Source organism: Anas acuta, chromosome 6 (assembly GCF_963932015.1).
Source record: "Anas acuta chromosome 6, bAnaAcu1.1, whole genome shotgun sequence".
Taxonomy (NCBI): Eukaryota; Metazoa; Chordata; class Aves; order Anseriformes; family Anatidae; genus Anas; species Anas acuta.
The window spans coordinates 8,093,486-8,163,430 of record NC_088984.1 but is presented as its reverse complement, the minus strand read 5'-3'; the positions used below and the strand labels follow the sequence as shown (position 1 = coordinate 8,163,430).

Below are 69,945 nucleotides of genomic sequence, written 5' to 3'. Positions count from 1 at the left end.
CTCCCTACCCAAACTGTGAGTCTGGGGAAAACTCACTGAATGAATCTCTTCACTTGTTTCCATGCAGACCTTGAGGAACAAGCAACAACCCTGGGGCCAACCACAAAGTCTTCCCTCAAGGCTTTATTTTGGCCGGGGATGAACAAAACCAAAGCAGTGAGGTCAGATGGTGCCCACGGGCAGGTGTTTGCCTGGAGAAGCTGGAGGTGCCAAGACAGGGTCTCCTGGGTGCAGGCTCCTACCAGTCCCCCACCATCAATCTTAGAGCAGCATGCCGTCATGGACACACAGCAGCTGTCGCAGTAAGCTCATCGGGTAACACACACATATATTAAAGTACCTTTAGCACACTTACTAAAACATATATTTAGCTAGGGAAAATAATCTTGCCCTGCCTATAAAAGTCAAAGTTTGCCTTTATAAATAACTCCAGGAACCCTGCACGCATCGGCGGAAATGGCGACGGTGTGCATGCTCAGTCTCCTTCCCTGAAAAGCTCTCTGAATAAAATATAAACACGCTGGAATATAAAGAACAGTTTGGTGAAGATAATGAAATCTAGTGAAGCCAGTAATTTACCCTGTAAATCATATAGCTACTTCTTCCTTACAGTTGCCTGCCCTGATTTACGCCATGAACCTTATTTCCGAGCTTCTCCCCGCTTTATTGCAAGCGTGGGAGCACAGACTACAGGCTTCTGCGTGTCTCTGTGGCTGGCAAAGCCATTCATTTTTACCTTGAAATGTCCCACTCTAGCTATGCCCCGTTAGCTTGACACACTTGTTCTTTTTTCCAGAGTCTTCTCTCGGGTCTTTCTGAGAAAGGAGGGAAAGGCGGGCACCTAAAAATGACCACTTTGCACCCATTCTTGATGCAGTTGCTGGGAACAGGAGCAGTCACAGGGCTGTGTCGATGCTGGCCAGGGGGAGATGCAGAAGGGAGCCCCTGAGCTGCCTGGGCACCCCATGGCACCCCACAGCACCCCACAGCACCCCCAGTCTTCCCATGCACTCCCCAGCCTCACGCAGCCACCTCGGGGAGCTCTTTCCCTTTTCATCACTGGCACCAGAGGTCTTCCCATCAGCACGTAAAATTTTCCAACTCAGGCTCTCACATATTGCATGGAATATCTTCGGAAGGGGCTGGAAATAATTGGGTGATATTGCCTCAATAACGCCTCTGCCTATGCTGGGGCGCACGGAGACGCAAAGTCTCACCGAGCCTCCAGGGCCAGCGGCGAGCCCTGCACGGCGCTGAGCTGCTGCACGGGGCTCAGCCCCATCCTCATTGCTTATTCACGCCTCTCCTTTAAATCTAACCTCACCAGGGTGAGGATATATCTGTGAATTCAAGTGGATTTGCCTGGCAGGGTGTGCGCGTACATTAGGCAGGCATAAGGATGTGTGCACAGCGCTCTGCCCATGCCCACGCAGGGTAGGGACTGCAGGGGAAAAATTGGATCTCAAGGAGCCTTTCTGATGTATGCTCCTTCAGTATTAAGATTTCTTCAGGCTTTGTATGCCTGGTAATATTGCTCTCATTTTGAATTTTCCTAATAATTTTAAGAGAAAATTTTTTGTGACAACTGCTGTTGATTTAAAGCTAATGTTTAGCCAGTAATGGGTAATTGTATTAGACTAAAAAAAGCTGCTGTAAAGTCGACCCCGGTCTGATTTTTAATTTACTGCATCATCAGCTACTTTTATGATACTATTTAATCTGCTGAAATAAAACTATTGCTCTATGAATACCTCTAACATTCAAGAAAGATTGTTTTTAGCCTTTCTGTTCTTGGGGCTGGGGAGTTGTTAATTAGCATATGAATTATTCCTGCAAATACATTTATTTATATTTGCTTTAATTGTCACAATACTCAAATAAGTCATGTGTTATAGTTCACTACGGACTCACTTTTAACCCTGCAAGGGGGCAAGGGGACAATGCCCATCACTGCTTTGCACCGGCAGCAAATTCTTAAAATGCATTCTGTGTTTCCATGGAAAAACAACACCAAACAACACCGAAACAATGCCAAACAATGCTAAATCACCTTCCCTCTATTTTTTCCCGTGAGGACCCACATCTTGCTCAGCCAGGATGGCCACATTCACTGCTACGTGCTGTAAAACTCCTGCAAGGCTGCCACAGTCAGCGGGGCTGCCCCAGCGAGCAGCCTGCTGTGCAACCCGGCAGCACGGGGGCCTGATCCTGCTCACCCTCCCAGAGCTATGGTCCTGAAGCTATGTGGTTGGGGCACAGCCGTGGGTTTTGCCTCCTCCAGGATGAAGAATTCAGACTCCAAGAGCCAGTACCAAACCCAGCAGTGCCGACAGAAAGGCTCTCACTGAGCACAGGGGGCACCCACAGCGCCTACCCGGGGGTGATCCCACACAGACAGGAGGCCTGAAAGCTACTTTCATATAACTCGGAACAAGCAATGTTGTTACAAATGGGCTTTTTCTTGCTTATTAACTTCCTCCAGAAACAGCAGGAATGGAGGTCAAGCAAAGCAGCTCTCTGCCTCTGCTTAGAGCCAGCTCCACAGACCTCCCTGCGATAGCACAGCACCAGGGGAGAGCAGCATCCGAAATGGTGTGCCTCTCGTTTCAGCTGAAAAAAGGAACTTTGTCAGAAAAAAAAAAAAAAAATCTATCACAACATATAACCTGCCAAAATATACCTACTTAAAAAAAAAAAAAAAAAAAAAAAAAAAAAAAGGAATTGTTTATTCACTACTCCTTTTAATGAACAGCCAACTCTAGTAAAGATTACCTGTGGGATAAATGGATGTGGCGGGAGGAAAGAAAGGCTCAGGGTGTGACCAAAAATGTATATCTGTGGCAAGTGAGTTGCTGGTTTTTCACATTCCCAATACAATTCTCTTGCAGCTTTAGGTTTATTTATCCTGGTAAGTACTTGATTACCTGCCTGTGCCAAAGGTGGAAGAAGGCTGATGTTAAATCCACTATAAGACGATCAGGTAATGGTTACAAGGCATAGTAAGGTAAAACAAATAATTCTTAATGCTGTGCAACCACCTATTATTTTATCCAAACAATGTCTGGTTTTGTTATCTCCTTATGGTCGAATGCCTATTCCCTGGAAAGAGAGCAGAAGTCTCTTTTTACCTCGGTAATTAGCTTGTTCGAATGCTCCCACAAATTCTTCCTATCATAAATTTTGCATTGCTCTATGCACAATAATGCACATAAAATTAAATAAACAATTTAATTAATTTAATTAAAATTAAATATTAAACATATTGTGTATAAGAAGCCCGTGTCTTTGATTTAATTGGGCAGGAGTACCCAAAGCAGTTTGGGTAACAGTGAAAAATAATTAAAAACAACAAGTACGGTAGCCTCTGGGTACGAAGAGTAGTTGGGAGCTTTCTCCTGAGAAAGGTTTATTTAATTAAAACTAAACTAATCTTTGGAAAACACTTGATAAGCATTTCATAATACAAATCATAATCCAAAAATGAAGCTTATACTTCGTCTACATGATACAGGAAAATAATATTAAATAATTCAATTCTGCCATGAGCCACTTTCCGAGCACGCACGGAATAATTCAACAGACAGCATGTTCACCACCTTCACATTTTCTGTAACATTTAGTTCATCTAGATACATATTAGTAAATTATATCAAGGCATAATGGATCCATAAGTGATAAGGCTGGGAATTAACGCTTTCTTTAGAGTGGTTAATGCTTCTTGGAGATGCAGCACAGACAAGGGAAGCAGAGGTAACTTATCTGCCAGGCAAGCTGTGCCTGTGCTGGCAGGTGAGCTGTCTGGCTGTGCGTGTGCTTCAGCATCGGGACCGCGCTGAATTTCCAACCTATTCTTCAACACCTTTCATTCAGAGTAGAGAATATTATTTCCAGCATCTCCTAGCACTGGAGGTGGAATAGATTATTTATAGGGTGGTGTCTCTATCAATACTTCATGCTGCCGAACGCTTGTATTTCTGATACCATACAGAGATTGTTCCAGCTCCCTGAAAAGCTTGGACCCCTCCCAAGGTGGCAAGCCATCCGCCTGGACATCAGACAGCCTGCCCTGCACAACCGCCCGCAAGCTGACAGGCTTTATAGGTCATTTCAAAAACAAATGCTTCGTTTTAACACCTCGACTGCAGCAGCCTCTCCAACATGCTGATGATGCCAACCGGCTTTTTGAGAAATGAATGGATGCAAAGAGAGCCTAATTGGCACTTTCAGACAAGAACTGAATATCACTCAGGTCTCTGCAGAGCGGCTTTGAAGTGACCAGACAATTTAAGTGACCTCTGGATGTAACTTCAAAAGCTGCAGCAGAGCCTGGTTCCTCTCCCACTGAAGGGGCTCCAGCATTGGCAAGCTCCCATGGATGGCAGCAAGAGCGGGGATGGACCCTTCCAAAACCAGCTCCAGTGAAAGATCCAGGTTTCTTTTATGTGGGAGTGTTTTTTGACACTTTCCTGGGAAGATCCTGTTAGCTGACTTGTTGTTACTTTGGTTCATCTCCTGCCCACAGCCTTTTAGTAGAGGGCCGGGTGGTTCAGCAGAGATTTGTGTCTAGCAGAGGTACAAAGGGGCCCTTTACAGGGTGTGGGAATTTCCCGCATGTTGATTAACCTCGTACTGTAAAAGACTGTAGGCCAAATCCTTCAGTCCTCACGCAGACAAAAGTCCACATTGACTTACCCCAAATCTCCCTGCAAACGCTCATTAAAGTCAATGGCATTTTGCCTCGATGAGGGATGGGGATTTGGCCCCGTGGTTGTCGGTGCGATTGGGCAGCGCCAGGAGAAGAGGATTACCGTGACACTGAGCCCACGGCGGGGTCTGCCACTAGCTTCCCTCCAGCCCCAAAACCCTACAGTAGGACCGTGCCGTGACAGCCAGCCCTGTGCTCCTGTGCAGCATCACCCCATGGGTGCCCACCCTTGTCCCCATGCACAGCCACGCGGGTGCCACCCAGAGGTGGAGCAGCAAGCAGGCAGAGCAGCATCCACCAGGCTCCCATTCCCCCATGGAAAACAGCCCGGACGATGGCCCCTCCAGGAGGAGAAACCCCTAATTCATAGCCACCTTATAGGAGGGATGGCCATCCAGAAAATAATAGAAATATAACAACAATAACACCAACAACAACAAAAAAGTGGGCTGGTTTTTATTTGTTTGTTTTAGCTGTATCATAGCTCAGACCTTCCTTGCCATTGTGGTTCAATATTTACTGATCGAAAATATAGACTAGCTGCGAGCCACGGCGTTTGCCAGAAAGAGCGATTATCATCAGAAAGAAATGGGCATTAAAAGAATAGCTCTTCCATTTCCAGAATATAAAACAGACATTCAGAAGAACAAACAGAGCAGAGAAGAAATGATGGTCATTTGCAAGTAAAATACCACTAAACAATATAGCATTGGATTAACTGTTTCATGTATTTATTGTGAACGAATATATAGAACTTTACATGAGAAACTATCGGTACAAGCAAGAAACAATGCAGCCTTTTAAACAGCTGGCTTTTAACTTTAATGCTTCTGCACATACAGTACAAGCCCTTGCTCCCACTGAAGCCTATGCCACATCTCATATTGAGTTCAGTGCGGTCAGGATCAGGCACCAAGTTTTAAAACTTTTATTCCTCAATGTCCCTTTCGATAACATTGCCAACCCCCAGGCTTAACAACCTCAATGTGCTTCGGACATGGTTATGGGCAAGAACGTGCAATATGGCAAAGAGGCACCAAAAGGTGCAGTCCAGGGGCCGATCCTGAAAACTGTTGAGGGACTTCTCCTCCTACAGACGTTTTAAAAGAAAAGGAGGGGAAGGGTAAAGAAAAAGCAGGCACATATTGAGTCCAGTCCTGCATTCGTGTGAAGCAAACCATTGAGCAGCACAGCGGCAAGGGCTGACTGGACCGGACAAAACCTGACTCAATTTATTGTCTTTTGTTGTGGTGTGCCAGGAATGCAGGAGCTCCAGTTATTCTGAATTTGGGCTGACTCTGCCGATGGCTTTGTACTCCAAGGACCTGTGGATTTCTGAAAATTGGTGCAGCTCTGATCTCTGGCTTTACAGATTTTCTCCCTTCTAGGGCTGTCCGAAACGTTCACATAATAATTTTGGTTACTCTGTGGCAAATAATAAATTTTGTGAATTTGTGATTAGTTTGCTACTTTTGTGTAGGCTCAAATTGGATGAGTCTGATATTCCCCCTCCCAAAATAAAGCTCCAGAGAGGGATTTGTAACAAATTTGATATGCAGGTCTGTTCTAGTACTTGTCTTGGTTTACCCAGAAATCAATCTAAAACGTTTGCCATTCATTGCGAGCTTTAACACTGACACCAATTAGTACAAAGTTAACTCTGTTATTTAACTGCATATTAAACAGGTACTGGGTCAAATGGTTACTGAGGTTCATACACTATTTACTTATTTATTTATTTGACCAGAAATTTAACACACAAGCATTTTCCTGGATCTTATTTTAAATGACAGAGTCTTTGCAGAAACAGGAATATAAAAAGAACAACAGTAGGGTTGGTCACTGCTTTCCCGGCAAACACAGTAGCTGCTCATTGAGATAATTAAAGCACCAGCATTAGAGATGCATAAGATAAGGACAGAGAAGCGTAGGGCTGGATTCATGCAACCTTTATGCTGCTTGATGCGCAGGGTTGGGCCAGATGACTCAAGGAGTTGCCTGCAAGTCCATCTTCTGTGATTCTGTGCACAGGGAATAGCCGTATTTATTTTTAGTTCTTGAACTCTCCTTCCAAGATCACTCTGTCCAAATTAAATGAATGCCTAAGCAACTTTTGAAACAGTTGGTAGCAGATTCTAAAGCCCTGATTTACTTTCAGATTCGCACGGGCAAAATCCCTACAAAATTCAAGAACAGTTTTGCCAGACACTCAAAGATGTTAAGTTTGATTCTCAGAAATCCTAATGGTGTAAGAGTGGCTTTGCTGAAGCAGGAAGAACCTAATAAGGAGTCCTTAAAAAAAAAAAAAAAAAGGTTTTAATAATAATAATTAAAAAAAAAAAAAGGATTTGTCCCTTAATATGTAGCAACAACACTAATGATGTCGTTCATGTTCAGTCTCATACATGTTTTCATAAATCATTTTTAATAATTTATTAAATATAATGAGGAGCTTGAAGTGTGGCAAGCTTCTGCAATTTTAAATAAAGCTTTCAAGTAACTTTTCAAGCTCATGGAAGTGAAACCCAATAGCAAGTAACACACATCTGAACACACAAATCCACAGCAGAGCTATAACCTCCTTACAGGACAGGAGCGTGAGACGGGTGCTGCGCTCCCGCTTCACTCAGAGCCATCACCATGGGGGCTCCTCTGGGGCCGGCACAGCCCAGGAGAGCCCAGCAGTGCCAAATCACTTTAAACCAGCTCTCTATTTAGGACACCGACCCTGAAACCAATTCAGTGCGGGATATGGGGGGCAGTGGGCAGAGTTAGTGGGTTAAAGGGGTCCTGCAGGAGCCTGAATCTTTCCACAGCACTCTGGGATTTACTTTTTGGGGGAAAAATAAAAAATAAAAATTGTATCTGTGCTGCTCAAGTCCCTGGAAAGTTCGAGCTGCCCCTCAGTGACTGCCCTGCACCTCTCATGACACACAGGGCTCAGGGCTCCGAAATGGCCTCCGTTGCAGTGACAAGAGCCAGTGCCCCCACCTGTACGGGCAGAAAGGCACAATGTACAGGACACAGAGAAAGGTGTGAGGCACCAGTGCCTTGCTATCTGCTGGCACTGCTACGTGCCTTTATTTTTTTTTTGCTAAGAGGCTCTTTTATCCCAGCTACGGCATTATTGAGTCCACTAAACCATTGCTGCGACTCCGGTGGTGCTGATACCCATTTTTAAGTTAAAGCTCAGGTGAAAGCTGGCAAATCTGCATGCACGTGAGTTTTGTCTCTGCCTACAACCGTGCGTGCTTGCATCTCAGCCCAGCGCAACTCCCCTGACCTCGGGGCTGGGGGGTTTTGTTCCTGACAGGCTAGATGTGAATAAAATCATATGGTGCTGTGTTTTCACAGCTCAGCCTTCTGAGTCCCATCCCTCTGCCACTGAAATCAATGGCAAAACTCCCAACTTCTCTAGTTGTATCAGATGAGCTTTGTTCCATGGGCTGAAACGATCTAATAGATACCAGGTGTCCTTGATAGAGCCTGTGTGGTCTACAAGTAAGTGGAACATATTTTAAAAAGTCAAATATGAAACAGCTACATCACAGAACCTGTAATAACCCCAAACTGATATTATTATCTCTGGATGACATGATCAGGATCTGAAATGTGACTCAGTATGTAGTTATATGATGCATCCCATAACAGACATGTTCTGGGGGAAACTCAGCCGCATGTTACGCTGCTACAGAAACAGATCCACATTTATGCTCATTTCCACAAGAAAGCACGGCCCTCGTGTGTTTTCACTTAAGGCGAAGAACCCCAAACAACCTTAAGTTAATCCAGAAATCCACTTTAAGTATACGTCTCTGCGTGTAAAAAGACCTACAGAAGTAAAAGGCTGCACGTGAAACCTCCAGGCTGCTGTGCTGACATCCAGCTCCCCTCTTGCTCCAAGCTCTGACCCTGCCCTGTGAGATTCCCTGCCTGCTTGGCCCCAGCCAGGGAGCCTCAGCAACTCCCCCAGTAGCACGGATGAGAGGGAAATGATGTGGCCCTATAAATACCCACACCTGGGCCATGCCAGCCATGGGATCACACACCTCATAATGGGTGTAGATGGAAAATGGGCAAGGATTTTCCCAGTGCTCCCTCCTGGTGTGTAGATGGCACAGGAGTCTCGTCCAGCTCAAGCAAAACTCAGTGTCCTGTTCTGCACTGACACGAATGGGAATCACTCTGTCCACCCCACAGCCTGATCCTGACTCACAGCACCTGCGGAGAGGGATCTCAGTGCAGATCCTGCTTGGTCTGCCCAAAGGAGGACCAGGGTTTTCACCAGGTATAGTGAGGTCAGTAGCCCAGGAACATGTGAATGGGAAGATCCCAAGGAAAAAAAAAAAAAAAAAAAAGGGAACAACAACTACAAAAGCACTGATCATTTTTCCAGTCTAATTAAAGGTCCTCAGATGTGACAATCCCAGTTCCCATCCAGATTGTCTCCTGGGGCTGCCTGCATGCTGGTGCTCGAGCCCTGGTTGGTTCTCACCTTGCGCTTCCATGTCTTGGGGCAGCTTCTTTGGCTGTCCCTGACCACAAAGTTGGCCCAGGGCTCTTGTGGGGAGAACCAGCACCTGACGGATGAGGCACTGGAATCAGGAGGCTTCAGAGCTCTTTTTTTCCCCCTCTCTGCCTAAGAGGCAGGAGCAAGCCCCACATCAAGCTTCCCACCTCCACCAAAAACCTTGATGTTGTCCCCTAAGGGTTGAAGTGCTCGCTCCCAGCCTGGCCTCACGGGAAGCACCTCCTCAGCTGGGGCCAGGGGCTGCTGCAGGAAACCCCCCGGGAGAAAGTAAGCAAGGTGTGATGCTCCTAGACCAAATTTTAGGCAGCCAAAGCCCCCAGCTGACAGCCCTTCTGCAGGCAAAACTGCAGCTGGAGGCAGCCCCTGGAGTCAAAAGGCTACATGTTTAAATGAAATAATAACAAGAAAAAAAAAAAAAAAAAAACTACAGTGGGCATCAGGAAAACACCCTTTAATGGGGCTCGACCCAATTAGTGTTTCTAAAAATCCAGTGCTATCTTTCTCTAGTCTTATCTTTTAACAGCCATCCTCTTTCATTATGGATTCGTCCCCTTAAGAGGGTTAAGTACTCGTAGTTTTCCAATAAAGATCTTGGAAAGTACGTTCAAGAGTAGCTTATTTTAACATTAATCACATTTAACAAGACTTTTACCAGAGCGGAGAGAACGCGTAACTAATTGTTGGAAGATCTGGTCAAGTTTATTGTAATGGGTAACTGTCGGGCAATTATGATTTATTTATTCTCAGGGAGATAAGGCACGCATTGTTCTCTGCAAGAAGGAAAAAAAAAAAAAAAAAAAGAGAGAGAGAAAAAACAACAGGGCTGATCTTAAAGTTAATATTAGTTACTTCCCATGCTCTTTTCACAGCTGAGGGGACCCACTGGAGCACAGACCCCACTCGCTGTCTTCACTCCCGATTTCTGGGTTTAAGCCGTCCCTGGGGGCAGCCGGGGAGGCCGTGCAGGTGCGCCCCCTCCTCTGCTTTTGGGGCTGCTGCCGGGGGGCGACACCGGGCAGGGTCACCGAACCGCGCTGCCGGGCAGCCCCAGGCAAGGAGGGGGTCTTTTAAATCTGGTGGTCAAAAAAATAAAAAATAAAAAAAGGAAAAAGACGCGCCCCGTTATTGTCGTACCCTTCTATCCCCGCCCGCCCTGCTGTCGGGGCGGCTTTACCCCCGCCTTTCCCCGGAGCCCTGCGGCTCCAAACAGCCCAAGCGAGGATGAGAAAGGGAAAAATAATTATAAACCACCACGAAATGTGCCATGTGCCCATGCCCTGACATCGCCCCGGCGCGGCGGCTCCTTCCCGAGCTGCCCCCTCCGAGCCCCCCCGGCCGCACCGATGGGGCCGGGCAGATGCCACCGGCACCGCCACGGGGCCCAGCCGGCTCGGCTCGGCTCGGCTTGGCCCGACTCGGCTTGGCCCAGCTCGGCTTGGCCCGGCTCGGCAGCCCCGTCCCCTTTAGCCGTCCCCCACCCCCGCCGCCCCGACGGCTGGGCTGCGGCCGCCGCTCCCAAAGTTTTATTCGGCCCCTCGCTGCTCACCTGGTGCAGTAAAGGTCAGAGCTCAGAGAAAATGACTCCTACTTCCAGCAAATGTGGCTCACCGACTTACTCAGCCGGAAGAAAGAGCTGCACCACCTCGTTTACACACACTCTTTTAAATCGGTTTCTAAGACATTTGGTGTGGACGGAGCACAAGGATGCACCTTACGCGCTGCAGTCCGACAGCCAGCCTGAGACGGTGGCTCAGATGCTCCGTGTCCAACTCCCCAGCACGGGGAAAGTTACAGATTAATTAATTTATTCTTCTCAGCTCGGAACTTGCAACCCTTCTCTCCAAATTTCAGCCCTTCGCCATCTGGCAAAGTTTTTCCCAAACGGTTTTACATTTAATCGGAAAGCGTTCGAGTCGTGGTTTTAAACCGCCCCGCAGCTCTGCCTTTATTTCTTGTCGGGCAAAATCGAGTCGAATCGAATCGGTTTCACCGATACGAAGCCGAAGCCCCGGGAGCAGCTCCGGGCCGTGCCCCCTGCTCCGGGACCCCCCCCGGGGCGAGCGCCCCGCCGGGAGCTCCCCCACCGCTGCCACCCCGAGACCTCGCGGGCGGTTTCGGGGGGGCGAGACCGACCCCTGCAGCCCCCTCTTGCCCCCCCCTCCCCAGCCGCCGAGGTCTCCAGACAAGCAAATATCAGCGCCGGCTCGGCGGGCAGAGCTCCTACCTCCGCTTAGGCACTTGTTAGCGCTGCCTCGGACCTGACTCGACGGGGAGGGAGAGGAGCAGCGCTTGCTAATATTCCCTGTAAACCACCGTGAGATTCACTCTCTTAATCCCGGCGTGGCCTCGGGACCCCCGGGGGCGGCATGAAGGGAGCCGGGGGGGCATCTCCGAGCCCACCGAGCCTCCCCGCGGCCGCACCGTCGGTGCCCCGGGCAGCGCCGCTCCCCCGACGGGCCCAAGCCGGGGGCCCCCCGCACCCACGGCCCTCCAAGCAGAGAGGGGAGGGGATGAGGAGCCCTCTTGTAAAGCTCCCGGCCGTCGGAGCCCTCAAGATAAACATCATTAGAAATCATTGTAATTGGGATTGTGAAATCTGACCTCTGACCCGCCGGGCTACGTGTCACAACCGTGTCCGCTTTGATTCCTCGAAAGGCGGCACAAAGGAACAAGCTCCGTGACAGGAGGCAGCGGGATCTGCGCCCCGGCCCGAGGGGACCGACGGGGGGGACCACGCGTGGCCTCCCCCCCCACCCCGTCTCATCTGCATATGCAAAGCAGCGGGGCGGGGGAGCCGGAGGGTTTGGGGGGAGGGCGAGTGGGCCGGGGTCCTGGGAGGGGAGAGAAAGGAGTTTCTGGGGGTCCCTCCACGTGGAGGGAGGTGGTCGGGGTGGGGGGGGCGCCTGCTGGCCGTTGGCTGCGGTCACACCCCCACCGCTGCTCCGTAGAGTTGGGGAGGGGGGAACTGACCCTAATTTCCGACGGCAGGATGGGAAGAGCACTCTGCTTTTCCTCCAGGGCTTTTCCGCCCGGGCTTGTACTTTCCCCTACGTGAGGTTTGGGTTTCCCCGGGGCAGGGCGTCCCGTCCGCCCCATCCAGCCCCCAACCCGCACACCTGCTCCCTGTCCGAAGGGGAGGGCGATGCGGTTCCTGCCCTCAGTCCCTGGCCCCTACCCAGCAGGGAAGGCACCCTCGCCCCCTCCCCGGCTGCCCACCCCCCCCCGTGGCTGCCTGCCCAGGGGGTCGGGGGTCGCTCCCGGAGCCTTCTGTCCCCCATGAGACCAGACCTGGGCCACGCCGCCCGGTTCCCCCGGTCCGCTCCGCCCGGCTACGCTCGCAGAGAAACCCTAAAAGCATAATTACATTAAAAAGCCTGATTTGCTTAAATAATCCTCTTTAGGCTGCCTTTAATCTGCTCTATATTCCCCTCGTCGTCTTTATCCTTGCCTTGTCCGGCTCTGCTGAGCCCGACCCCGAGCCCCGGAGCCTTTCCCCGGCTGCAGGTAGGAGCGGGATGGGGCGGGGGCTGGCGGGGCAGGGGGAGGCCGGGCCCCCCACCCTTAATGTCACCCATGGGTGCTGAGAGGGGAAATCAACACAGGGCCGGCTCCGGTAGCTGCACCAAAACATCTTGTGGCCGCAACTCCAGAGCCCCCCCGGGTGCGTCCTCACCCCAGTTTTCCGCAGAAATGACATTTTTGCCTCTACAGCTCCAGGGAAGTGAGAGGCGGGGGTCAGAGCTGAGAAAGGCAGCGAACTGAATTGAAAGGGGCGCTGGGAGGGGGGCGCAGCCCCTCCGCATCCCCCCCCCCCGGCGGCAGCAAGTGAGGGGGCCGGGGGTCATCTGCCTCTGGACGTGCCCGGCGGTGGGGCCGGCACGTCGAAGGAGGGTTTCTTTTCCTGCGGGCAGAAGCTTTAAGTTTACGTTTCGATTCCAGAGGAAAGGAGAGAGGGAGAAAGAAGCGAAGAACTTTAGATGGCGCTCTACGACGTTTCTTTAAAGCCTCCGAGCCCTGCCGGCTCCCCGGCCTGCCGAAACCTCGGCGGGCAGAGGAGGGGGCTGGGCGGGGCTGGGGGGGATGCTGGGGTAGGGGGGGTGCCGTCGGGGGGGGATGGCGTGGGGAGGGGGGGGAGATGCCGTGGGGCAGCGTGGGGTGGAGCAGGGGGTGCGGGTGAGGAGGGAGGGGGGCTCCCTCCGGGCAGGGCAGCCCCGGCCTGCGCCTCCAGCCGGGCTGTGGGGCGGCGGCGCTGAGCAGAAATAGTTGTGGGTGTTTTTTTTATTAAGAAAAACAGCAAATAAAAATCTCACAGGCCGCTTCTCCGCTGCCCCGCTGCTCCACTTCCCCAAGCCTAGGGGGAAAGCCCCTGAAACCTCCGACAGGGTGAGGCCGGGGGGAGCCGCGTACCCGTCGGGAGCTGCCGCTCACCTACCCCGGCCGTTGGGGGGCTGCAGAAGAGGGGCTCCGGCCTCGGCTTCTCGTCCTGACCCCAGCTCTCCCCATTTCCCCGGGCTTCGGGGGAGAGCTCCAGAGGGGCGGAAAGAAAAAGAGGAGCCACGACGAGTCGACAGACAGCCCCGTCGGGTGTCGCGGCTCCGTCTGCCCCACATCTCGGCACCGCGGAGGCCTCGCCCGGTGTCGGCCGCGGGTGAGCGGACTCCGAGAGCCCCCCCTCGGCCAGCCGCGACCCCGTGGGGCTCCCACGAGAGACACTCGTGGGGCGCGGGGCCGACCCTCGACGGCCGAGGACAAAGCGGCGGGCGCGGAGGCACGGCCCGGCTTGGCCCGCCGGAGCCCGGCGAGAAACCGAAGCGAAACGGGGCCGAGAGCCGGAAAGGAGCCGGGGGGGCAACTTAATGCCACCGGCATCACCCCCCCGGCCCTCAGCGAGGCAGGGACAGGGAGCCGGGAGCGGCCTCGGGGAGCCGTGCCCAGCCTCCGGCCTCCCCGAGCTGCCCGGGGAAGGCTCCGCGGTGGAAATTCAAGATGGGAGCAGAGGAGGTGTCACGCAGATCCCTTCTCAACACATCCCCGAGAGCGGAACGGCCGCACGGCTTTCAGGCTTTTTTTTCCTGCAGAGCCTGGCGATATATTGCCGCGTATATCACACCGCGGGGGGGGATTTCTTGGTGAAAAGGGAGACGCGGGAGGCGAGGCACGACCGAAATAACCAAAGAGATTAAAAAAATAAAATAAAAATAAAAATAAGGTAGGAAAAAAAAGGGGGAAATATCGAAGGTCTCGGAAGGGTTTAAAAAAGGGGACGATCGGTTTAAAAATTGCTGCACTGATCCATCGAAAACAAAAACTAATTACGCCACTGAAATGGCACCATATACGCAGCGCACTGTGTATGTACATATATATTTATTTTATCTGTATATATATATATATATACACACAAACATCCATACACTAAAATAAAGAATTACAGCCAGCCTGGATCCTGAACACAGTCTACACTTTATTTCAGACTACAGATTTCTGAACATAATAAAATCTTTGGCTTGTAGCGGCGGGTTCAGTCTCGCAGTCTGTGGATCAGATTTTTTTTTTTTTCCTCGGGAAAAAAAAAATAAAAAGAGAGACAGAAATTCACACACACACAAACAAAAAATAAGATCGAACGAAAGATCAGGAAAGTCGGACATTTACTGTAAAGCAAGAGCAACGGACATCGGAAAAGAAAAAAGGAAAGCAAACAAAACGAACAAACGAACAAAAGAGAGAGGAAGAGAGAGAGAGAAGGGGAGAGAGAAACTGTCCAGCAAATAGAGATCGCTACACATATTTCTTACCTGAAATTAAATATATACAAGGTCATATGCTGTTTGGCTATATAGAGATAATTTTTTTTTTTTGTAAGCGTTCATATTTTTTTTTCTTAAGTGGAGTCCTTATACTATGGATAGACAATAGATCTGCTTTTAAATAGCACCTGTCCGTGGCTAGGGCTGTCCTCACTCGCTCTCCTCTTTGTCCTGCACGGTGGTGGTGGAGTGGTTGTAGAGTCCCTGGGCCATGAGGTGCAGCGCCAGCCCGTTCTTGATGCCCGTCGCCTTCTTGATCTTGGCGCGCTTGTTCTGGAACCAGATCTTGATCTGGGACTCGTTGAGGCTCAGCTCCTGGGCCAGGCTCTGCCGCCGCTGCTCCGTGATGTACCGGTTGGCCTGGAACTCCGCCTTCAGCCGCTGCAGCTGCTCGGCCGTGAACGCCGTCCGCGGCCGCTTGTCCTCCTTCTCCGTCTTCTTCTTCTTCAGCTTCCTGGTGCGGGGGCCTGCGGGCAGGGCACACACACGCCGCTGGGCAGGGCCCCGCCGCCGCCCGCCGCCCGCCGCCCCCGCCCCGCCGCCCGACGGAAAATGGCCGACGGGGGGGGAACCGCGCCGGCACCCCCGGCCCGGCCCCGCCGCCCCGGCCCCGCCAAGGGGAAGAAAGGGAGAGGAGGAGCGGGGAGGCCCGGGGAAACGCGCCCATCTCCTGCAACGGGCAGGGGGCGAAGGGGGAGAGCCGCCCGCTAGCCCCTCGCCCCGGGCCCGTCGGGGCGCCGCGCTGCTCGCCCCGACGGGGGGGCTCCGAGGCTCCGGGGGGCGGCCGCCGTCCTGGGGCCGGGGTCCCCGCGGCCAGCCCCGGCAGCAGCCGGGGGTCGCCCGGGGCTCCGGTGTTTGCCCGGCCCTGGCGGGCCCCGCACGCCGCCCGTTTGCCAGCCCTGCCCGCCGCGACCCCCGGACACCCAAACCCTAAGGGGGTTCCTTCGCAGCCCCATCCCTCGGGCCGCTCTGGGGCCGGGTGCCGAGCCGTGTCGAGCCGTGCCGTGCCAGCATCCCGGCCCCGAGCAGCGGCAGCCCCGGGAGCGGAGAGGGAAGGCGGCCCTGGAGGATGGGGGCTGCGAAAATCCCCTGACAGCTGCCGGGCCCGCAGCCCCCAGCCGGCTGCAGCAGCCGGAGCCCGGCGAGGCCTCCGAGTAGGCCGAAAGCTCTTGTCCCGGTTCAGCACGGCTTTGCCCCGGCTCGGCGGGGAGCGGGCCGGGGCCCAGCAGAGCTGGGGCCGGGGCAACGAGGCTGCCTGGGGCCGACACCTTGCAGCGGGGGTCGCAGCCCCCGGTCCCCGCAGCCCGCTCGTCCCCGGGGCCGGGAGAAGCCCCGCGGCGGCCGGGGCAGGCTCCGAGCACAACAAAGAGCGCGGCTGAGCCGAGCCGAGCCGGGCCGGGCCGGGATGAACCGGGCCAAACCGAGCAGCCCTGGGAACGGGCGGGGGGCTCAAGGGTCGGCGTGCAAAAATACCCCGCTGCCCGAAGAAAAGGAAGGGAAGGAAATAAAGGCGCAATGCGAGATGCCTGGCGCCCGGCGGGCCTGGGAAGCGGTAATAACGAAGCAGCCGTGGCCGGGCCGGCCGGCGGCGAGGGCAACCTGACAGCTCTATCACTCCATCAATCACCGGAGTCAATCAAAGGGGCTTTTCCGAGCTGCGAGTCGCTGGACGTGTCAATAACTGGGGATGGAGGTGGCTCGGCCGGGAGCGGAGCGCTGCCCACCGGCCCCAGGAGCACCGCGCCGGGCACCGCCGCCTTCCCCGGGTCCCCCGGCCTCGCATTGCCCGGGCCTTGGAAGAGGAACCGGCCCCGGTCCCCGTCCTGGACCCGGTCCCGGTCCCAATCCCAATCCCTGTCCTGGTCCCGGTCTCAGTCCCGGTCCCGGTCCCGACCCGCGCTGGAGGGTCCTGGGCTGCTGGCCTGGGGTGTGACTGGGGGGTCCCCCTCTCCTCTCCTTCCGCTTTAAAAAATAAAACTAAAAAAAAAATCTGACAATGGCAAACAGTGACCAGCGGGGACAAAACGAGGGGCTGCGGGGTCACGCCAAGGGGACGGAGCTCGCAGGGGTGCCCGGCCGGGAGCCCCCCCCCCGGGCCCCTCGACCCCTCCCAGTAGCGGGCAAGGAGCAGCGGCCCCCGCGGCCTATGGAGGCCGGAGGCCCCGAGAAGCAGCCCCTCGGCGACCTGCCCGAAGCCCCTTTTTCTCTCCCCCCCCCCCATAAACCCCCTCTGCACCTCCAGCAGCCGCTCAACATGTGGCTCGGTCAGCCCCCCCCCCCGCCACCCAGTCACCCCTCCGCGGCCACCGGCACCGGGGAAATAAAACCGGGGTGTGTTTGGGGGGGGGGGGAGAGAAAGAACAAAACAAGCGAGAAGCCAAATCCGCTGCCTTTTTTTTTTTCTTTTTTTCCCCTTTTCCCCGCAGCGCTCCCGGCCCAGCGCCGCCGCGGTGGGGACCCCCCCGGGCTGCAGCTGGGTGTGGGGGGGGGGGGCGACCGGGGGCACGGGCAGGGGCTCGCAGCCCCTCTCCGCGTCTGAATGCGGCCGAATCGGGGCCCGGCGTCGCATTCAAATTCGGCAACTCGGAATAGGAAGGCGGAGGGGGTTTTGGGGAGGGGGGAAGAAGTGGTGGGGGGGGGGGACGGGGACGCGTTTCCTCTCGCCCCGGGTGACCCAGGACCCCCCCCCGCGCCGCCCCACGCGAGGTCCTCAGCAGGCTGGAAGCCAAAGCAAAGGGGAGGAGGGGGGGTGGGGGGGGACAGGGGAAGGAGAGGGGGGGGAGCGACCTTGTCACGATTTTAACAGCTCCCAGATGCTCCGCGCTTCCTTACCCGAGGACGGTCTGTCTGAATACCTAGTGCAGTAGACCCAGGCAGGCCACACCAGCGGCTGTTGCGAGTCGGGCTTTATAACAGGTCCTCCATTATTAGAGCCCATGAGGAGGATGGCGGGGCTGCCGTGCTCCCCGTACTTGGCCGGGTGAGTGTCGCCCCCTTCGCCGGGGGGCTTGGCCGCCCCCGACGCCGCCACCCCCGCCGCGCCGGGGCTGGCTTTGGAAGCGGCGGCGGCGGCGGGCGGCGCGGCCGGGGAGCCGTCGGGCCCGCAGTTCGAGTCCGGGCACAGGAGGGCCGGCGGGTTGGGCGGCCGGGCCAGCAGCGGGTTGATGTTTTCTCTACCTGAGCTCTGCCCTCGGTCTCCATCCCGCTCCCGGCTGCTGCTGCTGCTTCCTCCTCCTCCTCCTCCTCCTCCTCCTCCTCCGCCGCCGCCGCCGCCGCTGCCGCAGCCGCCGGTCGGAGCGGGAGGCTCCTTCTTGCAGCCGAAGTCCGGCCTCAGGATGTTGTCGATGAAAAAGTTGGTGGTGCGCTGAGGGGGCGGCGGGGGAGGCGGCGGGGGGCGGCGGCGGGGAAGGGGCAAGGGGCAGGGGGCGGCGGGGGAGGCGGGCGCGGGGCTGGGGGACACGGGCAAGCTCTCGCCATCGCTGCCGCTGCCGCTGCTCGCCGGGCCGGGCGGCGCCGCGTCTCGGTGGCCGTGCCCCTCCGGCGGCTCTTCCATCCTCAGCCCCCGCCACGGAGCTCGCCGCCTTTTTGCCCCCCCCACCCTCCCCCCCACCCACCCGCTTTACGCCCACCCCACTTCGCGGGTGGGTGGTGGGGTGGGGAAAAAAATTTTAAAAATTTCAAAAAAAAAAAAAAAAGGCAAAAATTAAAAAAAATAAAAGAGAGGAAAAAAAAAAAAAAAAAAGAATAAAATCCACTTGTTGGGCTGGAGCTGAGATTTTTTTTTCTCCCCCTCGCACGGATGGATCCAAAACCGGGAGAGCCACTCGAGGGCTTCTTCCCCCCTTTCTCCCGATCAGCTTATATTTCCATCACCAAAAAAAAAAAAAAAAAAAAAAAAAAAAAAAAGCACCAAAACCGCGTGCAGCCACACAGCGGCCCCCCAAAAACCCGCCCCCCGAAAAAAAAAATATTAATAAATAATAAAAGAAAGGACTCAAAATCTGCCCATCTCCCCGCGGCGGCTCCGCGCTGCCCCGGTGTCCGCCGCTCTCTGCCCGAGCCCTTCCCCGCCAGCGTGCTCGGGCTCCGGGAGGAGGAGGGGGGGGGGCGCTTTTTCTTTTTTTCTTTTTTTTTTTCCCTTAATTTTTTTTTTTTTTTTTGGCCCCAAAATAAAAAGGCAAATCTCTGACAGCTCCGGTCTTTGCAAGAAACTCTCCCTAAAAAATCCCTCGGCCCCACTTTTTGGGCTCGCACCGGAAGCACGTGAGGCGGCCCCGCACGTGGGGGCGGCCAATGGCGCTCCGCCGCCAACGCCGCCCCCCCCCCGCCCCGGAGCCGCGCCGCGACGGGGCGGGGGCGCCCGGGCTCCACGCGTATTTAGGGACACCCCCCCCACCCCGCTAACCTCCCCCCCCCCATAACTTCAACCCCCCGGGATGAGCGCCTCTTCTGTCCCTTTGCTCGCACACCCCATAATAATAACACCACCCCCCCACCCCAAAAATAATTCGTGGTGCTCATCTTCCTCCTGTTCATTTTTATTTTTATTTCTTGCTTAGGGAGGTGGGGGCAGTCCGGAGTGGAAACTTTTTTTTTTTTTTTTTTTTCTGGAGGAATTAAAATGAAAATAACACTAAATACTGGTAATCGCCGCGGCGCTGAGCCGGGCTGGGAGCCGCCGGGCTGGGCTGTTTCTTTATTCTTATTATTTCGGAAGAAGAAGCAGAGCAGCCGCCAGCTTGCAGCTGACTCCGGATCGCGTTGCCTCTCCTGCTTTCTAATGTTTGCTTGTTTGTTTGGGTTGGTTTGATGCGTTTTTTTTTTTTTCTTTTATCTTTTTTTTTTTTTTTCACCTGGTATTTTATTCTCCCCAGCACCTTGGGTAGTGTGCTGGGGCAAAAGGGAAATGTAAGGGTTTTGCGGGGTGGGGAGAGCCGGGGACTTTTTTGAAGACTGTTACAGGTTTCCAAAAAGTAATTTAGAGGAGGAGAAGGAGGAATAAAATAATGTTAAAAAGCACAAGTCCGAAGCGCAGGTTTTGCTTTCTCACCGCACAGGGCTCCCGGCTCCGCTCCCCGCCGGCCACAGGCACCTGCTCGGGGCTGGAGCCGCGCCGGAGCCTGGGGCCGCTCCCCGGGGCTGGGGCAAGGCAGAGGCCGGACCCCGGACCCCCGGAGCTCCCCGGGGGTCCCCACGTTCCCCCCACGGCCACGGGTGGCGGGGAGGCCGCGGGGCTCCGCGCTGCTCCGCGGGGACGGCCCGGCGGCACGTGCCGCCGCCTATAGATCCTATACGTGAACGATGCTTTAGGGCTGCGTGCTCAGGCACCCACGGGTGGGCACCGGGAGAGCCACGCGTGTTTTTTGCCCGCCGAGTGGCCGCTGCGGCCGGCGGCGGCCGGGAGCATCGCTGGTGTCGAGAGCATCCCGGCGGCAGCGGCCGAGCGCGGAGCTCCGTTTTCTGGGGTTGTAGGGCACCGGGAGCTGGCTGTCACCGGGAGCTGGGGGTCACCGGGAGCCGGGGGTCACCGGGAAGCCGCTGTCACCGGGAGCCGGCCGTCACCGGGAGCCGAAGGAGCCAGCACCTCCCTCGGTCCGGCGGCCGCGGCTGTGCGCGCACACCTCCGAGGCACGCTCGGCTCTTTGCCGGACCGGGGAAACATTACCAAATTGTTACCTCCAGCCACACAATAATCTCCTAAAATAATAGCTGGCATAACGCAATCAGCCCTGGAATCAAGGGCTTCATCCGCAATTAAATGAATGTTAACACCCCCCCACCCCCACCCCCCCGCATTCACAATATCATATCATTTACTCGCACCGAAATTGGGTTTATTTATATTTAAGTTAGCAAAATTGAAATCTTTATCCCAAAAGCGAGCGTGGGTACTTAATTAAATTCTAATTAGGACACTATCAATATCCCATTTAGCCACGTAGCCTTTGTGAGCCGCGGTCCCTTTCAGAGCTGTAAATGGGGGCTCGCTGCCTTATCTCTCCTGCAAGAGACGCCTTGAGAAGGGCTGCAAAAGATAATTTATAGGTTTTAATTACTCTTCATTCCGCCTGATCAGCTTGGCGTTCATCACAGGACGGCGAATAAAACCTGGTCAAAAGCACTGTCACTATTCCCTGGCAAGACGCTTAATCAAAGTAAGCAGGGCCATATTACACGCTGCGAGCTTCTTCACGTAATTTCCCAGCTGCTGATAAAGCTAGTTGAATAATGCTGCAGTCCTTCGGAGACACCATTTACAGAAATGACTTTATTGACGGCTTAACGTCGGTAATTCATTTTACCTTTCATGTATTGGGAGCCCGGATTTGTTACAGTAATAGGATGATAAATGTCCTGGCGGCCCTATAGCTTTTATTATTGAATACAATACACACACCCATCCTTAAATGTTCCAAAATTGGGTAACAAAAGGGAGAGAGAGAGAAATCGAAGCCTTTAACTATTTAATTTGCCTTTCTGAGCGCAGGGGGGGCGAAGCGAGTGTGTGAGTGTGTACGTGTGCGTGTGTGTGTGGAGGGGGGGTTATTTCGTCTGGAGTCCTCCCTTCGTCTAGAAACTGTTCTGGATTTTAAAGGCTTCTCTATAAATTGAGTAGGTTTGTGTATGGAGGGGGTGGGGGATCGCCTGGATGAATGAGGAGGGGTTAAAGGAAAAGACGAAGTATATTTCCAGGCTGGGTATTTTTTCCACCACGACCCTTCCTATCTAAATAGATAGATAAATATTACACTCCGGCTAGCAGATAGTTACAGTAATCGGGGTAATATGTCTACATCGTGTCTTAAGGACGGCAGCTTCAAAAAAAATAAATAAAATAAAAAACTGGTTAAGAAAAAGTTTCCTCCGCAACTCGTGGGTGCCCGGTCCCCCCTCGGAAGTGCCCTGATGCCGTTTGAGCCTTTCTTTCCCCACCGTCCCGTGACCCTGGCAAGGAGAAAATCAAACCTGGGCGAGGGATTGAGCTCTGCCTGCGGCCGTGGGGATGCGGGGATGCGGGGTGCGGGTGCAGAATGCGGGGTGCCCGCCGTCGGGTCGCGGGGAGGGCTCCCGCATCGCTCCCTCAGCCCCAAACCAGCCCGCGGTGCCCGCAGCCTCCTCGGGAACGGGACGAAATCAGCGCTCTGATTTCGTTTTATTTAGCTTTTTTTTTTTTTTCTTTTTTCCTTTCTTTCCTTCTTTTCTTTTTTTTTTCTTCTTTCTGGGGAAGGCCGGTGGAGGAAACAGGGATTTAAATGAAAATTAAAATCGGATCAAAAATCCTTTGCATTTTTTTTTTCTTCCTCGACGCCCTTATAGAAAGGAGGAAGTATAGAAACGTGGTTAATATACGCTGTGGTAATCCTATTTCTAGGTCTAGATCAGATCTCATTGGGGCCTTTGCTGAAGGACATAAATGAGTTGTTCTAATACAATAGATTTCATCCTTCCTACAGGGACTGGCTGACCAGAGGTTTTGTTAAAAGTGAATGCGAATAGATTTCTGCTACAAGTGCAGCATTATTATTATGAGCTGTAAGGTCAGACTATACATTCCGGGTCCCCAAAGCCTATAGACCCTGGGAAATGCGCGGGATATACCACGTCATTGTACCTGACAGTCTCTTCAATAGACTAATTCAATTATCGCTTGGGGATTCAGTCTTCATTGAAAGCAATAATAGCAGTGTAATTCGTTGGTAAATAGGTAGTGGAAGCAGCCCCGCTCGCAACTTTTTTTGCGGGGCACAGGTTTATATCTCCGGGCTTCAAAATCTCTCTCTGCACCGGAGCGGGGAAGGAGAAAGGGGAGGTTTTGATTTTGGAGGAGGGCCGGGGAAAGCCCGGCGGTGACGGCCGGAGCCCCGCAGCCCGGCCCGGGAAGCTCCGGGGCGCAGCCGGGGTTGGGTCCGCGCGTCCCCGCGGGCGGCTGCGAGGCAGACACCGCCGGGACCACCCCACCCCAGCAATGCCGCCCGGCTTTCGGGACTCGGGAACTTCAGGGGAAAATTTGGGTTTCTTTTCTTTTCTTTTCCTTTTTCATTGTCTTTTCCCTCCTTCCTCAGAGGGGTCGGAGATTAAAATAGTCCGGCGAAGTTTCTGTGGAGAGGAGGGAAAACTGTCCTTCTTGTTGTTAGCGGTGTTATTGGTTTGTTTCTTTACGAAAAATAGAAAATAGAAAGAAAAAGAAAAGAAAAGAAACAAGAAAGAAAGGAAAAGGAGAAAGAAAAGGAGAAAGAAAAGGAAAAAGAAAAGGAAAAAGAAAAGGAGAAAGAAAAGGAGAAAGAAAAGGAAAAAGAAAAATAAAGGGAAAAGGAAAAAGAAGAAAAATGAAATGAGAAAGGAAAATAAAAAGAAAAATGAAAAGAAAAAAAGAAAAAGAAAAATGAAAAGAAAAAGAAAAAGAGAAATAAGTAAAATAGAAAAGGAAAAACGGAAAGGGGAAAGAAGAAAAAGGGAAAAAAAAAAAAAAGAGGAAGAAGAGGAAGAAGAAAAAGACAGAGAACCATAAAAGACAGGAATAAAGGATAACCAAAGAAAAAATAAAAAGAGAAAGAAAAGTAAAGAATGAAAAGAAAAACTAAGAGGAAAAAAAAAAAAAGAGAGAGAGAAGAATAGAGAAGGAAAAAAAAAAAGAAAAGAGTAGACAAGAATAGAGAGGGAAAAGTGAAAGAAATGAAGAAGAGAAAATAAGAGAAAAGAGAAAAAAAAGGAGAGGGAAGAGAGAGAGGAAGAAAAGAAAAGAAAAGAAAAGAAAAGAAAAGAAAAGAAAAGAAAAGAAAAGAAAAGAAAAGAAAAGAAAAGAAAAGAAAAGAAAAGAAAAGAAAAGAAAAGAAAAGAAAAGAAAAGAAAAGAAAAGAAAAGAAAAGAAAAGAAAAGAAAAGAAAAAAGAAAAGAAAAAAGAAAAGAAAAGAAAAACAGAGAGAAGGAAAGAAAGGGAGGAAGAAAGGAGGGAGAAGAGCTCGCTGCTTCCCAGTGGCCTGGCTGCAAAGCCCCTTCCCATCTGCTTCCCAAGCCCCCCCGCCTCCCACCCACCTCTGCAGCCCCCCCTACCTCGCTGCGAGCAGCACAAGTCACCTGGATCGGCTGCCTTAAAAAGTGCCGGCTCCCGGGGCCGTTCCTCTGGAGCTGCCCGGGGCAGGAACGCACCGGAGAAGGGCAGCGACATCCTCCCGACGGGCGAGCGGTCCGAGCGGCTCCCTGCAGCCCCAGCTGCCTCCCTGACAATCTGGTTTAAGTTACGGGGGATGTTTCCGAGGGCTGCCTCACCCCACTTCGGGTCAGATCCTCCTGTCCCCTCGCTAAACAGGCTACGAACGGGGGCTGAAAGTTTGCTCGGGGCTTCCCGCTGCGCCCAGCCCGGCTCCGGCAAGCTGCTCCCGGCGTGCGCCCCGCTGCACCCTGCCCGCGGTGCGGGACTGGCTCGCACCCATTTACATTGCGAAATCTGGTTTCAATTTCCTCCGGCTCTCCCTGCTACCTACGCCTCGCTCTGCTTCTGGGTCTGTTCGGCGAGCCGGCAGCCGAGGGGCGAGCTGGGGACACTTTGGCGAGGGCTCACGCCTTGCACCGCCCGGCCCCGGAGGGTGCCGGCCCCCGCCCTCGCCACTGCGCACCCGGGGCCGGGACCGGGGCCGGGGCCGCTCCGCGGGGCTCCGTGGCCGGGGGAGGGGGAACAGCCCCCAGCGCTTTTCCCACAAAGGGGCACACGCGGGTCCGACCCCCGTGGTGCGCCCTGCAGGGCTGGGGGGAGGTCCGTGGGGCGCCTCTCTCCGCGCAGCCCCACGCGGGCGGTGTTTCTGGGCTCCCCACGCGTGTGCAAGTCGCGTGTCCCAGCGTGGGTGCAGCGAGAGCGCAGGGGAAGGTTTTCCTTGCGTGTGCACACGCGTGTGCAAATAGGTGTAGCCGTCAGCTCGGGGGGCGCACGACCCCCGGCTTCCCACTCGGGCCGGAGCCGCCGGTCCCCACCCGTGGGGTTCTCCCGTAGGACCCCCCCCAGGGGCAGGGGGACGTCTCCCGTGGGAAGTTTGCCCAGCGCGGCGTGGAAGGATGCTCCCCAGGGTCCTCTCCCCGACCCTCAGGTGCAGCCCCCAAGGCTGGCTCGGGCTCCAGCAGCGACCCCTGCCCACACTGCCCCAGGGGTGGGAGATGACCCGGTCTTTAATTTTAATTAATTTATTTTTTTACCCCCCGGGTCCATACAGCAGCACCGGTGCCGGGGGCCACGGGTGTAATAATTTCTCCCTTCGCAGCCTGTAGGCAGCCCGGGGCTTTCTCCCCACCAGAGCTTGGGAGGAGCGCTCAGCCCCGTGTCCCCAATGCTGCCGTCCCCTCTGTCACCCCCCCGTCTTGCCGGACCCGGGAGGCGCTGCCCCGGGGGGGCGGCCCCGGCTTGGGCCGGGCCAGGGTGCAGGCACCGGGGAAGTTTGAGACGGGGAGAGAGGGAGGGGGGGGAAGAGAAATCCTTTGTGTTTTTGTCCTCCTTTGTTCTGGAATTAACTTGACCGGTGGGGCTGGGAGGCAGCATGATTTCGATTTGAGAAAGCAGGGGAAAGGGGGGCTCTTTTGATCCTCGTCGGGGGAAACGCTGCTCGGGGAGGGGGCCGGAGGAGCGGGCACCGGAGCTGCCGGCTCTGTGCGGCGAAATTTCGTTGAAGGCACTATTTGTGCCTTGCACGGGAACTTTGGGCGTTAATTAGCCATGTTGCTCCTCCGAGCCGCTCCCGCTCCTCTCCGCTCATCCGTTCCCAGGGAGAGAAAACAGCGTGCGTAGGGCTAGAGCGCGGCAAGACAAAATAATCAGCTTTAAAAGTATGCCTTGACTTGGGGGGGTGGGCAGGGAAAGGGGCAGAGAGTAAAGCAAAATAAGTCTATCGCCTGGAGAAATGATGCAATGTTACTGCTGCCCAGTGGCAGTAACCGGAATTGGGTCATTTTAGGGACAAACGCCGGCAAAATTCAAGTCACGTCCACTTTTGATATAAGGATGTGTCCTCCTTAAAAATTGTTATGCAAAAGACTCTCGTACGTGATCTTCTTGCGATAAAAAGCAGCGAGCCAAATATTGGAGCCCGAGTCAATAATGTATGAACAGATTAAGAAACCTTTCTCCCAGGCAATTATTTCAGCGATTTAAAACCTCGCTCTCTCCAAATTCCGAAAATAATAACAACAATAATAGCAAAAGTAAATAAAGCCAAACGCAAGTGCTATGCTCTCTTGCTCCTTGCCCCTTGCTCGGGAAGGGTGGGCAGGTTTTTCCCAGCCAGGGAGAGTGGCTCAGAAGGTATTGAGGACGGCAGCAGCCTGAAAATCACAACAATTCCTAATCAGCGGCGGATCGCGGCGCTAAATAGGCATAGCGCGGGCACCGCGGCCTGCTTGGATTTATTTCTCTTTAAAGCCCCGGGTAAATGAAGTTTCCGGATCTGGAATGCTAACAAAAGGTGATAGAAAAAGCACCGGGGGACTAAAGGGTGGTGGCACCGGGGAGCGGAGGGGGGAATGGGTTTGACGCTGATTTAAGGGCCGAGAGCCGGCGGCTCCGCGGGTGCGGGGGCTCCGCGGGGCTCCTGTGGCTGTGGCCGAGCAGGGCAGAGGGGAGCAGAGAGAAGGGGAGCCCCCAGCCCCTGGGAAAGCTTTTCTCGGGATGTGGCTTCTCCCCCCGGCAGAAGGCAGGGAGCTGGGACGGATTTCCCGCAGCCGTCCTGGTGTCTGAAGTTGCTGCAAGGCTCTGAGAGAGAAGCCCCTCGGTCACCCGGTGCGGGCTACACATTTTTCCCCTTCTATTTTGCATCCCGTGCCCTGTGGGTGCCAGGCACTGCTGGCCGGGCAGCAGCAGGATTTCCCTTGCGCCTTCTTCCCCGGCTCCACGTTACAAACTTCCCCCTCCGCCACCGGTTGTGCTCTTGGCCTTGAATGTGGCCGGTGGCGCGGTGGCAGCAGCTCGCAATTCGTTCTGGCTGCGAAAGCAGAGAGAGGATCAAAGGCACAGAAACGGGGACAGCCCGGGGGGGAGCCCCCGAGCAATGCTACCGGGGCTGGGGCGAGGGACACGGGACTTTGGGGCCATTTGGGGGCTGGGTGGGAGGAGGCTGAAAAATCATTTAGGAGCAGGGATTCCTCCCCAAAAGTCTCGCAGGAGCAATGAGATGTGTGGGCACCCAGCCCCAGCCGACCTGCTAGAGCTGAGAGCCTTTTCCAAGACATGCCAGAGTACAATAGAAACCCTCGCCAGCATGGCACTTCACCTGCACACCCAGCCCTGCAGCCAAATCCCACATCCCTCTCCAGACAGCAGCCTTACATTCCTGAGCTAGACAAATGATGAAAAAGTTCCAGTTACCGTCTAATGAAAGGCCTCCATCTCCCTTCCCCCAGAGGTTTCCGATGCACATATAATTAGCTCTCAATATTTCATGAATATGGGGTTTTACTAATTCCTTTTCACTCAGGAGATTTTGCCTTAGCAGTTTTGCCCTCTCTGTCATTTTGCAGGAAGCTGTGGCTGTGGGCAGGGTGCTTATGGTTAGGGTTTGGGGTGGGCTCTTCTCTCTGGGTACGCAATATCCCCGAGGCCTCGGCACAGACAGACACAGACCCCAAGTGAAGTACCACCCCTTATTTGTGTGCATGTGCAGAAAATTAAACGTGCTATGGGGTTTCAGTCCTCTGGGGCGGGCATTTCTTGGGATACGTGGCATTGTTTCAGGAGCAGGTCTTTGCTAAGGAGTTGCAGCACGTTTTGGAGGGACATCGGTGTTTTCTGAGCAGCCATCTCAGACAAACCCCGAGGTGGAGTTGAGCCAAATGTCATCAGTGTCCCACCAGATCTTGGGATCTCTTGGTATCTTTTACAATAGTGGGTCCAAATCATCTGGCTGCTACTCAGTAATATCAGTAAGAACAGCTGTATGCCCCCAGCTGTGCAACGAAGGGCAAAACCACCCCTAAATCATTTGGGGGGTTGTTTCATCTGTCTCCCCACAAAGCAGGGCTGTAAAAGTTCCTGTAAACGTTCCCAGTCAGCGTGGAGAAAAATGTCCAGGAGCTTTATTCCTCTTGCCATGCCTGACCTGCACTGCCCATAGGCTTGAGGTGCTGCAGACGGTTTGAAGTGTCCAGGTCTGCCCCAAAGCCTTTCCTTTGCCATTCCCCTGCTAGAGCTGTACTGGGGTTGCAGAAGCGCTGATCCTGTTACCACGGATCACCCTGGCATCCTGCCTCTGTCTGCAAACTGTTTTGCTAGGCAGAAATTTGCCAGCCTCTCTAGGAAAAATAAAATAAAGTAAAATAATAATATGTGATAAAATAAAATAAAATAAATAAAATAAAATAAAATAAAATAAAATAAAATAAAATAAAATAAAATAAAATAAAATAAAATAAAATAAAATAAAATAAAATAAAATAAAATAAAATAAAATAAAAAATCTTGAAAAAGTTTTTTTAGAGCCTGTGAGGGACCTCCAGCTGAGGCAGGGCAAGCTTTGCAGCTCTGGCAGCCCAGCAATAGCCAGCCTTCCTCAAACCGTGCCACAGCTGCTGACTGTGCCTTCTTTTCTTGTCTTGCTCCTTCTGGATGCATGTGCCTGGAGCACGGGGATGTAAGGACAGCTCAGTTTTCTGCTCCGTTTTCTGCAAGAGCAAAGTTTGGCCCTTCTGTTCCAGCAGATGCAGACTAATGGGCTTCTCACCACAGTGCCTCAGAGCAAAGCAGTGACATTTGTAATGCAGCAGAAGAGTTTCTGTAAAAGCACCTCCCAACCAACACTAGCTCATTCAAAATCCCATTATCCCCATAACTTGCTGATTATTAATTTAAATGCCTGTCTTATGATTTATAAGCGGGAAAACAAGTCCAAAAACAAATGAGACTTGGAAACACTGAGCCTGGTGGGCAATGGGTTGTGTTTGCCACACATTTTTCACTGGATGTTGAAGAGGTTTCCCAGTTTCCAGCAAGCCCTATCGCCGTATGTGGTCCATTGAAGGTTTTTTTTTCCCTTTCCATTTGTTTTCTCGCATTAAACTCTGAGTCACCAGTTGCTGTGCTTTGCCTATTTCTTAATAAAAACTTTACACTTCTCTGGGCCTTTTCCACCCTACAAGCCTCCAGCTGTTTACCAGGAAGCCAAGAGGAGCTGGTGAAAGGGAGAGGAATTCCCCGAGTGACTGACAGGGACGCAGGATCAGGACCTGCGGGCGTTTTGCCGAGCTCTGACTCACGTTCAGGAGGGTTTTTCCCCGCACCAGGAACCGGCTCCTTCCACAGCCTCCATCCTGGTAGTGACACCCTAGGAAGTGGCAGGTTTTAAGGCTGAAAACCCCGATTTCAGCCTCCTCCTGCCTGCAGGCAGCATCCCAGGGGCTGACGGCTCCCTTCTCCTCTAGGTCTCCAGTTAGCGACTCCACTCCGTGATGCTGAAGCCCCAACAGCTGATGCAGGAGGGTCCCCAAGGGGGTCAGCCCCCATCCCAGGTCCCCCCCCCCAAAATCACCCTCGGTGCTAGCCCACCAGGAGCTCTCCACCAGGTCTCACAGCGAACCTGTCCACGGGTGGAGACACCTGAAGGTCCAAGCTGTCCCCAGGAGAGGAGGTGGCTCCGAAGAGGGGGACCCCCCCGAGCTCCTCTCCCCCGAGCCCCCCTCCCCGAGCCCCCTGCCCCTTCCCCGCGGCTGCCGGGGCTCGGAGCCCGCTGCGGGCAGCAACATCGCGGCCCCTTCCCCGCTGCTAGCGAGGCTCCTCGCTCCAAATGCTGGTTTCCAGAGACATCTTGTGGCTCTCCACGGCTATCACAGCCGGGCTGCCCCGCTCCCGAGCACGCTGCTCCTCCCCGGGTGTTGTACAGCTGCTTCGCGACCCGCTCGCTCTCTGCCCCCTTTTAGGGTTTTGCGCCCCTCCGAGTGGGTTTGCAGCCCCGGTGGGGCAGGGGGGCAAGCCGCAGGGGTGCAGGAGAGGAGGTTTCTCCAGCAGTGTCCACAGCAGTGCTACACGGGGCTTTTTCCTCCACTCATTTGAAGCTGCTGCTTCAGAGGAATAACAAGGAAAAGTGCTTTTGTGACCACCAGCAGCAGGACGGTGCTGGTGCACGTACAGAAGTTACAGGCTGGTTGCACATCTGTGCACACTGCAGGTGGCAGGGCCCTTTCCAGGAGCTTCCCTCTCCTGGAAGAAAAGGCTTCCAGGGGCAACTTCTCAGCTGCAGGGGGAGGGACAGTCCCCACCGGTGTGAGAAAGATGATCCTTTTCGGAAATGGATGGTATGAAGCGAATATCAGGGATTGGACCCTCTGACTGTGAAGGTCCCATCCATCCCCACGTTGGCTGCACAGCACAAAAGCAAAGCAATCACTGACTGCAGGGAACAAGACTGCCAGGTTTTTAAAATCTTTATGGCAGTAATAAATTAGCGGCAGTTATCCAGTAGATAAAGAGATAGGGTTTAAACCACTTGGTATGGGGCTTTTCTGGACTCACACACCTCCCATTTAGGCAGCAAGCCCCTGGCTTTGTGGGGCAGGAGTCTTGTACCTACAGGCAGGGGCAGCCCAGTGCCCTGAGCTCAACAGGGAAACAAAGCCCACATCTCCATCCTGCACCCCGACGTGCAGGATCTGTCCACCCAGCGCCCAGCCAATCCTCTTTCCTTGCAATACGAAGGTCTCAGAGGTCTAACCTAAGGTTTTCCAACCTTAAAGATCCCATAAGAACAGCTATGGCTGCAGCATCTGAGCCAGCACGTTCCTTGTCTCTGCTTAGCCAGGGATTCCCTTCCTACTGACAAAGAAAGCCTCAGCGATGTGGGGTGATTTTTAAAATGTGTATCCCACAGCCCTACACGCTCTCGCTGGGTCCAAGCCATACATGCAATCTCCACTTTCCCACTGGTGTACAATTTTCTTGGCACTTTCCTTGCAACAGGTGGGCTGCAATGTAAAGCAACACAATGTGACTGCTTCACTCTCGACTAAGAAGAAAGATTTACTGCAGAAGACACATTGCTTGCAGTTTTATGGAGATTTCTTATCTAAAGCCATGTAACACCCTATGGCGGGGGTCCACAACCTTGAGAAAGCCTCAGAACATCCAAACAAATGTTTCCAAGCAGGAAAGGAGCCAAGTTACCATGTCTGCGCAGAAAACCAGGACGCTGAGATGGGAAATGTAGCTGAGATCACATGGTGCTATAACCCCACTTCGCCTGTCTGGGGTCCAAAGAACCTTACGTAATTCAGCCAGCCCTGGAAAGGAGAAGATATCTGGGATGAAAAATGACTTCCCAGGTGCCCTGGACAATGTGCTGGCTGTGCAGGCTCAGACAGCTTGCTGCGCTCTGTCCTCAAGCTAATCATCGACGTCTCCATCCAAGAGGTGGCCAAGCCTGTAACGTGCTCGCAGGAGCAGCAGCTATGGACCTGACCACATCATCGGGCAGGACAGACACAAGGCATCACGTAGAGAGAACGAGCAGCCTGGCATGGACGTGGATGACCTGCCCAGGGTGGTTTACTTTGGTGCTCTGCATAGGGATGCAGCTGGGTGGAGGGAAAAACAAACACCTCCACCAAGGCATGGGCAACGCTGCAACACACCGAAGACATCGTGAGCTACAACCACTAAACAGCAAGGCAACACCAATAAATCTTAATGCGAGGGCTGATAAAGTGTAAAACACGACATAAAATATGATGCATGGGTTAGCATGGAGCTTGCGAGTCTGTGATCTGTTCCCACGGGGGCAAATTCTGGCTGATTTTGCTGATGGAGCTCAAAGCAGGCCAGCTGCCGTCACCCAGGCTGAAGCCGGCCTCATGGCTCTTATCTAAATAATTCCTAGTTATTAATAACTTTTATAGCCAATATGTGGGACTGAATGGCGTGTGCTTTTTCAGTGAGGATGAGCCATTCAATCACGTAAAGCCTTGCCTAAGAGATGTTGCTAGATGAATCATTTAGGTTGATTGAGGGCTGTGTAAGTGATATATTAAAGATGTGCCAAGCAACATTCCTTGATGGGGAAAATTATGTGTTTTCTGGCAGATTCATAAGCCGAGGAATTCATCTGTGGGTTGTTAAGGAGATTATTGTCTGGTATGTGTGTATATACATGGGAATGGGAATACCAGTCAGTCCAGTTTAATAGGGATAAGCAAAATAATCTGGTTTTACTGAAGTGAAACTGTCACCCAGGATGATGCTGGGCAAACTTTTAACCTATCAAATCAAACTGATCCTTGCTGTAACTCATACCAAAGAGAAATTTGGTCCATGGACATCAGAGACAGGAACTAGGTTGGACAGGACCATCAGAGCTGACAGTGAAAGTTGTATCTCCTTTATGGCAAGAACATGGCTAGCTGGGGACCATCAAAGGAAAGGCTCTCTTATTTTGCTCCATACATTTAAAAATCCCAACAACAACACTCCTCCACTTGTGGCAGCCCAAGCTGTGACTTAAAACCAACCGACCCCAAGGACAAAAAATGAATTTTGAACCCACAAGAAAATGTTGCTATCTGCGATGCCTTCCCAGGGCAAGCCAAAATACCTCCAGGTTCATATACAATTCATACGCATTTTTTAACCCCTTGTTTTTTTGTTTCCACTTTGCTGGACCCCCCCTTCTATTGTACCCCACACTTTCTCCTTTCAGGCTCACGTTGCCCTGCCCATGTTTCCTTTCTGCACAGGTTCAGTATGGTCTCCGTTTGGATTTCAATTCGTTTCTTTGGGATGCTTTTTAAAAGGCTTCAGTTTATGCAAACTTGTATCTCCAATTATGAATTTAAAATATGAAACATGAAGACAGCACTGAAATTAGCGGTGTGCTGTACAACCTGTGCTTCCATTATCACTTCCCCAAGTGACTACTTCATACCACTTTCAAAGCAGAGTTGGTCTGTTTATTGTTTCATGTATTTCTTCTGCAGAATTTCCTGGTTTATAGTTTTTACTTTTCCATGCCCTCATATCACGCTGTCATTTCATCACTCTCCAATGAAGGATTTTAAACCACTGCTTACTTTCCCTACTGTGTCCGATGGGGCAGCAATGCAGACCAGGGTGCGTATTGATGGACAATGAGCCGGGTGGTGTGGGTGTCTGCCTCCTCCCCGATACTCCCCATCAACCTCTGGCCTCCTGCCCCCCTGCCTTCCCTGTCCCTACCCAATCCTGTGACACTGCACCCCCGAATTGTGACACCCTGGCTGTGATGTGACACTCCAGCCTCCAGAGCACCACGCATCGGGTCCCTGCCCTCACCCTGCATCCACCTACCAGTCACACATGGAGAGGAAAATCCACCTTGGGATGTTTCTCCCTAATATTTTTCTCCCTGTTACACTCTGCTTGGGTCCGGGCTGCAACCGAGGGTGCTGTTCTCCCCAGAGACACAACAATTAACATTATGAGATGTGTGGCATGGACAAATCCTGCAGAGAAAGAGGCCAAAGAGCTCACAGATGAGGAATGTATGGTTGTGTCTGTTGGACGAAGGAGCAAATGAGAGAGGCTGGCTCTCCAGCCCATTTACTCAGCAGCTCAGTGCTCAGCAGCACTCAGGTACTTTGGCCGTCTCACCCTATTCTTTACGGGGTTATTGTGGCCATTACATATCTCACTTTCACATTACCCATTATGGCTTTGAGTGATGTTTAAAGTGAACTTCAAAGAAAGCTCAGTTGCCCGATGCTGCCAAGGACACTTTAATAGGCAGGATCTTGGGCAAGGCTTAATCTTTGGAGAAGAACTCTGTGTGTGGGTACAACTCCCAGTCTGGGCTGCAGACCTCTCACCTTGCACCAGTAGGGTGGGAATGGTTTGATCTTACTCCACCAGGACAACAGATCTGGTTTGGATGCTGCCCTGGCCACTGATGAGAAACTTTTCTGGCTCACTCTATGGAGAAGATGCAGTGAGATGAATTCCCTGCCAGATAACAACATTAGGTCTGCAGTGGTGAGCCCACACAGAGGGCTCTGGTGGACAAGCCTTAAGTGAAGGATATTTCCTTATGGTGATGTCAGTACATATACAGTAATTAAAGGCTTTGGTTTTGGAAGGCTGTGACCATCTGGCTTCCCAACTTATATCTGGTGCATTTCCACCACCATGAGGGCGATGATGTTGGGCTTTCCCCTTCGTGTTTCTCCCCAGCAGAACAATCAAGTTCAATCAAACTTCCCAGCACTCACCTGGTAAAGAAGCAAGTTATGTCCTCCTAGTCTGTCTCCAAACCACCTCCTCTGAGGCAAGAAGCCTGAAGCCCTCAGCCGCCGGCCCAGCTAACATCTTTCAGCTACTCATCGGGAGCATGCATTCCTCGGGAAAGCACGATAAACCCGGCACTTAACAAGGCTCGCAAACCAACCACACAGCTGGGCGAGACATTTGGTGCCTCCGACAGTAAAGAGAGGAATGCTTTGAAGACCGAGCTTGTAAGGCTGAGCTCTGGCGGCTCGCTCCAGAGCAGCCCGGCAAGCGGCCGGGGCGGCCGGGCCGAGCTCAGCCTTTACGACTCAGCAGCCCCAGCACTGCCCTGCCCGGGATCTGCTTGCATGGGGCCTCCCGTGATTTATATTTATCCCCCACTCGGCTCCTCACACTCTCTGAGTCCGCCAGGGCTCTGTTCCGCATTAACTCACCGGCAGGTTGCAAAGCAGCTGCTCCCCCGGAGAAGCTTTTTAATAGGGACCCTGCACGTTGCCATCTCCTGCCACCCCCTGCTCCTCCTGGCCATGCTCTGCTCCTCTGAGTCTTCACTCCAGTCAACCTCATGACTTATATTTATTTATTTATTTATTTTCGACAAGGTGCAGCATTATGCCACTCGAAGAGCAAGGACCCAAGCCAGCAGGGAGAGCAGGAAGATGCTGGGTCCCCACCTGCATTTCCACATTGCCCCATTTCCACCTCTGGTGCCCAGCAGTGCTGAGCTTTTTCTATTCCCACAGCCACAGGGAGTTTGCAACAGCAGACCCAGCAGGGTCCTGAGTTGTTCACCAGCAAATGCTCTCAGTGGCTGACCAATACCGGGTTCTCTGAGAAAAATATCTGCTTTTCTCAGAACTGCTTCCTCTAAAATGATCCCTACATTATAACCCACTACAGGTGATGGATTATTTCACTGAGCTGATCAGTGAAGTTTAGAAATACCGTGGTTTTTTTCTTTTTTTTCTTTCTTCTTCTTCTTTTTTTTTTTTTTCCTGAAGATCAGTGAGTATTCACAGTGCTATTAGCATAGTGCCTACATCTTTTTCACCTGCAAGATGCCCTTTCAGTAACACCTTTCTTATATATATATATGTACATATATATAACTATATTTTACAGAATACCTCTGAGACCCTTACTTGAAAAAGCAGCGTGCTGGCCAGCTGTGCAACATCTTTGGGAAATCTGGAGTGATATTTTGATATCTGGACTTTGCATGGGACATATTTAGGCACAGGGAAGATTTTGTCTTTTCAGAAGCAACACACACACACCAAAAAAAAAAAATAATAATAATAATAATAAAAAAAAATCCAACCTTTCCTTATCCACCTTGGACTTCTTTGGGCACCTGCCAGCAGAGGCAGAGCACCTGCAGCCCGGGCCGGGCCGAGCCCCCCGCAGGCTGTGCCGCTGGCGCCGCGCCGCCAGGTGGGGATGCTGCAATGCCGAAGAGCCGCTGGCCCCAGCGCCTTCCCCCTGCGAGCTGAGGATTTTCTGGCAGCAGAAAGCTAGGTAGTGCTTCGTGTCTCAGCCCTGTGCACCTCGCCTGGCTGCCGGGGAGGTTATCCCCCTGAGCATCTCCCTGCAGCATCACTGCGTGATGAGGGGTGGAAAATATCAGAGAGATTGCAACCGAGTGGTCCCGGAGGCAGCCGAGCTTCTCCTGTCCCCTTGGCTGCTTCTGGGGCTGGGGTGAGCAAAGATAGAGCAAGAGAAGTCAGGTTGTCTCTGCTTCTTTCCTAGAGCAAGGTGACACCGCCGTCACAGCAAGGTGATGGATTTCGAGCAATTAAGGGATTTTCTTCCTCTAGCGGCTCAGCTGGGCTGGAAAGCTCAGCACTTCATGCTCCTGCTGACTTTGACTTGGTTTCCAAAGAGGCAGAAGCCACAACGAGAGCAACTTCTCTGTGGGGGTTGCGAGTCATGGCTCCTTAAATAGCTCAGGATGGGTTGAGGAGCCCTGCTTTTCAGGGCAGCACGGAGTCGTGGGTGACAGGAGGCATTTCCCCCAATACACGGCCCGCTGCTGTCTGCTCTGCCCCTGTGCTTTGGAGCAGGATGCTGCCCACCGGCCCCTGCCAGGAATGGGGTGTCCCACACAACAGGTAGGGGCAAACAGCAGCTGGGGAGCTTCAGGGGATTAATAAAGTACCTGACAGCCTAGAAAAGAGAAGTGGGAACTTGATTATAGTCTTCAAATATGTAAGAGGTTATTAAAATGAGGGCAGCAGTCAATTGCTCTCCATAGCTACCAAGGGTAGGACAAAAAGGAAGGAGCTTAATGTTTAGCAACAGAGCTTACTAGTAGGCATTTGGGAAAAAAAAAATAAAAAAAATCCTTTCTATCCTTTCTAACTGTGAAGGTCATTAAGCATTATGACAGGTTATCTAGGGAGGGCTTGGAGCCTATGGTCTTTGAGTTTTAAAAGCAGATTGCACAAATGTCTGTCAGAAATCATCCTAAGACTCTTGCAGATCAATGCTTTTTGCTTTTGTGATTTTTAAGGCTGCCCTGCACCAGGTCTCACCTTCGCATATCATGACCCCAGAGACAAGAGTTGGTGGAGGGGACATCTGGGACTGGGGAGCATTTTCTGGAGCATCACCCATGCAGGCATGGTTCTGCAAGCCTTTCTGACAGCATGTCTCAGCTTCTCTATCCAATTTGTTTATTTCATACTTTGCCACATGCATGATCCCACAACTCTGTTTCTACCCAATATTAATGTTTTGGACGTGATAGAGCAGTTGCATTCTAAAAGCAGGGAAGAAAGTTAGCTCTGCCTGCTATTTTATTTGTAAACAGCTGAGGAGATGAAGCTGTTCTTCAGCAACTGCTTTGTTGCTGGGTCTGGCTGTGCCCATACAAAACACCATGTCCAGCAGTTTATTCCTCATGGCTTTATTCTTTTTCTCACTGTTGTGGTACGAAACACTAATGTCATGGCTGGGTTTAGTGTCATTGGCAGGAGCTGGGATTCCTTTGCCATACTGCTGTAAAGCTGTCCCAGGCAATTTATACAGATCAGACTATTAGAGATAATTTTTCAACTGAGAACTATGCTAAGGAGGGGGGCCCAGGTGCTGGTAGGAAGGAAAGACACCCTGCAAATCTGTCCCTGTGCCCCTGCCCAGGCATCTGCCCAGTGAGTGCTGCAGGGCACATAAGCACTGCCCACTCAGATGGAGCAGAACTTGTCTTGGTATAATTCCTGCACATCTGCCCGAGAAGCCTGCAGCAGTGGGTAGGAAACAGAAGTTTCTCTAGACCATGGAGGCACGAGGTGGTGGGGTTCCTCAGCCTCCATGTAGCAAGTTGCCAAGGCCAAACAGCAAGAGCAGGTTGGTGTGGGTACCCAGCACCCACCATGGCAGAAGTAGAGCTCAGGAAGTCCTTTTCACTAAAAGATCCAGCATATCCGTATGGGCAGGTCCACCGTGGCTTCACAGAAGAGAAATCCAAGCCCATGGAAAGCTGCTGGGCTGTTCCCACTCTGCCCAGCTATGCTGCTATCTCCCACCATAGGCTGCAGAAACACCACTCATCACCAAAGCTCACCTCATTGCTCCAAGACATAAACCTGGAGCAACCTGCAGCATGGCAGCTGTGCAGATGGGAACAGGCTGAGCAACTGACAGAGAAAGAGAAAAGAAGTTGCTGAAAAATACCAGCAAGTTCGGTTCTCCTCCAGCTCTGGCCAAGCCTGCTGCTGTGGGACAGCGCTGTTGCCAGGTATCTGGAAAGTGTCAGTTTAACATGATGTGCTCATGGCTTGAGCTTTATAAGGGTTTTAAAATATATATAAAGGATATAAAATGGTAAGTCTGAAGATTTTGCTTCAAGATAGCCATTTGCAAATGAGCCCAATTTGTCACCTATGGCTGAAAGCTGTTTCTGGTGTTTGGCATGTCACTTCTATGTGAGGATTTATCCTAGGATGTCACCTTTTTCTATTCTTTTGATTTATAGAATATGCTCAAAAAGTCAGAAGAGTGTTCAATGATCCAGCTAATTTAGATTCTTGTCATCAGAGCACTGAAATTGTGGTGAAGGCCTCACCACACACCTGAAGATTTGGAAACCTGGATGATGAAATTTCCTGGAGGAGCAACACGTTGGGCAGATGCCATGCGGGTCAGCCCCTGGCACCCAGCTCACACCTCAGAAGGTTCCTGAGACTTATGAACATTGATCTCCAGCAGCAGGGAATGTGGAGGAGTTCAGGCAGAAGACAAAGTGAGCTGCCGGTAACAAGGACAGAGCTAACAGAGTGGCCCAGAGAAGCCCTTACCCGGAGGTAGCCCAGCCAGGTGCCACCCCCACCCCACACTCCGAAAAGAGAACTGCCCCTGGGAAAATAAACTGTTTTCTTATGTTGTTCTTTTTACTTCTCTCTGTATCTTTAGCAAAGGCTCCACCAATGACTTCTGCTCATCTCAGCTCTTTTTCTTCCTCAAGCAGGGCTGGGGTGGCTCAGGACAGTGATCGCGGAGGACTTTCTCCTCATCAAAACTCTCAGCAGCTAAACAGGGAGAGAGCTAACACTTAGTCAAAATGGAAACTGCACTTACTCCTTTGTACCCTAAATCAGCGCTGGCCCCTTTGCTGCTCATGATGGCCCTTCATGGCTGCAGGCACAGGGCAAGGAGGTGCTACCTCCTGCTAACTCCATTCACCACCCCAGAAGACAGAAATACCTATCAGACAGGCCTTGGCTTCAGAAATCCTACAGGACTTGCTTTTTCTTGTCTGTAAGTTGCCTGATAAACTATACCCTTTCGTGGCCAAGTTTCTCAGAGTGTGCCTGCAATGGTGCATCTTCATCTATCAGCCTCTTTACATTAATCGTGCCCTTTGCACCTAGTTAAAATGTATTTCATGGAGGTTTTCTATTCTAATGTTATTTTAAAGCAAGAAGGGTCTTGTGGGGCAGGCGGTATGAAAATATAATAGTGTATGAACGAGGAGTGGGAGGGAAGGTCACCCGCCTGTTATTTGTAGCACAATACCTGATAAGAGGTCATTAGGCATTCAAAGCCACTGAAGGACTTTAATTAAAAATGGAGCTTTGAGAGCTGGGTAGAGTCTGCTGAACAGACTTTCAGAGCAAAAAGACAGAGAGAGGGAGGGAAAGAGAGCAGGAGTGGACCAAAATGACAATGAGCTTAATTAAAGTCAGGAGGAAGTCCATGAAACTCATTTCCGTGCTCCCAGGTTGTTTTTTTCCTGGTGCCCTGGAGCTGCAACATCTTCATGTCTGCCCAGCACAGAGGCCACGTATCTGGGTACCAAGGGCCTCAATGCTCTGTCCATGGGACCATGAAATTTGGCAGTCAGTGCAGGGAACACTACTCTCAAAATATTCTGTATTTTAAATCCATTTATTCCCCACATTACCCTGCCCAGAGGCATCACAGCGACTGCTCCCCCTGCACCACACCACAGTGGGAGCAAGGAAGAAGGTGCCAAGGCAAAAGGGCAGCTGGTTCTGTAAGAGGAAAAACCCCACAAAGAACTTTAATTCACTTTAAAAGAGGAGGAAATCATCTTGCAAGACAAAGAAGGCAGTTCTGTGCTGCCCAAGGGTAAATTCAGAACTTCCCCATCGCAGCTTCTTTCTCCAGGGTTATATCCCCAGCATCTCCATTTGTGCTGGGACGCTGAGAAGCATTGATATATGTGCTCTGAACAGCTGCAAGGCAGACACAGCCACTCTAGGCTGTGAAAATAAAACAGGTCATTTGTCCCCTGCTATTTGCTATATGCAATATATCATAATTAAGTAACATGAGCTTGCCGCCAGCCTAGGACACTGCCACAGGGCTGGGATGTGTTTATATCCTAGGACTGGCAGTATTTCTACCAGTCTTGTTTTTTCTAATGTTTCTTTAACCATTTTTTATTTTTTTTTTTTGGGGGGGGGGGGGAATCTTTTCTGTTTGTGAAAAACAAAGTTCAGAGGCACTTACTGATGGATGGGGCTGAGGCTGCACAATGCGACACCCACCATGTACCGCTGGCCCACGCAGGGTCACTGTTCACACATATCGTCCACACACCACCAAGCACCAGAAATTATCCCCGTGGAGGGCTTTATCTATGTCAAGAGCAAACAAAAAACCCCGTCTCTTGTCCCTTTGCTTGTGTGAGTACGAGGGGCAGAGCCAAGTGCCAGACACAGTGTGGGTCCTTCCTCCTCGCACTGCTCAGGCTCACCCCCAGCCAGCAGCTGCATGAAGACCACCAAGGAGGAGCTGAACATGGTGAGCTTGTCAGCATCCTCTCTGGGTAAGGACATGTCACTGCAGATATCACATCAGACCCTTGCATGCACCAGTGTGGGACTTTCCATGCCAGCAGAGCTGTATCATCTCTACTAGCAACGTAACTAGGCTGACAAAACACTATCTGAAACAAAATTTTCCTTGGCTCAGCTTTCTGCGAGGATGTGTGATGGTCTTTTGCTCCCCAGCCAGCACATCTTCACCAGAAACATGTTGCACTATAGACCGAGCCCTACTGCAGTTGCAAAGGCAGCCAACTTAGACCAGTGCCTAACTTTCCATCTGCTTGTTGTTAGCTGGATCTCCACTGTCTCAAGCTGGAGAATGAAATCTATGACCTTGAACCACTTTCTTTTCATTTTGCCTAGAGTTTTGATATACTTCTTGTTGGTTTGGGAAAGAGAAGTGTTCTCCCAAGTCTCTATGTAGAGATGAGTTCCCTTTCAGATCTTGTTTTTCAAATACCCAGCCCTTGACTGGTTGAGGGAATGAACTCTGAAGGTGAGGTGGCATTCGGAAGCTTGAGCTCATTTCTGCTTTGATCATTTTTTTCCTTAATGGTGTGAGCTACTGGACTGTCTCCCTCCATAAGAGTGCCTTTCTTTAGCTTTTTCTGATGTACTAACATATAATGTACTTATTTTTGGCACACACATTTATTGGCATGTTGACGTCTTTTTTGATATTCTTCCCACCTCAGGACACTCCATCAATCCACAGTCCTTAAGCAGAGACTTTTAAATGCACAACAAAAGAGAAGTCAGGTTAATACTTTTTTTCTGTACCTACAGTGGGGCCATCTCTCCCAGGCTTCCTTAGCCCTATACAAAGGTTGGTGCCAAGCCAATCTGAATTCCCTTTCAAAACTCAAGCCGTGTTTAATGGGAAAGGTATGATTTCATAAGCAGATCCATGCAAGTTTGATGTTGTGCAGACAAACTCCCGTAATGATTAACATGTGGCACCTTGGTCCGGTTCACTTGGTTATGCACTTATATCACAGTGAAAACTGCTTAGCAGCTTGCTTGCTGCAATTTAGGGAAATTAGGATCTTGAGAGACACACTGCAATTGTCACATGCTTTATTGACATCGGGGTCTCTGATTTTTCACAACTTCTTCTTAATATTTTTGGCAAGGGGAGGCGTGGAAGCCTTGTTCTGAGCTCTCTGCAATCCCTTTCAGATGTGGAAGGGGGGGGAGCAGGGTCCAGTCTGCCTGGCTTGGCCTCCCACCAGCTGGGCTGACCTCCCTCTCTGACCCTTGCCCAACCCAATGCATGCACCCACTCTCTTGCTTTCAGCCCTGAGAAGTGGGTGTTGGCTTCTGCAGGAGCCTTGCCAAAAAAGAAGGGCCAACTGAGGCACCTGCGTGTCCTCCAATGGCCCCAGTGAGAAAGTGGCTTTGAGGAGCACCAAGGAGGGTCTTAGGGTCCATCACAGTCCATGGGTCTTCTAGACAATGTCCTCCAGTTCTCCTACCCCATCGCTCACACCAGCAGGCACAGAAACGGCCTGCTTGGGCCCCCAAAACCTCTTGTCTTTCTTGTCCTTTTCCCGATCCTGCCAGACCCAAAAACTGCTGACATCCAGCAGAATCTGCCCCTTGACTTCAACACACATTGAAAGTGACCCTAGATCCTGGCTACTGCACACCCTTCAGGAAGATTAAACAACGTGCTGTGAAGGCATTTACAGCAGCTCAGTTAATTTAAGCACAATGGTGAACGTGAATCAGGGCCTGCCATGTAGAATTTCTTCATGCCATCAAGAGCGCTGTATTGAATTAAAAATAACTGACTTATTAACGAAGGCAAATAATGACGAGCAGATCTTATTATTTTATTGGGCTAGAGTTAAATATTTGACCAATAATGAAAACCTATTTCTAACGGATTTCTTCTCCCTGTCCTCCTCAATAAGTTTCTCTTAAAGTATATATGCATGTGTGGTTTTGATGTTTGTTTTTGCTTAAACTGTGCCTTCTGCCAGGTTTCCTGGTGGTTAGAACAGAAGGAATTTATTAAGAATCATTTTTTTCTCAGTTATTTCCACAATGGTTTTGGACCAGCCTGTGATGGCATTTGGGTACACTTTTCTCTCCCACCAGTGCCCACCACCAGTACTGTGGGGACACACAGAGGATGCAGAGGGGCATGGTGGGGTTGGAGGAGCAGAAACCTGTGTCCAGGGTGCAAGCTCCCTCCCCTCATCCATTATTATTTCTCTGCACAAAACTACCTGGAATTAGCTCAAACTGGCAGTGGGATTAGGAGACACCACCAGAAATTGTCTTGAGTGAATGGAGTTGTTGGCAAGACATCAGGCCCTCAAGAAAAGCTCTTTTGCACCAGGAGGAGAAAATAGAAAGCCCTCTTGCACCTTGGTCAGGAAAAGACTGAAAAATGTGTTAGCAGCATGTATGCTGTCATCTGAAGACCTTTTTAACGGCTTTCTGTCAAAACTCTGCTCAAGCATCCACGGACCTGTGAGAACAGCTGTACTCCTGAATTAACAGCTTTGGAGGCTCCAGCCCCTCTGCTCAAGCCATTCTGGGTTTTCAACTCTTACATAAATACTGGAGAAGACTTACAGACTGGAAAAGAAATGTGGTATAATGTTAAGGCTTGGAATTAGACAAGGGTCAGGGATGCGGGGCAAATTCTATTTTTATTCATCAAACACTTCAGCTCCGCTTGATCTGTCACTGCCAGAATAGCGGGAGTAAAAGGGAATTCCCAGCTAGTTCCCAAAAGGATCTCTGTGTTGGATATGGAAATGGGCACCAAGGGCTGAAGGCTGGTACAAAAGAATTGTTTTTCCCTAGAAAGACTTGCCCACGCCTAGGGCAAGTGAGCCTCTGGCAAGATGTGAGCATGACATAATTCCCCAGGCACTTGGACACTTCCAGCTGGGTTTGCTAGAAAGAAAAACATCTGAAAGCAAGTAGAGAAAAAGCCACTTGCTTTACTCTTTTGATCCCAGTTTAAGTCCGCCCTGCTACTAACATTAGCTCATTTTGTGAGAGGCTCAGATGAGAACATCGAATCAGGGTTTTGTGTTTGTTTGGGAAGGAAAAGCAAGGGAAAGGAGCAGAGATGACACTTGCCTTTCTTGTGCATGTGAACTTAGAGCCCGTTGCTGACATGTGAGAAGGGAAGTCCAAATGTATCACAAGCTGCCAGTCCTAACACATGCCCCGGTGCAGGACAAGCCTTGCTGATGGCCCCCGAGCCTCCAAACAATTCCCGGCCATCACAGGGCTGACACACATAAACCAGCAGCACCCGACCACACTGATGGGATCCCTGCTCCGCCCGTGAAGATGCTTCACCCCACTGTTGTCACCTCTTGCCACTCCTGATTCCCTTCCTCTGGGCTACTTCCTGACCCCTGAGAGCAAGGCCATCGTTAAAAAACACTGGAGAATCAAGAGGATTAATTAAGAACCGGTTATCCTCGCTAAAGACAACACCGGAGAAAAGCAGCAATCGATTATTGGTCCTAATTAAAGGAAAGCATAAATGAAGCTTCCCGTAAGGGTGTCTCTTTCCTCTTCTGTCACTTTCTTTTTCTCTTGTACTGATGCTGGCAGTTTCACACCCGGGCCTATTTCCTAGCAGTGGATTGAGCAAGCTGAGCCCTGCGTGGCTGTCACTGCAGAAAGGGACGTCACCGCCAGGCAGCTGAGGTCTGCTCCCGGGCAGACAGGGGCTGCAGGGCTGTGTCAGCACCCGGAGAAGAGAAACAGGAGCATGAAAAGCATTTTCAGAGGCTGAACTTTAATGCCTGACACTGCACACGTGTTTTACAGGACAGTTGCTTCGAGTTAATTCTGTATGGACTGCTGTCACTGACGGTTTCAATCTGTGTGTGTAGCTGCTCGCACACGTCTGCTCTCCACGTTCATGGGCTCGGGGTGGTTAGAGGTTAATGGATTTTCAAGCTGAAGTGTTTGCCAGTTGCGTTCAGGACGTGGAAATTTGGGCCAGAAACCTTATCGAAGATGAACCATCCCGTGCTGTCCTTCCGTGGAAGCCCATGTATTAGCTTTTTAATTTGTTTACCCAGCGATAAATCCAGAGTAACACGTTAATGTGCAGGCAATTAATTGGGATGTGCCCCAGTGCAAGGTCAATACGGGATAATAAACCTTTGTAGGAATGTCCTTCTGAACGATCTGCTGGCTACCTGCCTGGCTTAATATTTAAAACTACAACTGCCCTGAGCCTTGGCTCGTTCCAGAGGTTTTTATACACAGAGGAGATGAGGACAGGTTAAGGACCTCCTTGCTGGGTGGGTTGTGGGCGCCCAGCTGGGCAGAGGTGACCACAACAGCACACGCAGCACCATTGCACAGGCACAGAGCTGCTCAGCAAACCTAAAACAACCCGGGGATTTTAAAAGCTCAAGGGGTAGAGGAAAGCAGCGATGTTGCTGCATGGTCTGCTGTGCATAGACAAATCTTTTGGCCTTGCTGAAAGCTTGTGACAAGCCAAAGAATCCCAGACGAGGACAATCAGGGAGCAGCTGACCTCTCCCTGCAGCACACCAGCATCAAATCCAACCATCCTCACGTGGCTGCCCCTTGCACACCTCATTATACCTCCAAAGCCACATCAGATCTCTGGCATCAGCTGTACCCAAGCAGGGGACAGCCATGGACAAGGCGTGTGGGCTCCTTGAAGGCAGAGCTGCCTGTCAGGAGGGGCTGCCTTGCAGAACATATTTTTTCAGCTCCGAGGGTGGCCTGCTCAGCCAACCCTGACTATTCCACCAGGCTGCAGAGGCCAACCTGGTATTAATTCACCTCAAAGAGCAGGTTGAAGTCATTAAAATATTTTGCAGGTGGTTCCTTGAATTCATGGTGCAGCTGGATCCAGCCTAAAGGGGAAAAAAAAAATAAAGGAAAAAAAATAAAAAAGAAAGGGAGGAGACGAGGCAGGTTCTGATGAAACACAAATTAACATAACTCATGGAAGGGAAAGAAAATCTGGTTTCAATCACTACAACAAAGCCAAGCAACACATCAAGCTGGAGAGGAGAGACATCAGGCAGGCTGCGCCAGAGGTTTTATTGCTTTAGCACAAGTGTTGCTCTGCAGCTCCATGAATGCCCAGGTGCTGCCGCGGCAGCCGGAGAGGTGGCACATGGGGATGCGGGCTCTCCAAGGGCTCCGGACTGGTGAGGAGGGACACAAAATGGGGAAAAACCTTCTGTCTTCTTTCATTCTGAGGCCCATTGGGAGGCAGATCCCTGGGAAAAAGTGGGATTTGCATTGCGATGACCTCAGGCATGGAGCATCAGGACTCCCTGTGGTGGTGTCTGCGTTGGACGAGGACCTCGCCTCTAACACCCACTCAAGAGTCCCATCCACAAGTGGTCTATGGATTTAAACACCAGGCATCTGAAAATATTCATAAGTCCATGCTCCCATATGGGTCCAGGCTCCAGCTTTAATGCCCCAGCAGAAATCACGGACGTTCAGATCCTGAGTGTTTGTCTCAGCCCCTCTTCTGCATGGAAACCCTCCGGGCACCACAACATTTCTTGCCCTTCAAGTCAGATCCACTTGTTTTTTTGGGGTGTCCTGGCCAGGGCTGGGCCGGGCAGCCAGTGGGACCCTCACAAGGAACATCCCAGACCTGACCCCTTGGTGAGCTGCCCATGGGCAGATCACTCACAGCATGCTTTGACACCCCCTAATTTCAGCAGTGTCCACAAATAGGCACAGGCACTGAACATCTTGGTCTTCATCTGGGAGAACAAGGCACACCCCAAACTGACCACGAGGATATTCCCACCCATGTGATGTTTTGCTCAGCAGTAAAAGCTCAGGCAAAGAAGAAGGAAGGGGGGATGCTTGTGGTTATGGCATTTTTCTTCCCAAACAGCTATCACACGTGCCGAGGGCCTGCTTCCCAGGAAGTGGCTGCATAACTGCGTGCTAATGGGAAGTAGAGAATTGATTCATTCCTCTTTCTGCTTTGCTTGCACATACAGCTTTTGCTTTCCCCACCAAGCTGCTATCGTGTCACTGAAGTCTTCTCACCTTCCTTTTGTTTTCTTCCCATTCCACGGGAGGAGGACGCTGAGCGAGCAGCTGAGCAGACGTGTGGTTGGTGGCCACTCATCACAAGAGCCCACTGGGATGTCAAAGCTCACCAGCCCAGGTCATTCTAAAAAGAGGAAGAGAGAGAAAAATCATGTGAAATAGCAAAAGCAAAACAAAACAAAATCAGCTAGTTTAAGGACAAACCTACCACTGCAGAGGCAGAGGCTCTGGTCTCTACCAGACATGTCCCAGGTTAAACCACAGCTGCCTGGTCCTGCAGGAGAGCACTGCGGTCTGTGGGCAGGAACACTTTTTATTTATTTATTTTTAATTCCATCTGCAGAAACAAACACGAGTGCAGGTATTGTGATATGGGGTAGACTCTCACCTTTTTGGCTGCCATTGTCACTTCAGTCTAGAGGCAACTGCCAAAACAGTGGAGGCTGCTGCCCTGGCTCTCCTGACATGGGGCCTGTTTGTGCTCTCACCTCTTCCCTGTCTTTTGAGGGGCACCAAAGCTCCCTGAATTCTCCCCATTTATACCTCGGACAGTTTGGAATCCATTAGGTGAGTTTGGAAACACTGCCATGCTGATGGAGAAACACCTCTGAGCTAGGATATCATTTGGGAAAACAAACAAACAAAGAAAACACCTTAAAAAAATCACAGATTCTGTTCCTTCAGGATAAAGGCTTATCTTGAGGAAGCTGACATCTGTCCAGGCTCCCTGGCTGTATCACTGCTGAGAAGCACTGCGATTACCTAACGCCAGCCCGGAGCGAGGCGTAATGTCTCTTCACTCAGCCATGAGTAGGCAACTTCTGGTGGTGACAAATGCCTGCAGCTGACACAAGTGGTGAAATGAGAGAGGCAGTGGGCATGGCCAGGGGTCAGACACTTCTTTTGCCCTCCACCAGCAGTTACCTGTGGGCCCATGACACTGGTGTGGCTGTGGTCCATCCTTAAAACTCAGCTCAGCTATGGTGCACCTTTGAAATGAGAGCATGAAGAAAAACTTTTGCCCAGCATGAGCCACCAGCATCACAGCATGGGAAGAGAAGGGCTAGGGTGAGCAGGAGGACTTGAGGCTCTTCTCCAAGACTTTGGCAGAGTACTTCAGGAGAGGCGGGAGGAGCATCAGGAGGAAGAGGAGGCTGAGAGCCTGGAGGGCGAGGCTGATGGCCCAGCAGACATGTCCCGTAATGTGCTGGAAACTGCTGTTCTATTAATAATCATATTGTTTCAGCAAACCCTCGATCCCAGGAGACCACACTGAATCAGCAGTTTCTTTTCTTTTTTCTTCCCTGAGTTAGTAACCCTGGTTGCACAACCAAAGTCAGTCTGATGCTGCAGCCAGTGGTGGGGCAGCAAGAAATGAACAACAGCAGAAAGTGGGAGGTGGCAGAGGCCCAGCGAGTGTGGTGGTGCATGATCTCTGATACTGGTGGCATGGCTGAGATACCTGCTGCCACGTGAAAACAGGGAAAAAAATGGGAAATCTGCCACTGGTTTGCAGAGGCTGACATCCAGATGGATATACACTGCGATGTTCCCAAGCAGCCAGGTGCCTGGGTGAGCAACCAACACTGGCAGCTGGAGTTGGGCAGGATCATGGCTTTGCCATTGACTTTTCTGCAGTAGCCAAGTGGAGAATTGGACTTTGAACCCTGAAGCAGTGAGGATCAGGACTGTGTGGCTAAAAGACTTTGTGCTGCAGCTCTGCTGTGAGCTGCAACTGAATGACATCCCTCACTACAAACATCCACCTGCAGCTATGCCCAGGCCACCACCTGGCCCAGCCAGAGGTGGCTTCACACCATTAGAGGTGGGCTGGATCTGAGTCCTCACCCCCTGTGGTGGCGATGCCACGAAGGGAGAGCACGCACGGGTGGTTCCTGTGACTCGGCAGCTCAGTGGTAACCTCTCCAGCCACCCTAATAGCAGAGAGATCCTCTTCCTCTCTGTTGGTGATAACCCAGGTCACAGCTGCGTGTTTGAAAGGCGAACGCAGAAGTCGGTTTCAAAATCCCCACTTATTTTTGTTTTAAGCCTTTTCGAGATCAAGGCAGCAAGTGCAAAAGCGAGGGTCTCACTGCACGGGGCCGTGCGGCTGAGGACTTCCAGCTGCCTGTGCCCCAGGTTGGCGCCGTGCTCTCCCCCATGGCCACCGAAAGCAGCGAGGACTCGGCAGGGCCACGGCTGGGCAGGCACCTGCCATCGGGGAGGGGACCCTGTGATGGTGGCTCCTCCGTGCCTCGGAGGGGACAGCGGGTGGCGGTGGCAACGTGGGTGCGCAGGGCTCTGCCCAGCTCCTACCGACGGCTCTCGCCCGACGGCCTGGGTGAGTCACTTTCCTCTGCACCAGCCCCATCGGAGATGGCGAAATGCCATGGGGGTGAGATGTACGGGGCGTGGGTGAGGCGGTGAGGTGGTGGAAATGGTGTCTGTGGAATTGCGGGAAGGAGTTTGGGGGCTGGAGAGAGCCTCAGTAGGAGGCTGCGAGTGTCTCTCTTCCATTATACCCCAAGCCCATTTCGGCTTCAGCCGCCCCCACCCCACCATCACTCATTTGTCCTTACAGCTCCCCCTGATTCTTTTCCTCCTTGCATTTCAGTCACAAATCACCATATTGGTGCCCATTAGCATGGGGTTTATCACCATGCAGGACTTCACCTGTCCTCCCAGTGGATGGATCTTGAAGCTAGCATTGAACCAGGGGTCTCCTTTCCTTCTGGAGGAGGTTTACTTGTGGTAGGAGCCAAAGGGCCACCTGGCACGCAACCCTCCTGAAGTGCGGAGATGTTTCATAAGTCAGGGCTGAACTTCTTGCAGGACCACGCTTGAAGCCCTGTGGATGTGGTGAGCGAGCAGGGAAGGGCAGCTGAACATCTCAGCTGCAGGAAGTTTTGAGGAACTGTTCAAATTACCACATCAGAGTTCTCACAAGTCTATAAAAACTGAGCAGATAGGAAAAGCATATCAGAAGGCATATCAAATCAGGAGGCAGATAGGAAGTCCCTTCAGTTCTCTGCTATGCCCAATCTGACAAGGATCTAGGTCAGCCACGATACGTTTGTCATGAAAATTAAAGACGGATACGGAGGAGAGGGAAATTCAAGTGATATGAGCACTTTCAGTATTGCAGACAAGATTGGGTTTGCTTCAGCTGCTACTACAACCTTTCAGATAAGCGGTAAGGTTTCTTTTTATTAAATGGATTGATGTGGATTTTATTATGAGAAACATAAAAAGGAAATGATGTATTTATACTGACTATTAAATGCTTTTCACAATAATTATGCTACTAAATTAAATGACTATTTAAAAAGAGCACTATATGAAATCGTCCTTTCCAGCCAAAGCTGATGCTGAGCATCATAAAATAGTTCTCTCCCTGTTTCAGAAAATGCCTAATTTCACTGAGTCAAGCTGTCATGTCTTAATAGTTAAGATACTGAAATCACCAGATCCAATAAAAAAAGAAAAGTTTGTGAATTTTTAGCTGAATATAAATACTTTATTGCTGACTAAACTATTCTATTGTAAAACTAATTAAATCTTTGTACTCTATTCAAGCTAAGACTTTCAACTCCTCATTACATTACTTTGAAAAAAAAAAAAAAAACTCGATTAAGGGTAACTTATTGCATGTCTGAAGTAATTATTAATGCTTCAAAAATACTTTTTTTTTTCTCCTCAAAGGCCAAATTTGACAAAGCAGTTCGTTTCTTTTACACTTGCTGGTGACAATTCATTTTAAATGTTACAACTTGTTTTCATGTGCTCTGCAGTTCAGTTTGTTATTGATTTCTCATTTGTGTCAATGTGCACTTGCATCACTGTCGGAGCCACAGGTATGCAGGTCCCTGGGGAGGGAGAGCGTGTGCTCTGAGCAGCCTTCCTTGTGTGGCAATCTGGGACAAATAAACGCGATGGAAATGGAAATTTGTTGATGCAGAAAGGGGACAACTGCCCTGCTCGTACTGTCACAGGCTGGATTAGGTCCTGATGGAAGTGAGCTGGTTAAACCAGCTAAGGAAAAGATGCCAAGGGTGAATCGCAGTGCACAGCTTGGGTCAGTTCATGGAGCAGAGGAAGGCAGCCTGCCCAGCTCGTGGGACCCAGTGGCCTTGCAGGGCTCCCTGCCACTGGAAAGCACTGAGGTTTTAGCATGGCCAGGCCTGAAACGGCTGAAAACAAGCAGAGTTTGTAACAGGATAGATGTGAGAAGACGTTTGTCTACTTCTGTTGGTTTTTAGAGCCTCGAAGCCAAAGAAAGCCATCCACATGCTGTGCTCGGACTGCCCTTTGCATCTACCTGCTGCTGCTGACGGTCGGCCAGGGGCTGCTGGCGTACAAAGGTAATGCTTACACCTACTGCAGCCTTGGCACCCAAAGGAGCTTTGCTGGGTGCTCTGGGAGTGCATGGATGAAGGGGGTGAGCACATGGACAGTCAATGTATCTGCTGCAGGAAGCCAAGCCCCAACCCATACATGTGCTTTGCATCTGCCCTGGGTCCAAATGTCTGCAACCCTGGCTGCAGCAAAGACCAGCATGTGAAAACAGGTCCCTGTGGTGGTACTTAACTGCACGGGTACCAGGGAGCAGCTCTGCTGACCAGGCATTTCCCAGCTGGATTAGGCAGGGAACATTCACTGCATGGATGTTTTGTTTCCTCAGTGTTTAAGATGGAGGAGATGTTGAAACATCAAGAAAATAACACATCCTATGCAGAAGGTGTGATGGGAAGGTCCTATGCCAACAACCTTCTTTTGGACGGGGACGTGAGACATGAAGAAAACTGGAGGAGAAGCATAGAAAGGGAAATCATCATCATTAAAAACAGCAATGCAAACTTGGAGACAAGGATGAGCAACATCAGCCTGGTTGCAGGTATGGCTCCATTTCTCCATGCTGGCTGTTCAGTGGGGAGAGCTGGTTCTTCTGCACCACCAGCAAGGCTGGGCCAACGCAGGGAAAATCTAGTTCCAGGAATAACCTGGGCAAGATTTGGTCTTCCTATGCAGTAGTTAATGATGCTCCAGTGCTCAGGGTCAGATGCTGTCCATGGAGGTGTTGCAGCTGGAGAAGCCAGAGCACTGCCCTGTGCTTCGCCTGGCTCTCTCTGCAGCTGTGTGTGGGGCTGGGGGCTGCTCTCCCCCCCTGTAACTCAGTGCCCTCCAAAAGGCTGCAGTCTTCAGCCCAGACTTACCGGTATGTCCTTCCCTGAGTAATGACTACTGAAAAGTATCCATTACATATTTATATAATCCATTACATATTTATTTCAGGGCCTCCTGGACGCAAAGGAGATCCTGGTCCACCAGGTCCACCAGGTATGTGAGCAGATGAGCCACAAGAAACTTTTCTCTTTTTCTTTCTTTCTTTCTTTTTTTTTGGTAAGAGATCTGACGTGAGGATTTGGGATTTCAGTCACTAGACCTCTATCCTACCAAATGTGCAGTGCCCTGGCCATGAGGAGACCTGTCACACTTTTGACTGATCCCCAGGAGCCTCAGCTTGCCCAAGAGAATTCAAGGAGACTTTCCCGATCCCAGCTCTGTGGGGCCTCAGACAAACAGTGCATGTAGCAAGCAGTGACAGACCTGGGACCTTGTCCACCCTGTCCTTGGGGGAACAACTACATGGGCTTGGGAATGAGCTGGGAGCAAGAGCTCTCCTCTGCACAAGCACAAGCTGCTGCACTGGGTCCGTGGGGGTGTCAGGTGGAATTGCACCAGCTGCAGGAGATAAATGTCTGCAGACTGAGGATGCAGCAAGACCTGATCTCATGCTGGCTCTGCTTTTAGCAGAGGTTGGACCAGGCACTTTCCAAAGAAACTGAGGTTTCTGTGATCCTGTGATGATGATCTAAGATGCACCCCTTGTTAGGTCAGGTCTGTATCTCATCCATCCCTAGTTCTTGGCTATGCTGATGAGCTTTGCTGAAGAAAAAAAATAGATTTTTTAAAAAATCATCTTTTTCATATCTTCCTGGCTGTGTTCACAACATTGAAACACAATCTCCAGCCAAACACTGTTACTATTCTTCAGAGCCCAATAGCTCAGCGCCTTTTCAGGGAAAATCTCCCCAGAGGTCCCCGTGAGCAGGCGGTCAGCAGGGTTTGGCTGGGGGACAGCTGGCCCCTGCCCAGCACACACTCAGCCCAGCTCCATGGACCTCGCTCAAGTGCCTGCCTTCACCTCTGCCAGCTGAAGATTGGCCTCAGTGGTGACCAAAGGCACATGCACAAAGGATGATTAAAAAATTCACCTCTTCTTCTTGCTCGTTATGGTGAGTAGATGATGTGTATCAGCTGATAGATGTATTTTACATCTCAGGGCTACAGGGACCACCGGGGACTAAGGGAGACCAAGGAATCCAAGGTAAGGTTTTTCTGACACCTGAATCACTTCTGTGGATGAGCATAACATGACTTTATGGATGATTTTATGGGCAATCTTGTCCTCAGTTAAGATGTGTTAGTAGGAATGTCATTGGAGTTAAAGAAATAAGCCTATGTAAAACTAATGCAAATGAGAGCAAAACTTAGCTGGAAACAAATCTTGTCTGAAAGAATTGTCTTGCCCTCTGCCTCTGGCACCGCTCTCGGGTACACACTGAGCAGTGTTTGGCTCACGCTGTGTGGCCTTCTACTGCTGCTGTTCACTAGGCACAATATCCACTGCAGCATCAGAAGTGTGGTCTTGTCCATGCAGGCTTACAGGGACTGAAGGGCACGAAGGGGAGTAAAGGAGATCCTGGCCCTGCCGGCCCAAGTGGTATACCCGGAATAAGAGGAGAAAAAGGACAGATGGGGATTCCAGGTAAGGCTTCTTCACTGTCTCAACACTTTTAAGATTCTCCCATGTATTCCTATTTAAATTGCAACACCAGATGAAGTTTTCATAGGTCCCATTTTTCATAAAAACAGGACTTTGGGTTTGATCTGGAGGGATCTCATTTTGTGTTGTGCTCCAGCAAAGCTCCCAAAGGGGGGGAAGCAGACCTGCAAAATGCTGACTCTGCACCGTTGAAGTCTCCTCATAGAGTGACCTTAGTTTGATGAAAGGCACAAGTATTCAATTATCAGCATATCCCAGATTTAACCAGCAATGTTTACAGTAGGATTTTCATGGTATAAAATAATACAATATAATTTATCTACAGAAGCACATGGATGTTAGTTTTGACTATGTTAAAATCTTCTTCTGAGAACTCTATACCCTATTTAAGCTTTTTTTACACCATAAGTAGGAGAGTTATGCACTATGACTCTCCCGTGCAGCACACATTAGTGGGCATCTCCCAGACAACCAAAATTCAACAGCCTCAAGTAGGCTGCACCCAAAGAGGAAAGGCTGAAAGCAGCAGATGTATGTGGTGCAGATGAGGGAGGACATTTGCACAAGTTGGCCAGAGATCCCTCAGAAGTAAACCACCAGAACCCACCACTCTGGGACAAATTTTGGTGCTGGGACAGCTGGAAGGAGATGCTCTGCCTTCAGAGACAAATTTTTGTGTTGCATTGGTTTTGTTTGTTTGTTTTTGATTTACATGCATGTGCTATGCTGTTTGGTAGGTATCCAAGGACAAAAAGGTGAAATGGGCAAGAAGGGAGATCCGGGGCCCCCTGGACCTGTGGGTCCTCAGGGAAAACAGGGAGACCGGGGACTGCCAGGTTTGAATGGTAAGTGCAGAGGATGCAGCACAGCTGACACGTGCTGTGCTGAAGGGCTGCCCCGGCTGAAGCATTTGGCTAAGTCTCACTAGCACTGATGCCAACATTTTGTTACAGGTAGCGTGGGGGAGCCTGGACAACCTGGGCAGAAAGGAGAGGCAGGTAAGCAGCACAGAAGGTGCAGTTTCTTCTAGGAATAGGAGACTAATCTCTTTAAGATGGTGTGTCATGAAAAGGAAAACTGCAGCCAGGATAGCTCCCAGCATGGATAAGAGATGATGATTAGATGGAGAACCCATGCCAACATTGTGCAAACCCGTACTGCAGCCAAACCCTACTCAATGTGCAAGAAAACAAGAGGGAGGGGAAGGTTTTATAAGACGACGTCCTTCCTGACGTGTGCATGCACAGTTCTTTGGGGAGAACCGGTGTGTGCTTTGCTTTCATAGGGATAACTCAGTCTGCACTGCATGGGGGTCAGTGACAGAGAGATCTTTTGTTTTCCTCTTTTGTGTATTGCTTGCATTTCACACTTGCTGTTGTTCACCCCCAAGGCCCAGCTGGAGAACAAGGCCCCCCAGGCGTTGCTGGTCCCAGCGGCAGACCTGGCCAGAAGGGGGAGAAGGGGGACCTTGGGCCCAAGGGTGATCCAGGTATGAAGCTGCCAAAATCCATTACCCACTGCCCTTCTGCACTGGCCTCTCTTTGCATGATAGATTTACTTTCCCGGACTTGTTTTTACTTTTAGGAATGGCAGGCAGTGCAGGACTCAAAGGTGAAAAGGGAGACATCGGATCAGCAGGTAAAGGAGCATTGCAGGAAGAGGTCTCTTCAGAGGCCAGCTTGGAGCACACAGCCCAGGCCTTGCTTTGACCTTCCACTTGAGGGAGTCCACCTCTGTACCACGGGCACCCAAAACAACAGAGTAATGTTCTGCTGCACAAACCTATTCCGCTGTATTTCCTTTTTAACTCTGAATGTCTGTAGTGCACACAGCCTCTCATCTCCATCAGGTTGAAGTGCTGCACCCACCTGCACTCCTGGCTACCCAGATGATAGGGAGCCACCTGGCCCAACGTTACGTGTTTGTCTGGTGAACCTGAGGTTTTGTGCCCAGGCTTTCTGTGGTCAACGAGGACCTACCTGGAGGTGGAGTCTCTCTGCCAACATTGGAGTTTAGGATGTGATACAAATGACCTGAAATCCATCTACTTCTGAACAAAATTCTCCACTGTCTTTATTTTCTCTACTGATGAGGTCTGCCCTGAGTATAGTGGGAAGTAAGACACCAGCTTCAGAAATAGATGACTGCAGTCTAAACAGCTAACCTAGACAGAGTGAAACCAACCCTAAATAATAGATTGCATAAACTTTTTTAATTGTATAAATATCTGTTTGTTTGTTTTTCTTTTCATGATCTTAGGTATTCGAGGGGAAAAAGGAACAAAGGGAGACCAGGGCCCATACGGTAAATATTTTTCTGAAAGCATTACTTATTCTGATGATGGTTAAGCACAGTACTTCAGATATCACTTTCCAGTTCTCTGCATTAATGTGAAATGCTTTTCACACTGTTTCTTTGGCAAGGAACAAAAATAATGACTTTTTTTTTTTGCTTTCCACACAGGCAGCCCAGGCCCAATTGGTCAAAAAGGAAGCAAGGGAGATCCTGGCAGTTCTGGTCTAAAAGGTGAACGAGGAGTAAAAGGAGAAAAAGGAGACCGCGGAATTCCAGGTAAGACTGTTTGCCAAGGGCTCTGTGGAGCTGAGGGAACATTTGGGATTGGGATTGTACACAACAGCCTGGCACAAGCTGCTCTGGGGCACTTTTTCAGGAGCAACTCAACAGATAGATCAGTCTTCCCAGGAGGTGAATGTGAGGAGTATCACATTCATACCTTGGGAGTCTTGCTAAAAGATATGTAAGTAAACACCTGCGTTGGATTTTCTCAAATCCATGTCCAGAGACATCTTGCAATGTACTGTGCTTCTGGGATTGACATGGTGGTAAGGAACAGAATCAGCAGCACAAGGGCTATTTAAGAAAGCCTCTCTAGTCTCAGGACAAAAAAAAAAAACACAGTTCAAAAGGACCAACACTACAACAACTCCCTGTCCTTACCCACTTCTTTTGCAATCACTGAATGCTTCCCAAAACCCTAAGGCCTGGTTCAGTCACCATCTCTGGAGGTCTTTTAAAAAATGTATAGATGTAGAGCTTAGTGATATGGTTTAGTGGAGGGCTTCTTAGTGTTAGGTCAGAGGTTGGACTTGGTGATCTTGGAAATCTCTTCCAACCTAGATGATTCTGTGAAAATAATAAACAAATTATTATTTGCAACAGGTCACAGGAAGAAACCATTCTTTTTATTTTTTATTTTTCAGATGTTCACACTGAACAGTATGAGAGCCCTCAGATATAAAGTAAAATAGAGGCTATGTAGGGCTCCCCTACACACGCCTCTTCCGGAGCTTTGCCTCTGGAAGAGGGGTGAAAGGAGAGGAATAGCTTAACTGGGGTGACCCCAAGCTAGGTACTGCACTCTGGGTGGGTCTCAGCTCCCATCCTGCTGCAGAAGGAGATGGCAATATGTGCTTTGCCCAGAGGCTCTCAGAGATGTTATTTTACAGTTAGTGGGAATAAGACATTTCCCAGGAGTAAGTGGATGGGGTTTTATAAACTGATCTTTTCTTGGGCCACAGATTAAGAAAACTGTGCCATGTGTTATCCTACTTTTCTTGCCATGCTGTTGTCACATTCCTTTCACATATCCTCAGTCACTTCAGAAGGTCCCTTCCACATAGAGACAGAGACCTCCACCCATGTGACCCACCCAATTACTCAAAAAAAAAAAAACAAAAAAACCAACAACTGGATTTTTCCCCAAACAGCAGTCAAATATTTGCTTGTTTTTCAATTTGGAACAGGTTCTCCAGGAGCAAAAGGCAGCAAAGGTGAAAAGGGAGCAGGTATGTGACTCTTTTCTATCTTTTATTGCTTGTCTTTGTTATCAAAGCTACTTTTGAGATCCAGACCAGTGGGTCTCCTGCACATACAGGTTAGCCTTCCAGACAGCTACCAGAACTGAGGGGTCTCCGCTGAAAAATTTCACTGAGCCTCTGGAGCCAGGACAGGGCCTTGAATTGTTCAGATCTGAGCTAAAAACTTCAGGTCCCACCCCAGCTGCAGCTGTGGAGATGGGAGCATTCTTCTGGCTTGGGCAGTCACTGCTTCCATCTTTCAAAGTGCTTTTAGCATCCCCACCCATACATTTAGTACAATTATTTTTCTCTCTTCCAATCTATCAGGTCGCTTCAGCAACTACGTACGAATCGCGGGTGGTGGCAAGAGGGGTCGCGTGGAAATCCTTCACAACCAGTCCTGGGGAACGATATGTGATGATGGCTGGACCGTGCAAAGCGCCTCTGTGGTCTGCAGGATGATGGGATACAGCTCTGCCATCGCCGCCTTCACTGCGGCAGCAGGTGAGTCCACAGCAGCCCCCCCAGGCTGGGCTGCGAGGCAGGGGCTGCACAACCACCTGGCACAGGTGGTACGCACACCGTGCAAGCAATGGGAGAGCAAAGAGGATGGCTTCAAAGGGACAGCTCTGTCGCCTTGGGACAAGATAGCTACATGTCAGGTGCTGCCTGAACTGTGCCCAAAGGCTGGCTTTCCAATATGCCAACCGTGCAACCCAACACATGCCCGCAGCCCACGGGGTTCCCTTTAGAAAAGCGCATGCTACCATTTCCTCTGTACATCAGTGACTGCTTTTCATTGTTTGTTGTACTTATTTGTCTTAATTCCTCTTCCAAAGGCACTGGGCAAATTTGGCTTGATGACGTGAATTGCAGAGGGAATGAAGACTCAATTTATGACTGTTCAAAATCCAACTGGGGCACACACAACTGCTCCCACAATGAGGACGCAGGAGTGGAGTGTATCTGATGGGACCCAGGGCTGCCCCAGGAACCACTGCCTGCCAAAGTTCTCTGCGGGGCTCCTCGTGTCCATACCATCAAATGAACTTCTGCAGGCTGCGCTTATAACGTCTTTACTAAACATGTTGACAGAGAAAGCTGAATGTTCGACAAATCAGTAACAATCCCAAGACTTATGGATAACCTGAGACATCCCAGCTGTCACAAAACAACAGGAGCTCAGACACACGAGTGAGTTCACAGCTTTGCCAGCTACCTGACATCAGCCCACCTGTAGGAGTTCACACACGTGTGCACTCTCAGTCCACAGCACAGGAGAGCTGCTCCACTTGGGCTCAGTGCAGGGGGAGAGAACAGGACAAGCCTGAAGAAAGAAGCAGTTATTGCAGCTTAGCTGGCCCAGTCCATCTTCATCAGAGTGCAGTTGTGAACCTGAACCTAAAAAGCCCAGTAAAATAAAAGTACCCAAGACAGCAGATTCTCAGAAATCATCAGGTGATCTGTCTGGAGTGCAAACACAAAGATTCTCCAGAGGAGATGATGATCAGAGGTCAAAGTGTCACCATCCAGGTGTCTCAGCATCCTGGTTTAGCACAGACCTGGTGTTTGACCTTGGCCAAGTCCCCTGCTTTCTCTGTCAGTATTTCCCATCCTGCCCCCAAGAACAAAACCCCTACCTTATCTGGTGTGTAAAAATAAGTGCTTTCAGATCTTTGGAAATTAGATGATCCACTAAAACAAAGGGATGATGAATAAAAGCAATAATGGGAAAGTATCAGCTAATTAAACTTTCAGAGTGAAAATATGGTCCCAAAACCAAAAGCTTCTGCTTTAAATGGAAGTCTTACACAAGCCTGAGATAACAGCTGAAAGGCTCCTCTTTCTTCTGTCCTAAAGCTTTTTCATCAGCACTGGGCATTTGGCAGGTGACAAGCAGTCTGTGTATAAATAGCTGTGCACATTGCAGCATCCTGCTTGTGGACCTTTTATTTAAAATATTAAAAATGGATGTAAGCAACCCCTTATCTATGCCTTAATGTTAGCTATAACTGCACTTGTTTACACAGTTTCAAAACTCATTTTTGGTGCTCACAAATCCAGATATAAGTGGAAAAAACAAGCAGTGCTGGTAAGAGCAGCAGACAATGGGACATTCGGGGATGATGTGAGTGAGGAGACCCAGGACCACACAGTGCTGTCTGCAACAATGCTGTTTTGACCTAGAGGAAATGTTTGGTACGGAGCCTCAGGCCTCAGGAAAGTCTGGAAAATCCCAGAAGTTTTTCACTATGCACTCTGGTGCTTTTGACAGCAGGAAAATGAATAGAGACAGTTATCAGTCCTGGCTCCATTTTAGAGGAGGCAAAGAGAATCCGCAACCTACAATGGATGAAACCTGACAAATGACAAATATTGCAGATTTGGTGGAAATAGACAGCAGCTCATCTGCATGAGAAGAGGCAAGAGCTTTGTGTTCTGGTGAGGAGCCTGGTCAGCACTGCTAACACGCTCAGTACCCACACTTACACTAGCAGCTTCTGCAGGCTCTCCCATGGCACTGCTGACCCTGTGTGGGCTCCTTTTCTTTTTATTTTTTTATATTATTTTTTTTGTGTGGTGACAGTATGTAAATGAAGCATTGCTACTGTCAGGAAATAAAGGATGTATAAGCCAAATGTCTTGTCTTGTCACATCAGCAGGTGCTGCTTCCCCATTTTCTCAGTTTCCTTGCTACTAGGGTATGTTCCTCACCATTTTCAGGCTAAATGCTGAGGCATTCAATCTGAACAGGCAAAACTGCCACCAAAGGCAAAGTACAGATGTGCTCACACCAGTACAGTTCATTCTGGTCTGGGAAGAGAAACAAACATCCAAGCAGAAGGCTCGGGACTGGAACTTGTGTTAATATAACCATGCTGGTGAAACCAGATCTTGGCAGAAAAACAAACATTGGTTTCATAAAACCACTGTGGTGTGTTCAGTGTGGAGGGGGAAGCCCATCCAGCTGGGCAGAGAGTTGTGGACACAAAACCGTGCAAGCTTTCGGCTCTCATGCAAGAATCAGAAACACAATGGCTCCTGCCTGCTAAAGGAGAACATGTCAGAGCCAGAAGAGAAGAACCAAGCCTAGTGCAGGATGTGCCACGTGTAAGAAGTAGGGTTTTCATGGCCAAATCACACACTGTGTCAGGCAGTGTCCTCACCTGGGCTGAATTGTCATATGCCGTGTTTTGCTTAAGGCAAGAAAAATCCCTACTTAACTCCAGAAAAAGCAAAAACAAACAAACAAAACAAAACCAGCCAACCAAACACTGCTCTCTTTCAGAACCTCTGGATAAAACCAGCACAGGGAGGGCTGAGTTACTCTGACACCAAGCGCTGAGCCACATAACACTCTGCAGAGCCACGAGGGCACTGGCTGGCCATGCAGACACCAGGCCTGCCAGAGACCAGGTCTCACAGAGACCCCAGACCCGGGCATAGCAGAGACACGTTTATTATTGATTAAAGATGCTCCTTCCCGACACTAAGGGGAGCTCAAGGGCCACCACCCACTCCACTCCTGCTGTGCGTGGGTGATGGCAAGGGACACAAAGGTGTTTGCTCCATTTGACAGGCCGATGGCACACAGGCTCAGAACCTGATCGGCTCAGTCTAAAGGGGTGAGACAGGCTGTGGAGGTTTCCCTGTCTTCAATGAATCAAGCTGTGGTGCACCGGTCCTCCCAGAATTGTATTTTGAAAAAATAAAGGGTGAAAAAAGGTGTGTTTCAGTCACTTGTGAATTATGGTCTGAGAGATTGCTGGGCATTCAGGACAGTTTTACAAGTTTTTTCTCTCCACTAAGTAGCTAAAAGCATCCTTTTTTAAGGAAAAAAAAAAAATCTCAATTTTGCTTGTACTTCAGAGCTGCCTCCTTGGAGGGCTACAGTAGAGAGGACACATGGCCATGCGTGTCTCCCCCAGCCTCACCACTGCGAGGACAGGGCACAAAGCCCAGCGGTGGCTCTTGGAGCCTGAAAGCCAGCACCAGGCCTGGAGGGTGCTCATGTCCCCTGAGTCTGTCTCTCCAGTCCAAGGGAAGGTCCATCAGGGCAGGAACAGTGCCACAAGTCACTGTGTGGTAGTTGTGGAGGAGTGGAAAGCCTTTCTGTCTACAAAAACCACGTAATCATGAGGTACAGAGACTGCCTTGCACAGCCACACCATGTCCTTCACCCAGCTCAGTGCCATCAGTCCCATATTTTGGGATGCCCAGCTAATGGGTCTCACTGTCTTATGGCAGCTAACTATAACAGCTTTGCTCATCATTCCTTCCCAGCACCAATTAAAAAGATTCAGTTAAGCAAAATGTAATTACACTGTCATGGATAAAAGGGATACAATTAATTAAAAAGGAATACTTTCCCTTAGGATCGCTGTTATTTCCAGATGCCTGTCCCTGACCAATTCTTGTGATCTGAAGAGTTTTGGAGTGGGGAGAATTGAGAAACTAGAGTAGTTTGTCTCCCCATCTCAGTAACCCACATGCATTTCTAAGCTAAGTTAGTAAGACTTTTGAACACATATCTTCTCTGGAACCCTAAAACATTATTTCCAACACATCTGACACCATTTTCCCCATTTTTTCAAGGAACGGAACATTTCAGAGAGGGTCTCTGGCACGAAATTAGGACTTCTGTCCTTTTGGAGGAAAAAAAAATAATAAAATTTTTCTTTCAACTCTGAAGGAACAAGGGAGCAGCCAGAGACAGAGAGGTATAAGCTGAAGAATTTATCAAAATACACAAGGAAGCAGTTCTGATCTTCTGTCTCTTGGAAGAGACCCAGGCAAATCTCCTCTAAGGCAGGTCAGATCTAGAAAGCTCAGCTCTGCAGTGAGGTGCAGATCTCATGGCTCCAGAGCTTTAGGTTGCAGAGTAACCTGACAATGTATTAATAAATCAAGGGTATTTATTTAACAATGTCTCAATATTGGCATAAGTGTCAAACCACCAAAAAAAAAGAAAAGGCTGCAGGTTAAAAATGGAGTGTGGTAAGAGGCTGAATGCAATTTTTAATTTTTGTAGGCTCAACAGAAGTCACGTACAATTCAAAGTACCACCCAGGCACACAGAGATCACAGAGATGTTGAAAAACAAAATATTTCTAACTCTAAAAAAATTATTCTGGTTTTAAAGCCTTGAGTTTATGTTGAATGCATCCAGTACACATCTCATCCTAGCAAAATTATTGATAATTCCAGCTGAAAGTGTAAAAAGACAATTTCATTTGGTTCACAGCTAGCAAGTTGTTTTGTCTGAGGGTTGCTGTTGTTCTTTTTTAAGGTACATTAAAGCCATCACATTAAATGTCAAGTGTAATAAAGGAATGACTTCTCTGCTCATATTAGAGAAATACAAATTTGAAAATGCATGCTGGACATATCTAAAGATTAAATTTGTCTTGTAATATATGGGTCATTAATTGTATTTTCATCCCTCTTAATCTAATGTTTGAAGGCAGCTTCTGGCCTCAGAACTGTGGGGTATCTTCTTCTGCCTCCATTGGTCCAGAATTGGTTACGGGTCTGTCGGCTTCACCTAGTTACCTCTCTTCCCACTGCCATGGTCCAGTACAGACCCAAGCAGCCATCCCATGCAGTGCGTGAGCCTAATCCACAAGTTTCTGCTCTGAGCACAGGGGCCAGACTGGCTCCCACCAGCACTGGTGTAAAGCTGGAGAGTGCATCAGTGCAGACAGCTGCTCTGCTGGGACACTGAGCTGAATGCAACCCAAGGTATTTAAGCAAACTGTTAGTGGTAGCTCCAAATGATTATCCATTTATTTCAGTATTTGTCTTTTTCAAATGTGACCTAAAATCTATAAGTAATTAGTTATCATAGTGGCTACAGTATCACAAAATCCTTCTCTTCATTTTTTATTCAGATGGAGCTGCAATTCCAAAATCATTCCAGTCACACCAGCCTTCAAAGGTCTAAGTGGGGAGTAAGGGGGGGTGATGCCTTAATATCTTTGAGATTTGCAAGTATATTTGAGGATTTTCTGGGGATTCAGTGCAAGATGAAAAAAAAAGAGTTTTGCAGGCAAATAGAGGAACTTGTGCCTCCAGTTCAAAAGGAAAGATATACAAATGTAGGAAGATTTAAATGTTAAAGTGCTAAATAAACATTGCTATTCAACAGCAGTCTTTGTCTTTTGAAACCTAGGTTAAAACTACTTCACAGGGACTATAAAAGCTTCTTGCTCTTCTTTGTTGCTAAATGAATTTTAGCAGTGTAAGTTCCAGAGCAAGAAAAATTGTTACCTAAAACTCCTCACAAACCATCCAGGTGCCACACTGGGAGTAGGCAAGAGATGCCTTTTGGAGCTGTTAGATAAATATGCTATGTGAATAAGAAAATAACACACAAATTGCATTTATTCTGGGGCTATTTTGTGATGTTTTGTATAAATATTAATAGTAATAAATATAAATATATAAATATATAAATAAATACTAATACTTTGTATAAATGCTAATGCTAACAATAAATACTAGCAAGGAAGTGGCGATATAAAGGTGCTGGTTCCATGCCATCAGGGTATCAACAATGCAGTGACTGCTCTACAATGACCTTGTATTTTGCTACCTTAGGAAATCCTGCTGGAGTCAATGGATTCAGAGGGAAATGGATTCACAGGCTTGGGCCATAAATCACTCAAGAGACGAATTACTGCCTTATTAGAGCAGCTTCATAACTGTAATTCCAGATAAATGCACTATTAGCCTGATCTCTTCTGATAACATGCCAACAGGAAAAAAATAAAAAAAAAGTCATCTCCTGCTAAGCTGACTGGCTATTCAAAGGCATTGCAGCAAACTTTCACAGATGTTAAGGCCAGCGGGACCATTATATTAATTTCATCTGACCTTCTGCATGGTGCAGGGCAGAAAGACACAGCCAGGAGTTTCTGCATTATCCCGAAACTGTGGCTTGTTTTCTAGGAAGGTGCCTCATCTTGGTTTGAAGATTTCCTAAAGCAGAGAGAAAACAGCATAAGAAACCTGAGAAACCTGAGAAACCTCCCCCCCACTGCCCAAGCTGGGACAGACGGACAAGAGACCTTGCTGACTGCTCTAGCATTGAGCAGTTGGGTGAAATAATGGGAGATGACTGCTGTCAATAAAATGCATTTTGCATGGAGCAGTGCTGGTGACTCATCTGTCAGCCTGGTGTGGTCAGCTCTGTGCCCAGAGAGGTTTTTCTGGGCAGGCAGAGAGCTGCTCTTTCCTCCTCACCATGTTTTTTGGTGCTTAAATTCATTCAGACAGGGTTCAAAAAAAAGCAGGAGTTTTCCTTTACACAGTTAACCCCACCTGTCTGGGACAAGCCCACAACCAGATTTTGGAAGAGCAATTGTACCAGGCAGGAGGCACACCTATACAGGGGTGCAACCCCCCTTGCTGGAGCTTAGGGAAAAGAGGAATGCAGAGCACATGCCAGGCTAGAAGTGCCCTTGCTGGTTTTACTCACGTTCGGCATCGGAAAGGGAATTACTGGAAGCTTTTTGTCATGGCAGATGATGTTCAAGTGAGCACTGGGACTCTGCCACTGGTCTGATGGTGCAGTAGCTCTGACTCTAAAGGAGATCCTCTGACTTTACAGAGTGGCAATGAGAGAAGAACAGTGAGGGGTGGAAGGTCCTCAACACGCTTCGGAGGCCCTCCAGTCCTTTTCTGGGTGGAAATGAGATCAAACTAAACTTAAGTGGCACTGTTTGCATGAGTAACAGCTAATCCCAATAACCCAGAGCCCTGAGATGAAGATCCCAGGGCTGAATAACAAGGGTGTATTTTCCAGACATGGGTAAGGACCGTTGACTCAACTTGCAGGGCTATAAAATTTCTCCAGTAACAAGCAGGGACAGACTCCTATAGCAATGCTGGAGGGAAGGGAAATACCCTGTCTCTATGAATCTATTTCAGTCAGCCTTCAAGAGCTACACAACACCGTAAGTGGATCTGTCTGCGGTTAGCGGATAGATGGGTGGAGGATGAACACCCTTCACTTCTCCTGTGTGTATAGTCCAAAACTGTAAGATTAAGAGCGGGGAAGTCCCCTACTCCTGGTTCATTTGCTTTAGAGGCCCTTAAGAAGGCAAGCTGGCATGGGGATGGCAGGAGAAGGGAGAGAAACATCTCTCTTCACCATGGGCTGCTGTGCCCACAGTGCTCTGGGGCTCTCTGACTTTCCAGCTCTTGGCTTGGGAAATGTGAAAAAAAAAAAAAAAAAGACACTTTTTCAACATTTTCTTTTTGTTGCTCCTGGTTGTGCAGCGCCACTTCCCATTACCAGCTAGCATGTCAGCTGCGGCCTGCTCCTGTGTGACGCGCGGTGACCCCGTGGGGCAGGCGCAGCGCGCTCAGACTGCCAGGATAAAAATGTGCGGTCTGTGCAAACATGTGGGGCCCAGCTCAGAGACGGGGTCCTGGGTGATGAGACTTCAGCAAAAGGCCTCCAAGCATCACCCAGCACGGGGGACGGAGCAGGGAGTGGTGACCTGGGTCATATCTGCAGCTGGTGGAAATCAACATTGCTCTGTTGATATCGGGGGAGCTGCATGGAGCTGCTCATGCAAAGAATACAACCCTTTTTTGTTCATTTTTGTTTTCTTCCCAGCTCTCAAACTCTGCTTAGCTCCCACATGCACACTTAAAGTGACAAAAGGTTCACACAATGAGCTGTTGAGGCTCACACAGGGCAGCAATGACAGAAATATGTCCAGCCACTGCGGGTCTCCAGTCTCTGAAGGATTTTGAAGCACTTTGGGACATGCAGTCCCCCTTACGTGCATTTTTGTGATCACCCTTTTGCATCTAAGCATGCTGTTGCTTTTTGGGCAGGCGAACAGCAACAAGAGCAGCCCCTAAATGAGAGCAGTGGGAAGGATGAGCCCTTTCCTTTCACAGCAAAGCTTTGTACGCTTTGATGCTTGAATGAAAGACAGACTTCACGTGTTACATTAGAAGATAAAAACCCACCCTCTGTATGAGGCCCCATGACGAATTCGACAAGCTGTTGTGCAAAGGCTTTAAAATGACCATCCCTTGAGAGATTCCCAGATTTGTCTTATCTAAACAGGGGTAACACCAAAAGGGTAAGGGGTACAATGGCTTTTAGCCCCCTCACATGCTCACTGGACTATGAGCATGTCTTCAGGCTACGCTTTCTTTATCCCAGAAACTCCAGATGAAAATTGTACCGGGACGGATTTTTCCAAACAGCTTTATGCATGCAACAGGGAAACAGCAAAAAGGTTCTTTTAGGGGAAAAAAAGTAATCATAAAATTCATATCTGTGTTCCTCATGGAGACACTTTGGGACCATTCTGCTGAAGAGGGAATCTTCTGGGTGTGATGAAAAGGTACAAGCAGTTTCTAAGTGGAATTTTATCCAGTCTCAGAAAGCTAAGCTAAGTGAAACAAGGAGAGAAATGGCCTTGTGAACACTGTAGCTGTGCTGGTCTGCAGGTGTTTCATGTAAGCTAGATAATAAAAGGAGGATTGCACTTTTATTAATCCAGGCTGGATCTCTGCCAGACCCAGGGCTGCTGATCTCACAGCCACAGGCTTCAGAGCACCTTCTGCAAACTGCTTCCCCTTCCAAGCTCCCAGGCAGGAGCTCCAGCGCGGTCCTAAAGCCTGGAGCAATTTTCCTTCCACCCTAAAGCAGAGACAGGGATCAGCCCAGGCTGCCAGCATGTAGCATGCTCATGTCCATGCAGGATGCCAGCCTTCTGGGCTAAATCTCTAACCTGGGCCCCAGGCGTGGGTGAGGAGGAAGCTCTGAGCAGATCTTCATCACCCTCTCCCAGGACATCTGCCACCCCTCACCTCCTGCAGCTCCAGGGGAAGGGAAAAAAATAAAAGAAGCCTTCAAAGAAACATCCTCTTATACAATTTCTTTGCAGGATGTGTGGGATAAGCTCTGAAGCCAGCGACACGAGGCCATAAAGCAAAAGACAGACAGAGCTCTTTCTTGGCCAACGCCAAGTGCACGTGCTGGGGTGGTTTGTCTTCTAGGAATTCCCTGACATTTACATAGCAAAATTTGGAGCTTCCCTTAGAGGGTCTTTCTGGGATTTAGCTTGGCAATGAGTCAGAGGCTAAACACCTCCTGAAGACAGACTTTTCTGCTCCTTTGAGTCCCCCTCAGCAATTATTGCACTTGTAAAAGAGATCTTCACCTTTCCTTAAAAACCCAGAGCCTGCTCAGGGCCATGAGCCTCTTGTCCATCACTCAGCACAGCTCCTCAGAAGCTTTCTCAGCTTCTTATAGCCCTGAAGCAGCGGCCAGGGATGGACATTGTACAAGGGATTCTTGGAGTCTGGGTGACATTTACAAATCCTTCTCTTCCTCCTTATCCCTGCCAGTGCAACTTGTTGGTGGACAGTTTCCCAGTGTGGGACAGACAACCCAGTCCCCATCTGCTCCCCACATAGACCCATCTGAGAGCAGATTTGAACTCCCCAACAAGCTGCTCCTTGCATCCAGAAAGAGAAGATACTGGAGTGAATGAAAGGTGCAAGAAATAGTGTCATCACCTGGAAAACATGTGTCACTACCAAGAGCAGAGAGGAGTTAACTCCAGACTGAGAAATCTTCAAGGCAGGTGCAATGGCTGATGACAAGTGAGATGCTCTGGGAGCTGGGATTCACAGCTCTGGGCACATTTTTGCCAATTGCCCAAGCACCTGAGGAGGGTCTTTCCCTGGGGCTCTGGTCTCTTGCGTTCCTCAGAGTCTGTTGGGCAGTGCACATGGCCCAACAGCAGACCCATAAACTGGCTTTTTGGTGCAGAAAGCAGTTGGGGCTCTCCCAAAATGGTTATTTCAACAAGGCATTGTAAAATGAGCTTCACTGGTTATTAGCAAGCACAGTAATTTGCAGGCTTGTGGCACAAAGGCATTATAATACTGCCACGAACAACACTTCATCAACGCCTCTGGATTCCAGCTTTCTCCCACTTTAATAGTTCTGCAGTTTAACCCTGATTATTGCCATTTATCTGCTCACACAACATGATGGATGCAGTCCCAGGCCATCCTTCAGCTCTGTGGTGTACAACACTGAAGGCTGCAAAGTTAAAAACTGTTTGAAAAATGTCATTGCACAAGCACAGAAGAGAACTGTGTAGAGTTTTCATCCAAATTTCTTAAAAAAGACACATTTGGACACAAGAAACTCCTAATCCAGTGTGGAAAGGCTCATTGCCCAGCGAACTTCAAGTACCACAGTTAAGGCTTTCTAACAAAGTGTTTGTGGATGGTTTTCCCTATCTTTAGGGTTTTTTTCCTCCTATTCATTTGTACAACTTCTGCTCCTTAGTTGTAAATGGTTCCAAGATGTTCATATGATATGAATTTATAAACCAGATGAAAGCTATCATTTTCTTTTTAAGGAGGCAAACTCATGTATTCTTTCAAAGGCTTTAACTCTTAATCTTTGTTTTCACAGCATTATGCACTGTTCTATTGATATTTCTGACCTTTAGTTTCCAAATATTCAATCTCTTTCACATGAGATCTTGGAAGCTGACAGTATTTGAAAATGCTGATGTTGCTAATCAGCAAAAGTCTTGTTGAATTTTGAAAAAAGCACCTTGTTTGTCTTGCACGACACAACATTAACACTAGGTTAGCTCCAGCTAACACAGTAAGGTGAGAAGTAGAGAACAGGCCTGTAAGGTTGGTTGAGACAGAAAAAAATTTGATCACAGCTGAGAAAGGAAGAGAGAAATATCAGCTTCACACAGACCTGATCAGGTCCTCAGACAATGTAAATAAACGTGGCTCTGCCGAGGTCAAAATGGTTTATACCTTTGGGTATTTTCTGTTAATGGGGTAAACATGCAAAATCCCTTATTGAGTCATTTTCTGGAATTCTCACTAAAATCAAGAGGAATTAGAAGTCTGAGATGGACCACCCAGGTTATTGCAGGCATTGGTAGCTTTCAAGGAAAAAACTGGCCTCAAGTCAGTGAAGAATGGAAATTCCTCCCCAATAAAAGCACAAGTAACGTATAGAGCTGAAATGTACTCAAAACCTTTTCTTTCCTTTTTTTTCCTTCCATGAAACAGCCTCTTCATAAGCTGAAAGAACACCAAGTATAATTTTTTAAGTGAAAAAAAAAATGTCAAAAAAAATACTAAAACATCAAAATATAATTTCATCTCCCTGCTTTGCTCTACTACCTGCAAAAAAACACTCGCTGGGCCCTCAAGTGTATCTTGGTAAGGAGGCTCTGGGCAACCTGGAGGTTGCCAGCTCTCCATGAAGCAAAGAGATGAAGATCAGGCTGGGTATTTGGGGAACAGAGAGAACCAGGAGCTCACCATGCTATGGAGGGAGGTGGCCCTGTACCACAGGGGGCTGGAAGGATGAACAATGCCTCTGACTGGGGCATGAGCGCAGTGAGCATCCAGTTCCATAGTTGTAGATATCAGGTGTGTGCAGGATGTTTGATGTGGCAGGAGAGAGATAATCCTGGCAGCAGCATTTCAGGCAGACTGGAGCAAATCAAGTAAGTAAATACTTAAGTATCACATCTGTCACTCTGAGGATAGCTTGGAGATACCTGGTAGATGATAATATATGACCAATAGCTGGATGGAAAATGGAGAAGTACAAAGACAAGGGGAACACTCAGCTTTTAAAATGGACAGAGGAA

At 50.0% G+C, this 69,945-nt stretch overlaps 2 protein-coding genes and 1 long non-coding RNA gene across 5 annotated transcripts; 2 read left to right on the top strand and 1 right to left on the bottom strand.

The window, feature by feature from the left end:
• Positions 1-14,680: 14,680 nt before the first annotated feature.
• Positions 14,681-19,313, bottom strand: EN1 (engrailed homeobox 1). Its single transcript, XM_068687284.1, has 2 exons — positions 17,879-19,313; positions 14,681-15,513 (listed from the first exon to the last, which is right to left on the bottom strand). The coding sequence occupies exons 1-2, from the start codon at positions 18,597-18,599 to the stop codon at positions 15,197-15,199; spliced, it is 1,038 nt and encodes a 345-aa protein (XP_068543385.1). The 5' UTR covers positions 18,600-19,313; the 3' UTR covers positions 14,681-15,196.
• Positions 19,314-35,347: 16,034 nt separating this feature from the next.
• On the top strand, positions 35,348-38,653 carry LOC137858895 (uncharacterized). 2 transcript variants are annotated; one of them, XR_011098054.1, is made up of 2 exons: positions 35,348-36,370; positions 38,236-38,653. It is a non-coding gene; the product is annotated as an uncharacterized lncRNA (long non-coding RNA). The 2 variants fall into 2 exon arrangements; XR_011098055.1 differs by lacking the exon at positions 35,348-36,370 and adding an exon at positions 37,389-37,998.
• Positions 38,654-48,658: 10,005 nt separating this feature from the next.
• Positions 48,659-59,907, top strand: MARCO (macrophage receptor with collagenous structure). 2 transcript variants are annotated; one of them, XM_068687283.1, is made up of 15 exons: positions 48,659-48,944; positions 50,863-50,964; positions 51,285-51,497; positions 51,896-51,940; positions 52,947-52,991; positions 53,325-53,432; positions 54,188-54,295; positions 54,404-54,448; positions 54,841-54,939; positions 55,035-55,088; positions 55,710-55,754; positions 55,914-56,021; positions 57,215-57,256; positions 57,596-57,772; positions 58,108-59,907. In XM_068687283.1, exons 1-15 carry the CDS (start codon positions 48,764-48,766, stop codon positions 58,236-58,238), a joined length of 1,503 nt encoding a protein of 500 aa, XP_068543384.1. In that variant the 5' UTR covers positions 48,659-48,763; the 3' UTR covers positions 58,239-59,907. The 2 variants fall into 2 exon arrangements, with proteins under 2 accessions (XP_068543384.1, XP_068543383.1); XM_068687282.1 differs by lacking the exon at positions 48,659-48,944 and adding an exon at positions 49,566-49,796.
• Positions 59,908-69,945: the final 10,038 nt, after the last annotated feature.

Excerpts from the sequence above, each read along its gene's own strand:
- MARCO (XM_068687283.1), top strand. The coding sequence starts at position 48,764 with ATGGCCACCGAAAGCAGCGAGGACTCGGCAGGGCCACGGCTGGGCAGG. Across the intron at positions 50,965-51,284 it reads GGGGCTGCTGGCGTACAAAG|TGTTTAAGATGGAGGAGATG; the intron begins GTAATGCTTACA and ends TTGTTTCCTCAG. Across the intron at positions 51,498-51,895 it reads CAACATCAGCCTGGTTGCAG|GGCCTCCTGGACGCAAAGGA; the intron begins GTATGGCTCCAT and ends TATTTATTTCAG.
- EN1 (XM_068687284.1), bottom strand. The coding sequence starts at position 18,599 with ATGGAAGAGCCGCCGGAGGGGCACGGCCACCGAGACGCGGCGCCGCCC. Across the intron at positions 15,514-17,878 it reads TTCAGACAGACCGTCCTCGG|GCCCCCGCACCAGGAAGCTG; the intron begins GTAAGGAAGCGC and ends CCCTGCCCGCAG.